Below are 72,089 nucleotides of genomic sequence, written 5' to 3' on the forward strand. Positions count from 1 at the left end.
TCTGCAGAGAAAAAATCTGGAAGTTTTTGTAGGAATAACTCTGAAAAAGTCCTGTTATGTGTAAGGTACAGCCAGCATAAAGAATACAGGTGAAGAGAAAGGGTAGTCAGTGATACATTTTTCCCAGTGTACAGGCATGTTTTCCTGGGAAATCACAAAATTCTACAGAAGAAATTCTCTTCTTCCTCTGGATGAGCAGGAGCAGCTGCTAAAATCAGGACCCGGTCTTTGCCGTAGGTGGGCATTCTCCCCCAGACCACAGTCTCATTAGGGCCATGTGTAAAGACCTTTCTGGTTCTGGACAAGAAGAACAAGTGCACAGACATTGTGGAAATACTCATATTCCAAGAAAATTTCACAACTGAGGGAAAGAGTACAGTGGTCTGCTATCTGAGAAAAGAATTAAAACAGTCAAAGCATTACTGCACACATGATAAACAACACACAAGTCTTCAGATAATGCCTTTGCTCTCTGTTTAACAGGCAGCTTTCCTTAAATCTTGGTCAAAGTATACTGGCTGAAGATAATTAATTGAAAGCTTAAGTGTGGACAAAGACTGATACGCTCAAAATCTTAATATAAGGACGCAAAGATAAAGCTGAATCCTACTTGAAGTAACCACTTAGTGGGCAAACCTTTTTCACCAATCCTTAATACCAAACACTCCAAAACCCAAACAGAAATCAAAATGCAAATATCTCAATGAAACCCATATTTTTTTCTTTGGATGAAAAAAAATAAATTCAGATGGCTTTCTCAAACAATATAATTCTGTTCTGCCTATCAGTTTACTAAACAATCAATCTGCAGTCCAGAAACTATATGTATTACATTATCTGAGAATTTGGGACCTGGTGGAAAAAGTCATGATCCATGTTTTATGAACATAAAGTATTGGTTTCAATCCTGGACTGCAGAAAAGTCAACAGAATTGTGTGCAAGAGTAGATCAAAAGAGCTACAGATACATTTGACCTTACATGATATGTTAAGATCTACCCAGCCTACAGCTTGGATAAGGATATGAAGCTAAAATCTCTTTATGACACTGGTGGATGATCTGCCTCCCACCTGCCCCTAGAAAGGAGACAGACATTCAGCCTCATAATCAGAAGGAACTTTTGAACTTTTTCTGCTTTTACAGACACCCTATTGCATTGGCTTTCAAAACCATATGATACAAAGCCTGTAACTCCATAAAAACTCTTTGGCCCAGTGAAGTACATTAGAGAATTTTTATGTAGACCCATTTGGGCCAGTGGAGCCTTCCCAAGGAATCCAAGATGGTAGAAAACCTTACCATTTTATGCTCTAAACCACATCACTTTGAATCTGTCTTCTGAAGAATCAGCACTCCATCTTTATACAAATATCTAGAAGGCCTTGATTTTAAAAAGAAGACACACACACAAACACATACAAAAAGACAGAAATTTTTCTTCTTCCTCCTCCCACCAGAAAAAAGTCTTGTTAAAAATATGACTTCTCCAGACAAAGAAGTATTTCATTTCTCAGACATCTCCACAGGAAAGGGGAAGGAAAAAACAGCCTGTAACAATTAGTTGCTTCTGTTAACATTAAGATGTTGTTATAGACAACAATAAAACACACATTATACGTAAAAACAAGAACTTATCAGCCTATTTAAAACCTTATCAGTATAACCAGTGTTAATATTAGTTCAGATCAAATTATTAGAATAAAAACACAGAGTAAAATACTACTTGACAGGAAAAAAATTACAACAACAACAATAATAGCCAAACTTATTATTTGGCATCAGGCAAATGTATGTGGTGAGAAGTATAGCAAGTTATCAGCATCCCAAATCCTTTTCTGGGAGGAATAGGATGTGATTTTTCACACAGACAAACACACACGCACACACACACAGCAGGGATATGCTTGGTATTTTCACATTTTCTAACAACCTAATACACGTTGCTCTTCCTTCACTGGTGTGAAAGTTTATATTATATGTGAATTCACTGCATGTACTACATTTTTCATAGGTTAGATACTTTGGTTTTGTTCTCTTCATTACCTCTAAACTATATTAGTCCAACTCCAGGTCTTTGTTTTTTTAATTGACTATAGATGAATTGGCCAGTGCCAAGCCTGTGCCCCATCTCTTTTTATCCTGTGCTGACCTGCTCTATACTGCAGCCTGTGTCTCCATGACTCAAGGGTTCTGCTGCTATACTGAGTCCGTAGTCCTCCATGCTACATCATTATGTTCAAGTCATGTTCTGCTACACAAAATAACTACTCAATACTATTTATATAAAAACTCTGGTTGTACCATAGAAAAATAAGCAAAATAAAAACAAATTAGCCATAGCCACCTAGTTCCTAGGAAAAAATGTTATAGCTAAACTGAGTAAAATCAAAGCTACTGTCAGTAAGTAAGTCAAGAAAGTTCAGACAGAGGAAGCCTGATAAGGCTCAGTGTTAAGGCTTTGCAAACTCATTACAGTTTGTGACCCATTACTATCGTTAGCAATACCTTATTCCAGCGTTACACTTCCTACTTGTCTAGAAAATCACTAAATGCAGTGTAAATACCTATATCTGACTGAAGCTTTTAGAGATTTTAATAATACAAAAAAATTTACTGTAACAGGATTTTCAGTGATACTCTGGTCTACCCTATTAATCCCAAAGGACACATGAAAAGCTTAGCACAATTTCAGTTATTCCAGTGGTGCTAGTATGACAGCCTAGTTTCCATTCAGAAGGACATTGGCTTGTCTTTGTTTTAATTTCTAGAGTGCTTCATTAAGTTTACAAATGTTTCATTAAGTTTTATTAAATTCATTAAGTTGAGAGTAAGGATCTGCACTTTGCACACTGGGTGAAATAGACTCCACAGAAAAAGCCTATTATCAAGACTGATCAAGAGTGATCTATGAATGCTTTGGATAATTTCTGTCTTGAGGAAAGGTGATTTTTACTTGATGTTTATTTAAGAAAATTAATTAATATTTTGCCAAATAGATCTTGCAAATAAATAAAACACCATTTTGATTAGCTGTTTTATATTTTTTCTTTTCTTTCTTTTTTTCTTTTTAATTTCCCTGTAACAAATGTATATTCTCCCTGCTAGCAGGCAGGCTGACCTGACTAATTTAGGAAGTACTGATGTTTTACAAAGTCGGGGATTTTACTGTAAGTCTGATGATACCTGCTATATGTTTTAAAGTCCAGGTCTTGGAAAGCTGTCATTAAATGAGTCTTCACTGTGCACACACAAAAAGCTTCTAGTCCTCAAGCTTGACTAGAAATAATTTATAATATAATGGGAATATAGTGGAGAATAGCTTTCCAGGTGGCATATTCCATACCAGGCTCAATCTAAAAGGAAAATCTGAAGTTTTCCAAGATGCCAAAGCCATCAATGTTTCTGATATGTAATGTCTTCCCTTTCTGTGGTAGATAAAAATCTTCTCACTGTCCTTGATCTGAGTACAAATGATATCTGTGGCTGAAACTCCCTGGTGTGAAAAATCAAAACCAATACAGTAAACAAGTCCTCAAATTTACAATGCAGTCTCATGATTTTTAAGCCTGATTAGGAGGTTCAAATGCTTGTTGTTTTTGTTTTATTATGCTAAGTGTATGTAGTTAATGCTAATATAGCTCTCTAATTACTGGTGGGTTTTTTTTGTTTGGGTTTTTTTTGTTTGATTTGGTCTGTGTTTTTTTTTTTTTTACTTGGAAGCTCACAACAAATCAAAAGACTCTTTCTATCCTTGGCTGAACTTTAATTTTATATTCAAATTCTTTTACATGCTACAATGTTCTTGGCTCCTTAGGAGGATACTCTTTCTGGAGGACTAAACTCTTTATTCAACATATCCAGCATTTTTGTCTTATGTCATATATACTTTTGCGCTAAATAGGACAGAACCTTAAATAGAATTATTATACCAATGGAGCATCTAATCTGCACCACACAGAGAAACTATTTCATTTGTTAATGAAACTCTACCATACTACTATTCTGAAAATAAACAGACTGAGGAATAAAGGGTTACTAACAGCCTTGTGACACCCAGTTGAGAGAAGGAGGGAGAAGAGGTGCTCCAGGCCCTGAAGCAGAGATTCCCCTGCAGCCCATGGAAAAACCACAGTGGGGCAAATATCTACCCTGCAGCCTGTGCAGAGGACCCCTGTCACGGTTTTGACTTAGACAGAGTTAATTTTCTTCACTGTAGCAGGTATAGTGCTGTGTTTTGTATTTAGTATGAAAATAATGTTGATAACACATTGATATTTTAGTTGTTGCTAAGTAGTGCTTATACTAGTCAAGGACTTTTCCAACCTCCCATGCTCTTGCCGGTGCACAAGAAGCAGGGAGGGGAGGGGACACAGCCAAGACAGCTGACCTAAACTGGCCAAAGGGATATTCCGTATCATATGATGTCATGTCCAGTATATTAACCGGGGGCAGCTGGCTGGGGGAAGCAGTGATCGTGGCTCAGGGACTGGCAGTGTTGGTCGGCAGGTGGTGAGTTGTTGCATCACTTGTTATTATTCCTTGGGTTTCACCTCTCTCTCTTTTCTTTATTATATTTTTTTTACTACTACTACTGCTACTATTACTATTTGACTTTTAATTATTGAACTGTTATTACCTCTACCCATGAATTTTCTTACTTTTGCTCTTCCATTTCTTTCCCCAATCCCACTGGGGTGGGGGGAATAAGCGAGCAGCTGTGTGGTGCTTAGCTGCTGACTGGGGCTGAACCATGACACCCCACGCCAGAACAGGTTTTCCCTGAAGGACTGCAGCCTGTGGAGAGGACTCATGCTGAAGCAGAGGAAAAGTTGGAGGAGGAAAGAACTGCAGAGGAGAACTGTTATGGACTAAGTGCAACTCCCCCATTCCCTCTTAACTGCTCTTGTAGGGAGGAGGTATAGAAGTTTGCAGTGAAGGACTGAAGTTGAGCCTGGGAAGAAGGGAGGTATGGAGGAAGGTGGAAGCTGTTGTTTTAATTTTTCTTTGTTTTGTACTGCCCAACTTTAATTGACCATAGATAGTGTTCCCCAAAGAGTTTTAAAATCAGGAATATACAGTCTGACTTCAACAGGGAAAGCAAAGGTCTGGGATTATCTGTGTTTGCTAAATCAAGGTAAAATTCACTAGTAGGCCAATTTGCCAGAAAACTTAATCTTAGTCATAGAATCATTTAGGTTGGAAGATACCTATTCCTTAAACCTTGTTGTCAAATCGCACACAGCTTACAGATAGCACAGACATGGCTATTATTTACTGTAATGAATTACAGTTCAATGTGAAAGCTTTTTGCAATGGGAGATGTGTGTCTAAGCGAAGTGAAGTGTGAATCATTTAAAATAACTCCATGGCCCATTCAGAACTTCCTCACAAGACATGCTTTTCATCTTCCAGAATGTTAAAAGTTCAAAGAATCTTAAAGGCAGGACATGACTGAGCACTTTTCATCTAGTGGAAGTGGGTGGTGAAGCAGTGCATTTGCATTGGTTTTAACTATTATGAGAATGGGTAAGAAGTTATCCTTGGAATAGCTGCAGCTTGGCAAGAGCTAAATAAGAATCAGGGAAGAGCTGAGCTGTTACCTCCCCTGATATCAGTGGGGCTATGTTTTAACCATTTATGTAATGCGTACATTGTATATTAAGACTGTAAAGCCCATCTGTAATGTAAAATATGTCTTTTTTGGTTTCTAGATTGTTATTAATTACAGTATCCATACGTTGAAAGGATCAACACTACAACAAATAATAAAGACATTTGTGGTCTTTTACATTGTGCTTACAAAGCTTATAAACATTTTTATGGTATGACAGATTGTTTGAACACAATAAGCCCCACTGTTACACAGTGTGCCTCCATCTAAAATTTGGCAAATTACATAAGATAGAAGATATACGGTTCTTATACATAAAATATCTATATCTATCATATCCTGTATCTTACATCTCACACCTTACACCATACATCTTATTAAGATGTATTTCTCCAGGCAGTTGGCACTTGAGCTAAATGGAAGGTATTAAATTAGTACTATTCAATCATTGTCATCCATGTCAACTTTTTCTGTCATTCTTAGACAAACACATATTTAACTCATAAAACCCTGCAGTGATCTTAGTATGAGGACTATGAATACCAAGGAATGAGCCAGAGAACTGAAAGTTTCCATCAGGTTCTAAGTTACCCTCAGATCTGAAGTGTGTAAGAGAGTAAGAATGTATTAGGTTCGCTCCTAATTGTGAATGCTCTTGTATTTAAAGCCTCCTGCAATTTAAGCAAACACACAGAATCACTTCTTCATTGCTTCTGAAGGTTATGAAACCTGTATACCATTACTTTCAGACTTCCACAGGGAGTAAATTCAAATTCAAAGTGAGAGCCTTTCTCTCTCACTTTCCTCTTCCCCTATGAATCACTAAGCACCATTTGAGCTTGCAAGTCTTACTTGAAAGAATCTGCATTAATTAGTACTCATCAGCCTTAAATACAGTGACAGCTCCTGTTAGCAGTACCGCTTATTTTGTGACTACCTTTTCAGCTCTGCTGCCAAAAGGAGATTTTTTTTCACATTCCCAAGAAAACAAGCTTTCTCTGTGCCAGCTGGTGAGAAAAATCTATCCCTCCCCCTTCCAATTCTGAATTCACCACCCTTATTTCCTTGCCAATTAAATTATATCCTTACAGATAGGGGCCAGTCTGGAAGTGTAGGTACAATTCTAGGCTGCTGAAAGGAGTGGAGCTATATACTGCTTCTCAGCTGACATAAAACCAAGAGTAATTCTGCTGAAATCAAAACTCCTTGATGATACATAAGACAGAATCTAAACTCAACTAGGCCTTCCAGATAAATAGTGGGATTTATTAACAAATATTCCTGTTAGAAATATTCAGTGCTTGATAGAACAGAAACATTTTAACTCTCTTTTTAAAATACCTGTATGTTTTAAGCCTTACCTAATGAAAAGATCTCTACTGCTTTGATCTCTTGCATTATGTGTTCCCAAGATCAATTTACTTTCTCGCAGTATCCTGTCTGATCTGTAGGTATCTCCATCTCTACAAAAGAGTATCTGCCTTCTCCTTTAGGCTGTCCAGGCAGTTGGAGAGCCAACAGTGCTGGCAATTAGGCACTGTATTTTTAGCAAATGTAACCAAGGTGTGGATGAAACCAGACTGCTATGTATATGTCACACTTAGACATCATTCCTACATGGGAAACCAGTATTAATTTAATTTTAGTAGGTAAACAGAAATCTAAACAGGAGCTCAGGGAATGGCCTCTATTTCTGCTTAGCATTTAAATCACAAATTAGTTGTTTAATACCATCAGATTTATAATAGGTTACTAATAACCACAGATACAGGAGAGATTATAGCTGTCTGCAGTTCATCCGCTCCTGCTGCAAGGGAAGTTTCTGAAACATCTGACTAGTTCATCTCCTGCAGTGGACACTGTGCTTGATTTTCATGTCAGTGTTAAGCCGTGACTTACACCATATATTACTGCCTAAATCTCCTGTAAGCTCTTGATAGGTATTGCGATCCAATTGTCAAAAAGTTCTTAATTTTCTGTGACCATCTACAGTTTACTTTCTACAGAAATATTTCTTATTGTAAAAGTTTGTTCGGAACTCTTTCTACAAACCTACTCATGTGAAAATCCTTTCTGACGGAGAGGCTATTCAGTAATTTCTTACTATTTCTTGAGTAAACTAAATCTGGAAGAAGAGTGCCTGAAAAGCTATAAAACAAAACATTTTTTTACCATCCTTTTTCTGCATATTCCTCATTAAAAAATCTTAACTCTCCCAATTTTCAAATATTAACATCCAAAAAGCTTCAACATTAACTGAAGAACTGTAAATAACATTACAAATATTACCTAAAGTGGAACTCTATTTCTAGATTTCTGTAAGATATAGAAGTTTTAGTATTAGAAATTTCTTAGCATTATTCTTTGCACAGGACTACTCTTAGCACTTGAAATACAGTTACGGATGACAGCAGTTCATAACAGTTTCCCCTGGTCAAACTTTGTCAAAGAAAGAGTCAACTTGACTCTGTTGTTCCTATGTAGGTGTTTTTCCTGGTCTGAGATCTGTCAAAAGGCTTAATCCCAAATATAACATCGGGTAATTATTCTCTGAGGAAAAAATCTAGTCCCTGAATGAGACACCTCTGAAAGAGAAGAAGCAAAGATTATGAGGGAATTTAAAGGTCTCAGAAATTAAACAACAGAACCTGCAACCCTAAACACTATTTCATATATGTCTTTTCACTTAAATGATGTAACATGATTCACAAAATAAGAGAAGACTTAGAGTATAAAACATAAGCTCTTGGGCAGCTCGGGGTGGGGGGAAGGAAGGAAGGAAGGAAGGAAAGGAAGGAAGGAAGGAAGGAAGGAAGGAAGGAAGGAAGGAAGGAAGGAAGGAAGGAAGGAAGGAAGGAAGGAAGGAAGGAAGGAAGGAAGGAAGGAAGGAAGGAAGGAAGGAAGGAAGGAAGGAAGGAAGGAAGGAAGGAAGGAAGGAAGGAAGGAAGGAAGGAAGGAAGGAAGGAAGGAAGGAAGGAAGGAAGGAAGGAAGGAAGGAAGGAAGGGAGGAAGGAAGGGAGGGAGGGAGGAAGGAAGGGAGGGAGGGAGGAAAAAATAAAAGAAAGTTCTTTTAAAATAAAACAAGGGCATATTAATTCTTTATTCCTATATTTATTTGCATGGCTATAGTGAAAGATGGTTCAAAACAAAATGATATTATTTTCCATTTTCAACCTTAAGCCTCTGTCCTAACAACACCACACAATTAAGGCACACTTTAGTAGAACTTCCATTGATTCAAACCACTTAGGTAATTATATTTAGGTTACTAAATAATGATGTAGAGTACGAAAGTTATATGAAAAGGTAACTGGTCTCATATAAGTATCCTTCGTTGTCCAGATTGCTTCTGTCAGTATGATTAGCCTATGAGTGCATCAAATGTATAATATAGGTTGCACCTAAAAAGAAAAGAAAGTGCATTGGTTAAAATCAATCAAGAACATAAAATTGAACAAATCTGTTGAAGATTAATATTTGTTAAGCTGAAAATAAAACTTTTATTATCTATTAAACAAAGACTTCATAACCTAAATAATCAAGATGAAAAAATAAGGTAATCATTTCTAGCTCTTTTTAATACATGATACAGGGTGTTAGTCAACAGGACTTCCAAGTCCTGAAATTACTAAGTAGCTGGTGGTTGGCAACTAGTATTGGTTATCCTAATGGATATGAAAAGATATTTTCTATGTGGTGTTTTTGCTGTTATAAGACTTTAAAGGGCTTTTCTTTCAGTGGCAAGAAATATAGAATGAGGCTGTAGACAGCAAATTCTATTAAGCTGTTGCAGTGTGTAGGGAACAACCTGCGCACAGACCACTCTCAGCATGCAGGGAGATCTGGATCCTATAAACATATGATACATGAAATCTTTGGTGGTAGTAGTTTAGCCATAATTAACTTTTCATTGTAAGGGTGGGGGGGGTGGGGGGGAGGAGATGGGGTGAAGAGACCAATACTGAGTTCATATATCTGTGTGGTTGCAGCCCACTCAAATAACTTAAATTATTCTTATATCAATGTCAATGTACAGCACAAAGTCAATGACTATATGTAAGCACAATTGTTTCAGCTTTTTCACAGCAGCAATGAGTATGGCAATAGAATTATATCATCCCTATCTACGATATGTTTGTCCTTTCTTTATTCTGCACAAATATAAAGTATGAGATATCTATAGAATAAGAGGTTATGATATCTAATGTAATTATGTAATAACTTTTAATGAGTAATTTGTTATAAAGAATTCTATACTATATTATGCAAAGAATCTTATTAATCATTGTAAGATTTTTTTTCTCAAGTTGTCTCAAGTATATTTTGAAATTAGCAAATTTATTTCTATTTTTCACATTTCTTTGGCTCACTAGAAGGTACAAGACAGGTTTATTGTTCTGTATTCTGATTTGTTTGAGTTGGTACTATTGTCTTGAGACACTACTTCACTAAAGAACATGTGAAGAAATACCCGAGACAGAACAGTGTACTTGCTGTATTTTAGGACATCTTGACATTGGTGCTATCAATATATTGTTGTTACTCAAATCAGTAACATGTTTTCCATGTGTATTTCTTGCATAAAGGGAGATAGAACTTTAAATATTTAACATTTTTAACATTAATGTTGTTGGCTGTAAGCATCTCTTCTCATGAGGACGCCACAATCCTAACTTTAAGGTACTTTCTGATCTGGATTTTGTGGGGAAAATTATAAAATTAGCTGCTTTTCAGAAATGAATAATTATGAAACTTTGGGGTTTCTAACTACCCTAAGTGGAACTCTAAATTAGATGGGTCAAAGGGAAGAAAGCATTTCTGCACAGAACCACAGCAATTAAATGGACTCTAAAAATCATAATCCTGAAAGTTGAAGAGAATGTTGCAGAAAACAGGAGCCTGAGAAACTGTGGCTTGCTTGGCTTTTTGGTGCTGTGGTTTTGGTTTGTTTGGCTTTTTTTTTCCTGTCCATGATTTCAGGCAGATATAGCAAATAATTTGACAAATTATTCTATATTCAATTTTCATCACTGTATTCACCAAAGTTTCTACACTTACTTCATATTTGCAATCAGAACTCTATCCTGAATTTCAGTTAGCTGTATGAGCAGGAAAAAACTCCAAACATCTTGTCATTCCTTGGAAGTGAAAAAAAGAAAGCAGAACAATTAGGAGGAATAATACACCAAGCAGCATGAGACAGCCTTATCCTGCAGTACTTTAGTTTTAATGTGTTTTTGCAATGAGAACTGAGAATTTAATTTGGGCTTTACTACAATGCTGCCTCATTAACTTCCAAACACCTCTAGAACTTTTCGATTTCCCTGGCTTCATTGTCAAATGTTCATTACACTGTGTTAGCCTTTAGTTCAGGTGCAGTATCTACCCCAGTCTTACACAGCTGTTCTCTTCCTTTAGAGAAATGCCCTATTTCTCCTCTCTTCTTCCTGACATTTTTTTCTTTCTTGCATGTTTGAGATAAAATTGTCTGTACTAATCCTTACTTTTATATCTAAAAACTAACAGTTAACAAAGGACTGCAGGAAGATCCTGTTCAACAGCTATGTGAATAACAGATGGTTAACAGATACAAGAATTACAATTTTGTAATGTTTTAGATTCTTTTTTCATTCTACTTTGGAGAAAATGTTAAACCTTAAAAGGCTTTCAAAAAAACATGATTTTGCAAATATCTAGATTTTGCTCAGAGACATTTGGGTTTCATTTCATCTTCTCAGCCAATGGATTTACCAGGACCTCATAAAACTTTCTATAAGAAAGGCTGTCAAAATAGACAAAATTCCATGAGATATTTAATTTTCAATAAAATTGAATCTTGTACTGAAAAACATTCTGACCGGCCTCAGCAACTGATAACAACTCTGACAGATATCTCTTACATGGGAAGATATAAAAGAATCTATGTACATTCACCTCAGTAACTCCTTGTTCTTGTAGTAACAAAATCTTTCTTATTCCCTCACCAGGCTCTACATCATCACTTGCAAGGAAAGCGAGGTGTCAGTGCCAAACTCAAATCAATAAAGAGCTGAAGTACCTGTAATGGTGCCAAAGGTAATGTTGCAATTAATCTTTCTTAATTAATGTTTGCTTCATTTCCAGGAAGTCCAGAGGCATGCGTAATGGATCTATTTTGCACTATTAAAATACTATGAGAAAAATGTTGCTTTTCTAATTTGGATTATGGTTCTGCAAGAGGCATTACGTAGGAAGAACACCACCATGAACCAGTTTGATTCTGGGAAAAAACCAGAGAAAAGTGCAGTCCCTTTTTATTACCTTTTGCAACTAGGTGCAAAAGCAAAAAGGAATATTGTTCCTGTGCTGTACTTTCACCAGGAGCACACAAATTTGCTGCCAATTCAGTCTAAAAGTAATCACTGACCCTGGCGACTAGTGGATTTGTGGCATTGCAGAGACCTCTCCAGCTGAGCTCCTCTTGAGGTCCTGAAATATTTGAAGTGGTCAATTAGCATCAAAATCAATTGGAGAGAGTGAATGTTGCTCAAAACTGCTGGACACATGCAAGTTCATGATGGTGATTGCAAGAGCCTCATCCCCATGAGCTCTATATTCTCTTCAGGGAGAATGAGCGACTTGTGCTCTCTTCTCTAAACACAGGGCACAGGCACCTGCTGCCTTTCTCTCCTACACTCTCCTTTATAATAGTTAAGCTATTACAATCTGGCTGTATTTAACGGTGCTGAAGCTTTCTAACAGCACTGTTGATAATGCTGTTATTTCTTGGTAATTTCTTCCATTGTGAACATGGGAATGCAATGATTGTTTGCCTGATGCTTGATTGTGATTTGTCAATATGGAGCTCTCACTTGCCAACAACCAAGAAAGTATCTGATTAACTCTTTTTTCTGTACTGTTAAACATATTTGAGTCTCTCTGTTCTCCTGCTAGGCCAACTAGAAGGAGGGCTCCTCACTACTTCATTCATTGCTTAGAAACAAAACAGCTGTAGGAGTTCAAATGAATGGTTGAATGGCAGAAACACTGCCATGTTGTTCCAGCACAACACCTTTTGCACCTTGCACATAGCAAAATATGCTTGTATGATGCCTGTAAGCAGCATACTGAAGTTACCACTGTGCAATTTAGCTCCATTGGCTGTCAGAGCTCAGTAATTCAATACAACTCATTGTAAAGCTGCCACAAAGAGAGGCAAACGGATCTGAAATGAAAGACCACCTCGGTAATTTCTTATTGATTCATAATGAAAACTTTCCATTAACATAAGAAAAGTGTGCATTTCTTAAAATATTTAGAGCTTCATTCTTTATGGTCCTGTGTAATTCTGGAGAAGTCGTGAAGAATTTAAGTGCTACAGGCATCCCTTAGTGTCTCTCAGCATCTCATTGTTTGGGGCCTAATAACAGTACAAATGGTGCAAAATTATTCTCTTCTCAGCTATTTATATTAAGAAGAAGAAAAAAAGCAGGGAAATTATTCGATATGATATGAAAATGCATTCAGAAGGTAATAGAATCTTACCATTTGAAACTGTAAGAATACTTACGTAGTCAGAATATTCTTACTTAAAATCAGTTTCCCTTATAAAGCTGTATGGAAAAGATACCAAAGTCCAGCATACTAATTACTGATGGGGGGAGCTCGCAGAACACACAGAGACATTTATTAATAGGATTATTTTGTGTGACGCATTTCCATGGTCACTGAAACCTTTATTAAGGACCAAATCTATGCCAAGGTTTCCTTTCAAGACCATGTACTTCTAGAGGGACAACTCTGGGTCCTCATATTTTCTACCTGATGATCTCAGGATCTCTGTCAGAAGTAAGTAACTGTATTTTAAGTGGTGACATTCTTGTAGAGTAGAGAGAACCTTCTAGAAATAACAGTTCATGAAAGCTGGGGTTTTTTTGTGTGTGTGTGTGGTGTAATTGGTTGGGGTTTTTTAAACATCTGTGGAACTTCAGTAGATATTTTTCTAAGGCCCTGTGCAATACTAACAACTTCTGTTCAAGGTACTGATATTTATGAACACTCTGTAAATGAAGTTCTCTAACTCAAACTCACTTTAACAGGAATCTGAGCAGGGTTAGGAACAGGATCAGATATTTTCTTATTGATAAAGAATAGTATTTAAAATATAGAAAAAAATCACTCATTACTTACGGCCCAGAATGTGTAATTCTAAGATTATCTTATGCATTTTTCTTAATTTATCTTATCAAAATTTGGAAAATTATATATAAATAGAAAAATAATTTGAGAGTGGCAGCATTACTACATCTAGAAGATAATTTCCTTTTGTTAGTCCCATTAATCAAGGTGGGATGCAAACCTAAGCCTACAAATGATCAGTAGAAAAAAAAATACAACAGAAAGCAGACATCAGCTTTAATACAGTGTGTTCAAAAATATATTTATAACTTACCAATATGTTAGTCACTCAACAACTATCCCTCTGTGTCTTTTTGTATATAGAGCTGATAAAAGTATCTAATGAATAATTAATTGAAAATTACCTGCAGCACATAGAAGATTTGGAAATGAAATCAATCGACACCTGAAACTCATGTTATTAAGTTTCAACATCCAATGATGAAGAAGAAAATGGTTTGTGTGTTCCTCACTCAATGACAACTGAATGTACAACCTAGGTTGGTATTCAGCTCAGTCCTAAAACAGCTTCAAACTCAGAATTAGCATAAGGCCAGTATAATTTCTTCACATTTATGATGTTGCCATTGATACCAGGATCTGGCCATAAGAACACATAGAAAACTCAGATACGATATAGATCCACTATAGCCTGCAACCCATAAGGCAATAAATGTTTCCTCCAGAACAGCTTCTAAATTCTCTCACAAATAACATTATCACTGTTTGATGAAGGAAGGCTAATAAATTTTAACAATAACCAAAGCAAAAATAATGCCTTAAAACCCAAGCGAATGAACTGTTTCAACAGGGCTGGATGAAAACCAAGGAAACATTAAGCATAAATATAGTACAGTGCAGTACTTAAAAATTTGTGTTACTTCAATCCTCCAAGAACCAATAAGCTTCCACGTTGTCTCCCCTTTATGGGAACAGAAAATCTCATCAGATCTCTTCATATACATGCAAATGCATGATAGAACAATAATATTGACAGTTAAGTACAAAGGATATAAAACTGTATTGTCAGAAAGAATGATTTGGTGGTTTGAAAGCTTTAAATACAATTTCGTCATTCAAAAGCTCTAAATATACACAATTCCTTATGCTACATTAAACCAAAACCAGTGCCCCACCCCCCAAAAATATTGAGGCTTATGTCTTGTGAGGGGTAAGTCTTATCCAAAATCAGTAAGAAAACAGGCATTAATTCTTCAGTTGAGTTTGCAATTTCAAACAGGTCATATTGTTATTATAATGAAATGCATCAAGGGACAAATAAAATTTTTTTGCTCCATCTTGTCCATAAAGATTTATCTCCTTGCTTGCACATTTTTTTGTGCATTGTACAGTATCATAAAAAATGACTAGCACATATAGAATCACAGAAAACAGGCTGGCTGAAACATCATTTAGTCCATATTCTTAGAGCAAGGCGGCACTAACTGTCCAAATGCAGTTCCTGGCAGGTGGTGGTCTACTTTGTTCTCAAAGAACTTCAGTAACTGGACCTCCACAACCCTCCCTTGCAGTTTGTTCCAGTGTTTCACAACTCTTACATTAGCCAGCAGAACATGTTTTAAATATCAAATTCTAGCAAGAAAAGATCATGGTTTAAGCCATATGTTTTTACTTTCTTCACAATAGAGAGGACAAGTGGATAATTTCCTTTCCCTTTGAAGTTTATTATAAAGACCATAATTTTCTTTTCAGAGTGAATATGCAGAACTTAGAAATAACCTAGGTAGCTCTCACTAAATTAATTATTGAACTTTTTCTAATTAAAAATTGTTTGTAAGAATGTTTCCTAACAACATAAAGGAAGCTTGACATGACTAGTGAAAAACTGTACTTGCACCTTCAGTGTTTGATTACCAAAGTTAGATGAACATTTAAAGGCCTCACAAAAGCCAAAACAAAGTGTGCTGGTTTTGGCTGGGAAGGGGTTAATTCTTTTCACTGTTGGGGTCGGATACCTTTCCAGCTTCCTGCGCTCTGCCACATGGCTGGGGGCTGGGAGGGGCAGGGCCATGGTGGGGGCGGCTGACCCCAACTGGCCAATGGCAGGTTCATTCCATACCATGTGACACCATGACCAGTATATTGAGGGGGCACAGTTTTGTGGCTTAGGGGCGGTGCGGCGTTGGGTTGGTGGGTGGTGAGTGGCTGCGTCGCGTGCAGTTTGTTTTGGTGGTTAATTACCCTCCCCCCTCCCCTGGGGTTTTGCGCCTCTCGTTGTTCTCCTTTACATTGCATTTCTGTTGTTGTTTCTTTTAATTTTAATTATTAAACTGTTCTTATCCCAACCCATGAGCGTTACCCTTCTGATTCTCTCCCCCATCTACCGGTGGGGGAGTGAGTGAGCAACTGTGTGGGGCTGAGCTGCCGGCTAAACTACGACACAAAGTTTCTCTGCAGATATAATGCAGTACTTTCTCATATTTATTGATCTCAGTGATTCCAAGAGAGATTTCCTTACCTGGTCATTAAAAAAGGTACTCTTTCTTCCCATTGCTAGTCCTGCAAATGATTTGCACCTTCTATAGGCCCATATCCCTGCATTCTCTCAGCCGCGTTTCAGATTTTGTTTTTCCTAGCACAGTTCCTCTAGGAATTATTGATTATACATGTGGTCAGCATCAGCTGTGTCATGTAGCACAGAAGGGCTGGGGACAGAGTGGGAAAGGGGAGATTTAATTTTTTAATTATCTCAAGTTCCAAAAGAGGTGGTGTGCTGAAGCTTTCTGGATTTGGAACTACTGCTTATGCTGCTGAATTCTCTAAATTATGGGCAGTATGAAGGCTCAGCTCCCACCAAAAATAAGAATGCACTCTCAAAATTATTGTTCAGCCTTAATCAAGGCTAGAGTATTATGGCCTGGCCTGGAAATGGAGCAATGCTTTCCTTAGGCACTACCATAGTGCAAGCAGTAAATTTTTGTTTATTTATTTTTGGTCATTACTGGTTCAAGTATAGCCAGGACTATGCTAGTTGCACAGATTTGGAGAAGGAAGAAATTTTGGAGTTGTAATTTTTTTAGAAATTATTTTATTATTAAGCAACATAGAGAATAATATGGAGTTCCTATCCTCATTGATAGAGCAATTTATAGAGATGACTGAGATTTAGACACCTTTTCCTTTTTTTGTTTTTATTAGTCTAATGCTGTAGTACATTGACACACTGGGAAGTCAAGAGAAGGTCTCAGCTGAAACACTGTGATTGGGTATAAATTGCAAGTCAGTACTTTGAAATGTTGCAAAGAATGCCACTACCTGTATATTTAAAGAGTAGGTGGGTGACAAGTCTTATGTAGGGATGACTGATGTGTACATTTGACTGTTCTACTTTATACTTATTTGAGAAAAGGTTAAAAATACAGATAAAGATTAAACTGAATGGAAGCTGGTAGTTTCCCTGTAGTAGCCACAATAGACACATTTATTGAAAGAGCACACTATCTTTTTAAGAAGTTGTCCACATCCCTAAAAACTTTTACTTAGGAACAATTTACATGAAGAAAACTTCTAGTTATCCTATCTTCACCATCAGTTTGGCTACTTGGCTTATAAATGCTGTATAACTGAGAAATAATTGACAAAACCTCATTTTGCTGTTTTAGTTACACAATTATTCCTGTAATACACTACAAAAGGTGTTTAACAACACAGCTAAAAAGCCATTGTATTCAAGAATTGCATTTCTTCTTCAATTTCAGGAGAATTACAATTTTTCCATATGTCTAAGACTGACATCTTCTAGGCTAACATTAGTGATGAGATATATATATATCACTGGTTATAAGAAGGTGGTAAAGAGACCAAAAACACATGCAAAAAACCCCACATTAGCAAGCACCAGAATATTCAGTTTTACTTCCTAAGTTGAATTTCTTTGCACTACCTTAAAATGTAATTTCTCCTGAAGGAGGGTTCTAAAATTCTGCAGTGATTTTATTCCTGAGCAACATAACTCACACAGTCTCAGCAGTACTCTAGTCTCTTTCTATATACAATGAATGGAAACCTCAGGGAGCAATGGTTTCAATGTATTGTATAAATCATTCTTTTGGTTTATTATCCATATCTTCAATAGAAAAAGATTGAACCTATTCACACCAGGAATCTCATCTTTTATATTATAAACCCTCTAGCCTCCCTTGGGGAGAAGATGTAGCTTCTGAACCTGTTTGCCAAGTCTTCTAAAGACATGAGGTACAGTCATAATTTAGATACTCATGATTATTGTTGTGACTGAATTAATCAAAATTTAGGCTTACTACCTGTATCAACTAGAGAAAACCTTTGTGAATCAACATGGGATTACAAGAGCATTATCAGCACAAAGGTAAGCTCTTCCTGCTATCCCATTTAGCTGATTTCCTCCTCTGCAAAGAAAATGTTTAATTTTTTCATACAAATTATTTGATCCAACAATATCATTAACATTTAACAAAATAGCATCTGTAATCGTTTTTTTTCCTGCAAATACTCTCTATATATTAAATATGTTTATTAATAGCTCAGATGAAAAAAACAGAGTACAAGTACTCAGTCTGCAATGCTACACTACTAAAAATAATTCAGCTATTTTAATAGGGTTAGTAAAAGAAGTACAAGTAGCACTACACAATTATGTAAACCTTTGTTTGTTCAAAATTTTCCTGAATTATTTCCATCTAAAACACACTGTCAGATTTGGTCAAGCTGCATGTCAAATTAAAGTAGGTTGTGACTTCCCTAAAAGTCATTGGTTACCAGTTCATTCAGGACCTTCCCTGGTAACTAGTGAACAGTCCAATGTTTACTACAGAAATAAGAAATTATTGTCTTTTGGAGGGAGAGGCTGTTTGTTGAGCAAAATATTTCTGTTTAAGTATGCCTGTATTAAAAGAAAAATCATAATTAAAAAAAACATACCCTTGAAAGATAATGTATATTTTCTACAAATCTCCCTCCTCTTCTAATAAGAATATGATGAAAAGATATATGACAGCTATTAAAAGACTTTTCCACAGAACTGAGAGGAAGGTGTAGTTTGTTTATGCATCAAATTTCCAAATTTGTCACTGCAGGAAAATGTTGGTTTTAACCATTGACACTTCATTTTCAACTGGTTTAAGTAATGGGTTTAGAAAAACATTTATAAAAATATTGTGAATTTTCATATACACTTTATATTTTTTCATGATTGTTAAGCAAGTAATAAGATAGTAAAAATGACATATCAGAATAATATCATAATGGTGTTGGAATGAATTAATTAGACTGTGATATATTTAATATTATGTATTTCAGATAAACCTTGATACAAAAAGATGGTTTTTTTCAGCAAAACAGCAGCTTTTTTCTATTTTAAAAAATATATATTTTGACTCATTATATCATACTATCCCATTAAGTTATAGTATGCACCATTACTATTTTATCACATAATGAAAAAAAATCATTAAATTACAGAATACTAAAAAAATACCCTGGTTTAAACCACAACTTATTCATAGGTACCTAACCATGGTAGATCCATTTTCAAAATGCCATTTTAGCAAGATTTTAATCTGATCCAAAGTAATTTCATTACCAGCGAGAAGTTGAGTGAAATGCCATTCTGAGAAGTGTCTGTCATTCCTATGCACAAGTGATCTCCAGGAGCTGGTGAATTTTTTTTTGGTAGCTTTCAATATACCTTAGGGTATTGCCTTGCAGAGCTGCCACTGTGTGCTTTGGTTTAGACATATCCTGAAGTATATAAAATGCATTTGTAACTTTTAGGTTTCTTGATAAAGAAAGAACCTTTTAACTTTATTAAATTGTGCACTTCTGTATTAACAAGACTTACTGGGATTATGGTTTAGGCCTGACTGAAAATATTTCAGAGTCAATAGGAGTAATTTCATTGACTTTAATTGGGATTGTATCACACACTGGGCAAAATCAGTGGACTTGAATTCAATTTGGTCATTTTTTCTTATGGATTTTTTTTTTAGATTTTAGCTATTCACTTACTACATTTTCTTATGTGTGCTGAAAAGACAAAGACATAGTATTTTTTATTAATTCCCGTGTGTTCCATGATTGCATCCTCTGTTCCAACTTGTGCCCATTGCCCCTTGTCCTGTCATTGGGTACTACTGAAAAGAGCCTAGTCCATCATCCTGACACCCATCCATTAGTTATTTATAGGTATTGATGAAATCCCTCCTCAGTCTTCTCTTCTCGAGGCTGAACAAACCCAGGTCTCTCAGCCTTTCCTCATAAGAGAGATGCTCCAGTCCCCTGATCATCTTGGTAGCTCTCTGCTGGACTTGCTTGAGCAGTTCCCCATCCTTCTGAAACTGGGGGGCCCAAAACTGGCCACAGTACTCTAGCTGTGGTCTCACTAGGGCAGAGTAGAGGGGGAGGATAACCTCTCTCGATCTACTGGCCACACTCCTTTGAATGCATCCCAGGGTACCGTTGGCCTCCTTTGACACAAGGGCACATTGCTGGCTCATGGTTAACTTGTCCACCAGCACTCACAGGTCCTTCTCAACAGAGCCATTTTCCAGTAGTTCAATCCCCAACCTGACTGTTCCTCCCCAGGTGCAGGACCTTGCAGGAGCTTGCACTTGCTTTTGTTGAATTTCATGAGGTTCCCCTTGGCCCAGCTCTCCAGCCTGTCCAGGTCTCGTTGGATGGCAGCACAGCCTTCCAGCATATCAGCCACTCCTCCCAGCTTGGTATCATCAGCAAACTTGCTGAGGTTACACTCTATCCCATTATCCAGGGAACTGACGAATATGTTGAACTGGACTGGACCCAGTACAGACCGCTGGGGGACACCACTAGGGACAGGCCTCCAACCAGGCTCTGCCCCATTGATCACAACCCTCTGAGTTCTGTTGTTGAGCCACGTCTCTATCCACATCACTGTCCACTCATCCAAAGCACACTTCCTTAACTTGCCTGTGAGGATGTTATGGAAGATGGTGTCAAATGCCTTACTGAGGTCAAGACAGACAACATCCACTGCTCTCCCTTCATCAACCCAGCCAGTCACACCATCGTAGAAGGCTATCAGGTTGGTCAAGCATGATCTTCCCTTGGTGAATCCATGTTGACTATTTCTGATAACCTTCTTGTCCTCTACATGCCTGGAGATGACCTCCAGAATGAACTGTTCCATCACCTTTCTGGGGATGGAGGTGAGGTTGATTGGCCTATAGTTTCCCAGGCCCTCCTTCTTGCCCTTTCTGAAGATTAGGGTGACATTTGCTTTCCTCCAGTCCTCACGCACCTCTCCTGCCTTCCATGACCTTTCAAAGATGATGGAGAGTGGCTTGACAAGAACATCCACCACCTCCCTCAGCACTCATGGGTGCATCCCATCGGGCCCATGAATTTGTGAGGATCCAGTTTGCCTAAATAATCTCTGACCCAATCCTCCTCAACTGATGGCAAGTCTTCCTTTCTCCAGATTTGTCCTTTCTCCTCTGGGTGCTGAGATGCCTGAGGCCCAGCCTTAGCAGTAAAGACCAAGGCAAAGAAGGCATTCAATAACTCTGCCTTCTCTGCATCCTGTGTCACCAGGGCCCCTTCCTTGTTCAGCAGTGGGCCCACTGCATCCACAGCCTTCCTTGTACTGCTGACATATTTAAAGAAGTTCTTCTTGTTATCTTTGACATTGTCACAGTTCAGCCTCAGCTGGCAACTAAACACCACGCAGCCTCTTGCTCACTCCCCCAACCCCATGGGATGGGGGAGAGAATCGGAAGAGCAGAAGAACTCGTGGGTTGAGATAAGCGCAGTTTAATAATTACAATAAAATTATCATTATAATAATAATGATTATTATAATAATGACAATAATGATAATATAATAAAATGGAAATGTAAAAAAAACCAGAAAAACAAATTATACAACCACTCACCACCCGCTGACTGACACTGCCTGTCCCCGAGCTGCAGTTGATGCTTCCCTCCCCTGGCCAGCCCCTCCCAGGTAACCTACTGGGCATGACGTTACATAATATGGAATACCCCTTTGGGCAGTTTGAATCCGCTCTCTTAGCTGTGCCCCCTCCCCTCCTGGCTTCTTGTGCACCCAGCAGAGCATGGGAAGCTAGAAAAGTCCTTGACTAGTACAAGCACTACCCAGCAAGAGCCAAAACATCTGTGTGTTATCTCAATATTGTTTTCATGCTAAGTCCAAAGCATAGCGCTATGCCAGTTGCAGTGAAGAAAATTAACTCTGTCTCAGCTAAAACCATGACAGATATCACTTGCCAGATATAATTCCAAGTGGGCCTTGGCCTTCCTCGTCATCTCTCTGCGTACCCTGAAAACATTCCTATGTCCCTCCCAAGTGGCAGTCCCTTTCTCCACATACTGTGAACCTCCCTCTTCCATTTGAGTTTCTCCAGAAGCTCTTTGCTCATCTATGTGGGTCTCCTGGCTCCTCTGCCTGACATCTTCCTCCTGGGGATGCACGGTCTTGAGCTTGGAGCAAGTGGTCCTTGAATACCATCCATCTCTCTCGGACCCCACTGCCTTCCAGAGCCCTAGCCCATGGGATTCCTCCCAGCAGGTCTTTGAAGAAGCCAAAGTTGGCTCTCTTGCAGTCCAGGGTTGTAACCTGACTTATAGCTCTGCTTCTACCTCACAGTATCCTAAACTTGGCCACCTCATGGTCACTACAACCAAGGCTACCCCTAACTCTCACAGCCTCAACCAGCCCTTCCTTGTTTGTTAGGATAAGGTCAAACGGCACACCTCGCCTCATTGGCTCCCCCACCACTTGCATCAAAAAGTTTTCCTTGATGCTCTGCAGGAACCTTCTGGATCATGCATGGCTCACCGTGTTGCTTTTCCAGCAAATATCAGGGTGGTTGAAGCCCACCATTGAGGACCAGGGCCTGCAATTGCGGGGCTACTTCCAGCTGTCTGTAGAAGGCCTCATTGACTTCCTCTTCTTGATCAGGTGGCCTGTAGCAAACACCCACAACAGTGTCACCCATTTTTGGCTGTCCCTCAGTTTTTACCCACCAGCTCTCAGCTTTTTCTCCTTCCACTGCAAGGCAGAGCTCGAAGCATTCCAGTTGCTCCCTCACATAAAGAGCAACTCCCCCACCTCGCCTTGCTGGTCTGCCTTTCCTGAAAAGCCTGTAGCCATTCACGACCCCATTCTAGTTGTGTGAGCTATCCCACCATGTCTCTGTGATTGCAATGAGATCATGGCCCTGTGACCACACACAGACCTCTAGTTCCTCTGGTTTATTCCTCATGTTGCGTGCATTGGTGTACAGCCATTTCAGAAAGGTACTTGAGCACGTAGTTTCCCCAGCAGTGTGTACGAGGACCCACTATAGCCATGCGCACCTTTGAGGTGGATGGTCTCCTGGTTGCCATTGCATGAGGCCGCTATGGCACCTTTATCACTGCTCAGGTTGTCCTGTCTTATTTCCCCATTGTACATGATGGCATTAGCATTGTCACTTTGGCCCCTTCCCCCTACGTTCCTCAGTTTAAAGCCCTCCTCACCAAGTTTGCCAGCCTGCTGCCAAATATTCCCTTGCCCCTTCCCAACAGGTGGAGTCCATCCCTCCCTAGCAGCCTATGGTTGTTGAAGAACGTTGCATTGTCATAAAAGCCAAAACCCTCATGCTGATACCAGCCATGTAACCAGGAGTTGGTTTGCATTATTTGCCTATTTCTGGTCACCCATTTTTCTGCAACACATAGTATGGAGGAGAAGATAAGTTGGGCACCAATATTTTTCACTTGCTTTCCCAGAGCTTTATAGTCTTGCTTAGTTCTACCCAGACTCTGGCTTGCAGCATCATTTGTGCCCACACGGAAAAGTAGCAGAGGATAATAATCAGTGCACTTGACAAGTTGTGGCATGCTCTCAGTGATGTCTCAGATCTTAGCTCCTGGAAGGGAGCAAAACTCTTGTGACTCCCTGTCTGGTTGGCAGACGGGTGCCTTTATTTCTAGGAAAGAGTTCTAGTCTCTATTCTTAGGATCACTCACACTAATCTTTGTGAATGGAATTTTTAGTAATTTTATTTTGACTGTATATTCATGTCATATGTCATGTCACATGTATATATGTGTACAATATAATGTACATAGACATATCAGCACATGATTTCTTTAAGCAATCAATTCAGAGAATACAGAACATAGGTTATTTTAAAAAAAGAAGTTATTCTAACTAAGAGAAAATAGTCTGGAAAAATAAAGATAAGTGTGTAATTTGGTTAGGTTCTTATTAATTTATAACTTTAAAGTTCTAACATTAGCATGTATTCCTTTAGCAGGATTTCGTTTTGACACATTTAAAAATAAAATTGTTTTTTATTTCAGATTTTTTATTAAAAAGAATATTTTAAAGTAAAACCGTTATTCTCATTTCAGCTATAATACATGTGGTTGTCTCATATTACAATTAGCAAAGTTTTCGTTTATTCTGGCTTTTTTTTGTATGATTAGATTTCCCAGTATCGACTGATGGTGTAACCTTGGAGTGAAACTTATTAGGATGAAAATTCTTCATATAATTATTTTATATGGATTCTTTGGTATCTAATACAGTGGTCTTCTTCAATAAGGCATTAATACTTAATACATTAATACTTAATTTTCTGTCTTCTGTCTTGCCATCTATTTTAGCAAGAATTTAATACTCCACTCTTTCTGCCAAAAACTACTTAAGGTTGGCCAACAGATTGTAATATTTAATGGACAAGGGAAGTCATAAACACCTACATGCAAAGGGACAATACAGTCAAAAGTTACATCTCCTGAGAGAAGAAACAACAACACTAATTTAAGATTTGATAACGCTTCTCTACCTTCACCTCTTGATCCCTACTGGAAAGCATATGAGGATTTAAATGAGAAAGAATAAAAACCCAGAAGAACAAAATATGAAGCTTTCTTTTAGATGTCTCTCATTTTAAAAAAAACAAAACACAACCTACCATTTTTCCCCTCTAATAAGTAGAAGCAGAGGGGTTTTTTATTTAGTTTTGTTTTGTTTTCTTCAGCTTTGACAGGCTCGCTATTAATGTGTTTCAATAAAATTCTAAATGAAAAAGCAAAAAAAAAAATTCCTACACTAATGCTTATACCATAGCATTATGGTGACATCTAGGCACCTACAAGGTCTGTATGTATGAACACAACAAGGGTCCCTAGTGCTCAGAGGTTAAAGCCGTAAAGCATACGTGTATTACCTTTTAATTTCATATTAGTTTATCTTAGGTAATGAGAGGAACAATAGATGCAGTAGTTAATAAATTATAAATGGGCAAATTCTTACATTTTTTTCATTCAGCTATGTCTCCTGGGAAAAGTTTGTGCTATAGTAGTGTAGAACCACCATGACACTGATTAGGATTGGTTGTCTTGTGGACTGAGTAGATGCCCTATCATTTTAACTTGAGTCACTGTGCAAACAGGTTACAGGAAGGAAAGTGGGAAGACCTACAGACCAAACCTTTCTGCTTGCTGGCAAGGATGAAACAGTTGAAGTTAAGACGCATTAGAATCCAGAAATAAACCATTCCTATGCTCAAGGCTACCACTTCAGTCTCACTGGGTACATTAGAAATAAGAGGACAACACTTGTCCTAATACTGTCCAAAGACTAGAAAACTTAGATTCTGTATTCTCCTTGAGGGTCCACATACTTCTTGGTTGGACATAGTGCTCTAGTTCTGTTGGGGAATTAAGTTTTTTGCGTAATTTAGATGCTCCTGCTTATTTTCCATTTAACACAGAGCTTCTATCCTTTTTAGCGGAGAAATTACTTTTTTTTTAATAGGAATAACACTTTCAGTTGCTCTTATAATATTTAATACTTGTATGCAAGGGTTATACAGACTTTATGCAAAATGGCCCACAAAGAAAGATGTTTAAAATTACAGGATGTTTTTGAAGTTAAGCATTTGAGTTCCATTCCTGATTTCATACTTCTGCAAAAGAGGAACTTGTGGTTACCTGGCTTTTTAGTACTTTAGTTTGTGTTTCTCTGTTTCTCTTATTGTAGTACCAGTCTGCTTTTCTCAAAATCAGAATCTTTACCAAATCCATACTGAACAAATTCGAAATAAAATTTCTGTTACAGGAAAAAAATAATATAGAATATTTGCTTGCCTGGGGCATTGTTCAACAATGTTAGCACTTTACCTAATACATATGGACAACTGCATTTTCTAATGCAGTACCAGGCAAATATTGATCTCTCACCATAAACAATGTTCAGTGAAATTTTCGTCAAATGGAACACATATAAACTAAGATAGTACCACTGTATAAAGTCTCTGACTTTATTAAACTCATTTTAAGAAAAAAGACATCCAATAATCCATGATGGTTGCAGTAGGAGCCATTTCTGGGTTCCATCAATACAGAACTTGTCTCCTTTTGGATGCTGCATATATGTGCTTTAATCACTATTATCAACATCACTGTTGCCTCGCCCTGCTGCCTTAATTTAGTCCTCGATTCAGAACTTTGAAAATGTATGTGGACTCGAATGCAGTGTCTCAACATCTTACCACATCTCAGACATATCTACCACATCTTAACATCAACACACTTGTACTTTGGCTTCATATCACTTCTGTGAAGGAACATTTTTCTTCCATTTCAGGCATCTCATTTATGACACTCTGAGTCAGAACGTCATCCTGGTCTCATGTAGTACGCACATGCTTCCCACTAGTTCCAGTGCTTATATTTGGCCTTGAATAGCGCCTCCCATGTCATACTGCTTACTTTTGTCTGAGTATCATCTACATCATAACTGATTCAACAGGTATTTGGCAAGGTGCTTCAGGCCCAGGGGAGACTGCCAGAAATCCATACCTCATTTTTCCAGGCAACTGAAGTGTAACAAATCAAGTCTATAGCTAATAGCAGAAAAGGTATAGGGAACTCGACAGGAAATCCAAGAGCAACCTTCAAAAATGCCTACTTTCTCTTGTAAACAGAGTGAAAAACCATATCAGGTTGAATTTATTACAACAAAGTAACAAAACAAAACAACAGGCAGACAACTGGTTAGGAGACCTGGGAAGAGCAGAAACAGTACTTTACTTTTATTAGAGAGTGATTGTTAACTGACATAACAACAAACCTGATCATCAAAGGAATATATTTGTTAGCATAGCTTATTCTAGCTCCCTGTACAAATTTGGTTAACTGCTAAAAATTCACTCTTTTTTCAGTCACGTTCTTTACTCATGCTGGTTTTTTCTAGCAAAGATGCGATTGACAGGGAAATGATTTTTCACACTCTTGTTTGACATACTTATACTGGCAAAACCTTCAAGCATAGCTCAAGCCAGAAAAGCACTGAGGAATATTCCCTAAGCAAAGAGTAACTGAAAAGAAAATTAATAACCCTTCTTTAGATAAATTCAACAGAGGACAAGAATTAAATGTTTTTCAGTGGAACGGCTAAAGGAGAGATTCAATGCTTTTATACTATTCAAGGAACATTAAAATAGCCAATTTATTTATTGTTTAGTAAAAGCCAATGCAAGTAGCTCACTGCCTTTAAAGAACGTCTTCACATGTACTGGCAGAAACTGAAATTCCCTTACAGCCTAACCCTATCGTTCCAGTTCAGACAAAGTGCCAATTGACTTAAAAGGCAAATTAGAAATACTCTTACCCCTATGTTTGGTGTAAGAAGGAGCAATATTTTACAAGGTCTCTTAAAGCAGCTCCCAGTGCCTTGTGCAATATTTCTGACATGCTATTTCAATGTGATGTTTTCACTGGCACTCTAACCCTTCAGTCAGCCATGAAAAACCAAAAAAATGACTTTGTGCAATTGAAATGACAAATACACATCTACAGGATCAGCCTTCAGCAAGAGTCAATGATCACAAATTCCATGTCTCCATTGTCTCCTTGAAAAATTTATGATGTAGTTTGGCTTACTTTTTAAATGAATGCTGAACACATATCATCAGCAGGATTCCACAACTCTTTAAGCTATAAGACATTTTTTTTTTAGATCCTGAAGATTTGTCCCAGTGGGAAGGTTTGCAGTTTTACAGAAGCTGGTTGGACAGCAATTTGTTACTTTAGTTAGGCTATCTATTGATTTTTTTATTGTATTTTAGTTACTTATGATTTATTCTATACCATCTGGACATGTGCTTCTAAAAGACCAAAGCAATGCTGCTAGACCAAAGCAGTGCTGTGCAAAGCAGCATGGAAGTTTTAAATCCCCCATATCTTAAGAACTTTGCACTATAAAGATAAAATAATAAGCAGGAAGGGAATACATACAAAAATAGGATAAGATTTTCCATTGACAGGAAAAGGGGAAAAAACCCCAAACCCAAACAAAACCAGGCACAGTCCTAGATCTCACTTCCCATCTCTTCTATAATCATATTCATAATCTATCTGAATCAAATCACTTAGCCCCTTCATGCTTTAGTTCTCTATCTAAGAAACAGGAATAATGGATTTTCTTCTGTCCGAACTGTGTATTTACTGGAGGGAGGAAGGAAGCTTTAAGGATTCTGGTCTTCTTTACTAACACTCCATTTCTCTTCCTTTGCAGTGACACAGGAAACTCACTCATTCCCTCTAACTCCTCTAATATCACACATGAGACAAGGGGAAGCTGGGAAGAATTTGTAAGATGCTCAAAAACCAGAGAGTATGTGCTTTTCCCCATCAGCAGGTCTGCAATATTGAGGCATACTTCCATCACCATAATCAAGTGGAAGATAAGGCTCTGCTTCTCACAGACTGTGGATTGGCTGTAGGTCTTGGTCTTTTCTGACCTCACCAATTAACTTCTCATCTGCCTCATAGGTTTTGCCCTATAACTACTACCTTGACTGAGCCTATTAGGGACTGTAAGTATAAAAGCACACAATTATTTATACTTTCATGTTCACATCTTCTTTGCCATCATCATCACACTCATTGCCTGATTTCTTCCCTAGTCATTAATTTTAATTTCTGCTTGTAATCCAGGACGGTGCCATTTTGTTTTGTTCTGCAGTCTGGTAAACTGGAGGATTCTGACCCAAACCTTTATTTTTTTTTTACATTTAAACATTTTGTTTACATTTTTTTCACATTTTTGTTCACTTTTAAATTTTAATTATTCCATTAGTTCTTATTAAATAATGTTTTATCCATTTTATACCTATGCTCTTATGGTATATGTATTTCATTTCTATAGCTCTATAAAAGTACATATAAAATATACACATACATGCATATTAATATTTAAATAAGTTTATAAAATAGTGTATCTATATATAAATGAAATATATATTATATATTATATATTACATATTATATATTTATAGTCAATATTAAATCTTAAATGCATTATATTTAAATATATTTTAAATATATATTTATACATATTGGTACACTCCTTTATTTCTATATAAGCACATACTGTATATAAATCTATGTGTATAAATAAATTTATCTACATATAAAAACCTATTTATGTACGGTTTGTATATAAATGTATATATTTTATAGCTTAGTCCTTCCAGGTCTGAAGGAGGTTGGCAGCCAGTCAAAGGGCTGCCTGAGAATATGTGTGCTTTTGATGATATCAAGAAATGGCCATCATCCTGTCACAGAGCAGTATCACGTTCAACAAAATGGCAGCTCCCTGCTATAAAATGATGAACAAAACAAAAAGGCATCCTCTGTAGGAGTAGGAGTATGTAGGAGAAGGGCCTGACGTACTTTTGGGTAAACTAGTGGGTGCAGTGGGTCCTGCAGCCAATCGCAACTGACCACATGACTGGAAGAGTGGAGAGACTTCTGGGAATTAGCCCCTGAGGCTGCTGGGAGGGGTTGTGGTTTCTGCTGGAAGCTGGGGATGGGTCACCTTTCACTTCATGGCTTGTGTATCAGTAGTAACTGTACTATGTAAAGTCTTACAACATTTTCCAAACTTGCCAAAGATGCTCAAACCATTTCTTTCTGTATTTCATGCTTTTTCTTTGTTCTTGATTCATAAAGCGATTGATGTCTTTAGAAAGGCTTCTTCTATAATGATTTCCTTTGATTTAAAACAAATCTGGTCATGACCTTCCCTTTATGTCTGTGTGTTTTTTGATTAAAAGCAGCAGTTCGGAGTGTGCTGGAACGTGTCCAGAGAAGGGCAACGAAGCTGGGGAAGGGTCTAGAAAACAAGTCTTGTGAGGAGCAGCTGAGGGAGCTGGGGTTGTTTAGCCTGGAGAAAAGGAGGCTGAGGGGAGACCTTATCGCCCTCTACAACTACCTGAAAGGGGGTTGTAGTGAGGTGGGTGTTGGTCTCTTCTCCCAAGTAACAAGTGACAGGATGAGAGGAAACAGCTTCAGGCTGCATCAGGGAAGGTTGAGATTGGATATTAGGAAAAATTTCTTCACTGAAAGAGTGGTCAAGCATTGGAAGAGGCTGCCCAGAGAGGTGGTGGACTCACCATCCCTGGAGGTATTTAAAAGATGTGTAGACATGACATTTCGGAATACAGTTTAGTAGTAGATTTGTCAGTGTTAGTTTTACAGTTGGACTCGATGATCTTAAAAGCCTTTTCCAACCTAAATGATTCTGTGATTCTGTGGTTGTATGTTCATAGAAGATTTCCAGAACATTGACATTTTGGTTTAGTTCTTAAGACAGCACAGCCACATGTAAACATATCATTGTTCTCTTTTGCTATGGGGACATGATAATCCCATAGAGACATTTATACCAAAAAATTTAAACATTTCCAGAAGACATTTCTTGGCATAAGAACTAAATCCTTAATGATGTTACACTGGTAGAACTGCTTGTTACCAATGTGGTATGGACCTCATAGCAGTAGCACAAAGAAATCCTGACCACTGTGAGTTAGCATACACAAAGGATCCTTACTCAGTTAAGACAAATTCAACTTATTTTACAGCATGGAGTTCTACTACCAAGCATGCAAGCAAATCCAGCAAATTTCCCTGAACTTGTCTAATCTACTAGTGTAGACTATTTTTCAAATAGTTACCCAAACATTGCAGATATTTAAAAAATTCCATTAATTAGATTTTTTTTTTCCTAGTTCTCCCTTCAGGGAGCTCAAGCTGCCCTTGAGGTTGTTTGTAACATCTCATTTGACTTGATAATGACTATCAGTATAACTGGATTCACGCACATCAACTTTAAAGAAAATAATCCTCAGTTCATTGAAACATGATATAAACTAGAGAGGTAAAATTTAAAACTTTAGAAACAGTATTGCAACCATCACTTCCAAGCATCCTCATTTGCAGTATAGTTGCTTCTGCAACTGTAACTTTAGTAGATCTGTTTCCTTCTATTTCAATTTAACTGGCATACACAGATGAGAAATTGAATTTACTAGTAATTTTCCAACAGACGCTCATGATCTTTAGTAGAAAAGACTTATTTAATTTAGAAGAAGATTATATAGATATTGTTTTTTATATATATATGGTATTATTAAAAAAAAAATCTACTGATTATTTCTGTGAACTAGAATAATTCCACAAAATTGATTTGAAGAGGATATTTTGAGATCTGATCTTCATGGAAGTTGTTTCTGTAAGACTCCTGACTAAGATTTCTCTTGCTGACACTACATCTTTGGCCTCAACTCAGGAGGACAATCAAACTTGCTTAACTTTAAATATTACTACTAGCACCACTGATGGTACTGTTGGTATTTAGACCTTGGTAAATCAGGTGTTCTGGGCAACAGAATGGAACTGTCTGTAGGTTTTAGACATATAAGCACTTAAGGCTGACCCAAGAAACCTCAAGGAGATAAATTCTGTGTCAAGGTAACTGTATCATGTCAGTTTCTCAAGCCCATAGAGAAGTTGGGGAATCCTTCAAAGTCATCACACATGAAAAAAGTAGATAAGAGTAACAGGGGGTCTTACATGTTTGCTTATTTGCTGCTGCCTGTCTGCTCATTGTCAATACAATTCCTTTTCTCATGAAGTGTCGGTCTCACTAAATGCAAAAGACTACAAAAATTGGAATAGCTTAGCAGGTTTGATAATTTTATCCTCTCCTTTTTGTAGTACAGTTGTGTACAGCAGCAGCTGAAAAACCATAGACTGCTGACAATTTTGGGGAGTGGGAGGAGAGCAATATGTTAGTGTAACATAAGTGAGAAAAACTGGTTACCTTATTTTCTTATTTTAAATACAAAAGAAGGCAAAGAAAAACTGATATATGGCACATTCTGCCCTTGCCATATGTTCACTTCTCGTATGAGCGTTGCCATTATCAGTGTCTTTGGTCCTCTACTTGCTTCTTTGATAACAATATAGAGAGAATGAGGAGGTGCCGATATTGCTGTAGCAATAATTTTCTTACTCTTTTAAGTTTATGAAGGAAAAGTGAAATATTGAGAGGTTTTGATATTTTTAATTCTTCCCTGGCTTATAAGTTAGGTTTTTTTCCCTGGTTATTTATTTGATTATTTATTTATTTTCTCCTTACAAATAGAATTTTTTAGCACTATTCTAATAATTCCCATTTTTTCTTATCTCAGAAATAATGGTTCATAATGACAATAAATTATAGGGTTTTGCCACATTGTCCCCTGTGTCTAAGGAAGTTCATTAATAACTCATCAGAGCAGTCAATGAAGGGTATCATAAAAAGCCGGGCAAGTGTCTTTAAAAAAGTCCTCTGATATTTCTTGAAATGATTCTGTGTTTGAAAAGAGAGGATAAAGCAGAAAGGACAGACCTCATAAAAACAAGACAATTTTTTTGTGACTTGGCACTACTTGTAAGCATGTTATAAATTAAAAAACATATCTCTATTTAACTCACTTGTTTTAATGGGCTGCTAATGTCTATCACTTCTGAAAGTGATGCATAATAGGATATTTGACTTTGCTGTTACAAGTTTTAAATCAAAAAAGCCAACACATGACATTTGAAAAAGCAGGTAACATACTGAATTTGGAAGGGATTTCTAGGGAAATGAATTCTGTGTAGTGCTTATGTGTAGATGGACCAACAAATTAGGAACCTGGAAACGTAAAAATTAACACATTAAGATTACTGAAAATATGCGACTGAATTCTAACACTAGAACGTAAACTTTCCAGCTGATTATCATTTAAGCTCTTAAAATGAAGTTTGATGCTTTTTACTCTGTTTTGCCTTGCATAATTTTTATGAAATGTGGAAGAATGAAACTTAGAGGAATTCCTCTACAGGGAGTCCTTCAGAAGTTTTCTCTATTATAGGACAGGATGCTAAATACATTTTCTCTTAATTTTTTCCTTTTATAATATTTAACAATATCTAATATGCAATAAATCTATAACACAATACATTATGTTATATTATAATACTAATTTTTGGCATGTATATTATTGCAAATGTATTTTAGAAATACCTATCTAAGTTTTTCTTATTTAATTCAATGTAAATTAGGAATGCAAAGGATTTTCCTAGGTGAGAATGTTTACAGTTAATATAAATATTTAATGGAACTCTTAATCAAACCTTTTCTTTTTAACTTGCTGATGCATACTGCAGATAGCATTTTACGTAACAGTTTACGTGACCTTTGATTCCCCCACTGTTTCTGTAAACACATAGCTAAAAGAAACTGTTTTCATATCTTGAATAGATGTTCCCTGTGTACATGTGTGCAAAACAATTGTCTCAGTGAATGATTAGGGGTGTACACATTTTAATGACATTCACTAACATGTAGCAGGAGATATAACATATTACTGAGTTAAATGCTGCTGAACTGCATGTTGCAGTTAGTATGCAATAACCAAAGGAATTGTATTATAGTCATGTCATTAGCAAGATAATTTTTTTAAGTACTTGCAAGGTAGTAACTCTATTTTAAAAATGTACAATGAAAAACAAATACATTTGTAAAGAGAGAGATAAGAGCAACACAGAGGAAAAGCTGGCTACATAAAATAGTGATGGGCTTTCATATCAAACATGCTGAACATACTTTAATTAGGTGCTGAGACTAAAAACTATAACCTTTGAAGAATTTGTGTGTTGCATGCTCACAGCTGCTTGGAGGAGTGCACAGATGGACATACAGACTGTTTTCCATCTAGGCTGTGGGAATAACTGCAAATTAAGCATTTGGTTACTGTTTCTAAATATGGAATATGCCTGTCAACGTTTATTTTAATGGGCCTTTACGTTCAGATCCCATTGGTGCTTATGAATGGGGATGAGCTGAGGAAAGGCTGGGATGTCAGCCTGTGGATGGTGGCCAGGATCCGACCCAGTGAGGAGTGCAAGGGTCAGACACAGACTCAGGACAGCTGGCCAGGGCCATAGCAGGACGTCAACCTGTGGTTGGGACCTGGTTCAGCAGGTCCATGGACAGGCAGGGCAGGGCGGTGGCAGGGCTGGAGATCAATAACACTTTTGGACAGTCCAGAGAGGCTGGCATGTGGTCTTGGGCCCAGGGGTGGGTTTTGTGAGGCACAAGTGGGGCTGATCAGGGCTGATGAGGCTTATTAGTGCTCTCAGGTCCCTGACAGTAGCCTCTCAATGCAGCAGTCATATTTCTTCCATTAATTGGAGAAAAGAGAAAAAACCCTCTGAACAGAGCAGTCATCAGAACAAAACATCCCTCCCTGACAGGTTTGCCCTTCATTCTCAGCCTAATGGCCTTTTCCATCTTCAAGGTCTTTGTTATTCTCAGGCGCTTACAAGTGAAATAAAAATTCCAGTTAATTTCTGCAAATTGCACGACATCTCAGTAGTTTATGAAATTATCTTTCTCTTTTTCATTATAGTATTAATCAGAATACTGTTTTCCTATTTGATGTTTCTGCCTGATCTAGCATATATTGCCAACATCGATTGCTAAAAGCCTTATATTGTCATTATTATTACATATTTCAACCATGGTGAAATCTAAACCCTCATACTAGGGTAGGAATCTTGTATAGTGGCTGCTGTGAAAATACAGAAGAGGATTTCTGGAGTTTCTTTTAAAGTTTCCTCTGTGCTGATTATCTAGACCCTTCATCCAGTCAAAAATAATATTGCTGTTTGAAAGTGGAAGTAGTTTTGATGACAATAATAACCCACCTGAAAAACCTGAGAAGGGATTCTGTAATAATTAGTGTGCTTCCTTATAGCTGATCATATTCACGGTTTTTATATACTCTACTGTAACAAACACAGCTCTTAAGAACACTTTAACAGCATGACATTTCCCTTAAGATGATGATATAGCTGAAGAAGAGAAAACTTGTCTTGCATAGACTATAGCTTATACGGTCTCCCTAGAAGATATCTGAAACATTTTGTTGCTTCTTCATATTACTATCTCAAAATCAGGTACACAATACTTTTTAAATAATAGTGGCTGTTAAGACTAACTTACTTTCAGAGATCAGTTCTGCAGTCTGACATAAGGAGTATGCAGTCCTCTTTGCAGCAGAAAGCTGCCCTGCAGATGTTTTGAATGATCACTGAAAGATTCATAGAAGAGAGATTCCTTTGAAGATTAACATTTGGCAAGTGAAGGCACCCTGGTAGGTACCTTTGGAATCTCACTAGTTCTTACCTACTGGCACAGTCCACAAAAGCTCTTGACAATTACTATGAATGAAAATAATCAGTTTTCCCTTACCAGTGCTGTAGAAGGGACCAGTTCCTGAACACATGCTGTGCTGGAATGAACTTAAAACTGCCATTACAGATTTCTCTTCAAGGTACACAGAAATTACAGTTTAAATACACAGCACAATAGATGAAGTTTAACACTCAACATATTTAAAATAATTAAAGAGAGAAGAAGAAAATTATTTCAAATTTTAAACATTCAGGAACTCTGTGTTCTTTTTGTAGTAACAGGAGAAAGACAGGCTTCCCCATAGTGTAAACCAGAGCAGGAAGCTAACTTGTGTATTTTAACATGCAAACTTCTTAACTGAGTTATTTATGCTAGGAGTCTAAAACTTGACAATATGAATGTCTGCTCTATACCATCTTGCTATAGACCATTGGACAAATGGTTAAAAAAGTACATTAAAAAACTTCCTGTGACTGAGGATATGTGTGAGTAGCTCTCAGCTTTAGCCTACTATTCTCAAGCCAATGATAACATTATAGAATTAATGCTTCTATAATACAACATATTAGTTGCATTAAAAACAACAGTCCCAGAACAATGTATCATTTTTATTTGCATTTCCTGCAGCTTTCTGGCATCTTATTATTCCCCTAGACACAAGGTCAGTAACCTTAATGAAATACCAGAAGTTATGTTTTATATACAATTCTAGCACTTCTAGTTTAAGAAAAAAATGCTGTAAACTTCTTACTGCAGAACAGATTATTAACCATCTGTAAAGAATTCCACTTGGGAAAGCAGCTGATGCATCAGTGAACCCAGTGTCCTTGACTTTGTGTGTAACCTATTATTTTGAGATGCTGTTCTGAGATACAAATAAAGAGCAGACACTTTTTGGAATTACGACCAGGATTAATAATCACTAACAGAGTCTCAACAGTTATCCAAATATTTCACATGTGTTGCTCAAAATATTTCCTCTACCTACTGTACACATATACATGAAATCACAAATAATCATATTTGCTAGGTCAATACCAACTTTGGTCATGTGCAGCTTGCCTGGGGGAGCAGACCCTGGCTGAGATACTCTGCTTGTGCTTCTGAAAAGACAGCGTGAGTGGCATGGCATATAGGGTGAAGGCAGCTGCTGTAGGAAGAAGCTGGGGAGAACAGTTTTAAGTACGGTAATCCTGGTTCCCACAGTCTCCCACCAGGTCTCCCATCCAGCTCTGATCTCTTACCCTGTCCGTTGATGTTCTATGCCTAGTGCTTGCTCCTCACACTTTCAAAGTGTTCAGAATTAATTAGATTTAATTATGGCAGCGACTACTAACTGACTTAGACCTGGTCTGGGAATAGTAAAAGTTTCAAGCCCTAAATAAGGTGAAAGCTAACAGATAGAGAAGTGACACTGTCTCCCACATTATTCATCTAGAGAAGCTGGAGGCTCATGCTTAGACAGGTGTACTCTTTGTTGTGTAAAAAAGCTGGCTAGATGGCTGAGCCCAGAGAATTGTGGTGAATGGAGCTAAATCCAGTTGGTGGCCGGTCACGAGTGGTGTTCCCCAGGGCTCACTATTGGGGCCAGTCTTGTTTAATATCTTCATCAATGATCTGGATGAGGTGATTGAGTGCACCCTCAAACTGCCCCCTCTTAATATACTGGTCATGGTGTCACATGGTATGGAATGAACCTGCCATTGGCCAGTCGGGGTCAGCCGCCCCCACCGTGGCCCTGGCCCTCCCAGCCTCCCACCGATGCGGCAGAGCACGGGAAGCTGGAAAGGTAACCAACCTCCCACGGTGAGGAGAATTAACCCCTTCCCAGCCACAACCAGCACAGAGTGTTGATCTGCTCAAGGGTGGGAAGGCTCTGCAGAGAGATCTGAACATGTTGGATCCATGGGACAAGGTCAACTGTATGAGATTCAAGAAGGCCAACTGCTGGGTCCTGCACTTGGGTCACAACAACCCCATGCAATTCTACAGGCATGGGGAAGAGTGGCTGGAGAGCTGCCTGGCAGAAAAGAACCTGTGGTGTTGGTCGACAGCTGGCTGAACATGAGCCAGCAGTGTGCCCAGGTGGCCACGGTGGCCAACAGCATCCTGGCTTGTATCAGGAATAGTGTGGCCAGCAGGATCAGGGAAGTGATTGTGCCCCTGTACTTGGCACTTGTGAGGCCGCACCTCAAGTACTGTGTTGAGCTTTGGGCCCCTCAGTACAAGGACATGGAAGTTCTGGAGCGTGTCCAGAGAAGGGCAACGAAGCTGGGGAAGGGTCTAGAAAACAAGTCTTGTGAGGAGCAGCTGAGGGAGCTGGGGTTGTTTAGCCTGGAGAAAAGGAGGCTGAGGGGAGACCTTATCGCCCTCTACAACTACCTGAAAGGGGGTTGTAGTGAGGTGGGTGTTGGTCTCTTCTCCCAAGTAACAAGTGACAGGATGAGAGGAAACAGCTTCAGGCTGCATCAGGGAAGGTTGAGATTGGATATTAGGAAAAATTTCTTCACTGAAAGAGTGGTCAAGCATTGGAAGAGGCTGCCCAGAGAGGTGGTGGACTCACCATCCCTGGAGGTATTTAAAAGACGTGTAGACATGACACTTCAGAACATCGTTTAGGAGGCATAGAATCATAGAGTCATAGAGTGGTTTAGGTTGGGAGGGACTTTTAGAGGTCCTCTAGTCCTACCCCCCTGAGTGATGTCCCCCTGAAATGGGACATCTTCAACAAGATCAGGTTGTTCACAGCCCCGTCCAACCTCACCTTGAACGTTTCTAGAGGTGGGGCATTACCACCTCTTTGGGCAACCTGTTCCAGTGTTTCACCACCCTCATTATAAAAACCTTTTTCCTTATATCCGGTCTAAATCTACCCCTCTTTACTTTAAAACCATTAACCCTTGTCCTGTCACAACAGGTCTTGCTAAAGAGATTATCCCCATCCATGGTGGTGTTGGTTTGATAGGTGGAGTTGATGATCTTAGAGGTCTTTCCAACCTTAATGATTCTATGATTCTATTATTCTATGATTCTATGACAAGGCAAAATATGAGAACTTGCAAATGTTTTGCTATTAGTCATGCCACAGTCCACTGGAGCTACTACGCATATTGCATAGAGAAATGTAATTTATGCTGTGCTTCATTTCTTTTTTTAAAAGTTTGTCTTAGAGACTGTAATCAAATGCAGTATCTCAATGACCTATGCAAACACACTGTAAATGCAATCTCTACCATTAAAGTGTCTCACATAGTAGAAGAACTTCCATTGAGCTGCTTGTGAGTTATTACAATTTTGTAGCTGAACATTTCAAGTAAGTAACTCTCTAACTTCATGGACAAATGATCTCATATTTCTAAAATGAACTCTTTATTCATTATGAATGATTTACCAAGCTCTGTTCCTGATTACCAGTGCCCTGAAAGTCACAGCAAGCAAACTGTGACACAGCTTCATTCTTTTGATGAAATCTTTCAATAATCACCTTTGCCACTGGAAATTTTTTCCCCACACATACTCCATTCTCCCATTAGTTTCTGGATTAAGACCAGATTCTTTGTCAGACAGTATTTTCCAGGATCTCATCTGTAATACTCTGAATTGGCAGACTTCTTTGATACCAAATGAGGTCCTTGATACTAGTAGTCTCCTAAGAACATTGTCATACCCTTCTCTAACAAATTTCGACAGGCATTTTGTTACCTTATTGCACAACGAAGGGAAGCCCAACAGATTTTAACCCATATAGAAAATTTTTAATTATGTTTTCCATTTTATAACCTTTTGCATGAGAATTTTTTTGTAATGGAAATGCACATCTTGGGTTTTTGGCAGTCTGTTAAATAGATAGGTGCTGAATTTTGAAAGGTCCTGGAGAAGAAAAGTGTCCTTTTTTAAAACTGTAAACCACCTTTAGGAAAATTAAAATCAACAATGGACTTTTCAAATAATTAATTATATTTTGGAAAGGCTTTAAAGCTGATTTGTTATTAAGAATGACTGACCTGCTGCACTTATTCAAACTGAGCATAGAAAATAATATAACTGGGCTTCTTAACAATGGTATTTAGCATCAATATACAGTTAGAGTCTTCATTACTTAAGCTATGGGTAGAAGTGACATTGTAGTACTCTATTACCATACTACAGTTCTACAGAACATTTTAAAGTTTAACTGCAAAATAACAAAAAGCAGTGTATAGAAAATCCATTAAGGCTATACAATACGTTAATGAAAATCTGTTTACAAAGGCGCTACTAAGAATGTGGAAATACTTCCCTTTATTCACAATTCAGAACCCAGAGTCAGTGCATTTCCGCACTGCCTCTTAGCCCCTAACCTTACAAACATCAAAATAGATTTTCCTCTTATGTCCTTGACTCTGCAGTCTGCTTATAACTGTGCCTTCAAAATGCAGCAGTGAATTTCACTGTTTAAAAGAGTATATAACTGCTGGTTCTAGAATTTAGCCTTGTTCATAAAACACACAGTCTATAACCTATCCTGCAATTTAAATGCAAATAATATTTAAACAAGGCTAATCTGGAGGGCTTTTGTGTATAGAGTGATATATGGGAAGGAGCTGTCTAAGGTGCAGTAGTTTACCACTATGGTTTCCTTTTCACATCAATCATCTCTCCACATGGTTCAATTTTTAAAATGGTTCATGACTGCAGGGACTATGACAAACTAACTTCATCACTTAAATACCCATGATAGTACCTTCGAGCATAAGAAGCAGAATAGAGAATGAGAAAATGTTAATTATAAATTGTAAGCAGAATTAAATACCTCTATTAATCAGCAACCTGCTCATTATAAACAGAGTTTGCTTATACACCCAACATACATAAAGCAAAATATTCTTGTGATGGAGGTTGTTCTTATTTATTAATTTTCAGTATAAATCATACATGGCCGTATCCACTCGTTGCTGGGGGAAATCCATTTTTACTTTTCTTTCTCATCTTGGTAGAAGGATAAGGTAGAATAACTGTCACTCCACCCAGAGAAGATATCAAAAAGTTTATCATGAAAGTGGGATTTTCATCCTTTCGTAAAACAGTATTACAATGGATATGATCAGCCATTTCTGTGAAATGCGCTTCATGCTTTCATCCAGTTCAAAAGGGAGTGCTGACACTTTTCTATCTTCCCAGATGGATTCTTAGCTTTACAGTGTCAATTTAAATTGATGCTGGCACAATCCAAAGAGGGTGGTTTTTCCCTGTCCTGCAATCAGGATAGTGATTCTGAATTGTGTTTAAAATGATTCTTCACTTTCATTTCCCTTGGCTGTAAACCAATTCTCATTATCTTAGAGTACACTGTGACCATGTTCTGAAAAATATCATGAGTCACTTGGATGGTCTATTTTATCTGAACTGTAGAAATTAACAGTAATATTATAACAGGAATTAGAGGTCTACAAAATTACTTTTTTAGAGTTTAGAATTGTAATTTTTTTTTTTTAGGTAAAAATGTAGACCTTATTGTAAACACATTTATAACTATTTTCTATAAATATAACCTTATTTGCTACAGGAATATTTCCCTGGTGCATATTTCCATGTTCAGTTACATAAATTGATATTTAATCTATAAAACAAAGTGACTTTTTTCTCCCAAGCAACACCTTTGAGCTATATAACTTTGCCTTATTTCTCAACTGCTTTTTTAACTTTTACCTCTACTCTATTTTTTTTTTAAATGAAACTCATCACACTTTGCTCGCAAAAGCATCTTTCTGCCTATGATCACTTTCATTTTCCAGTTCTCCCTTTTTCTTTCTATAACTGCTTTCCCACAAACTAATCAATTCATGGAATATAAGCATTAACATTTCCATGCTGCCAAATCCAAGAGTTGTGAGCTACCTGTGAATCTTTGTTTCTTACAAGCAAGATGATAAACCAATATACAGCAGTAGGAGTTTTCAGGCATATACCCTTACATTTGAAACCAGTACAATATCAGAGGGAGTTCGGAGAAGAATAGTAACAATGAATAAGCAAGAAAAATCACTCTACAGCAAAACACTATTTCAGGACAGTATAAAAAGGAAATGAGAGCTCAGAACAAAATGGAGGACAAGCATTTCCTTGCTTTGTGCTCAAAAACCTTTTTGTTCAAATGAAGAAAAAAGTCAAAAAACATAGCAAATCTGATTATGAAATGTAGTCTGTTCATTATAGAGTTTTTTTAAAATCATCAATCATTTCTGAAGATAATTACTTTTATTCAGGAGTACATTTCATATTAAAACTACCTATTTGATGCTGCCAAGGTTTTTACCTTAAGTGTTTTGAGATGACAAATCCTCTAAGTTGTTTGGCTGTTGGATTCTTTGGGAAAGGAAGTGAGATTGGTATGTTGGATTCTTGTTCCTTCATTACTGCCTCTTACATGTTGGTCTGATATTGTTATAAACCTGGTAGCAGCAACTTGTTCAAAATATCTGTGGAATCCATTGACATCACAGCTAATCACAAACTTACTGTCCTAAAAAATAGACAGAAAAGTAACTTCTGCAAGTCATCATTCCTACTTTTAGCAGCAACTGAGAACAGATGCATTCACTAATGTGAACTCAAATGTAAGAAGTATACATAAAAATGCCAAGTTTTGCAAACAGGAGAAATTTGATCACAGAAATATGTTGGGATACATCCAGTATCATGTAAATTGTTTAGTGTCCAGCTAATATAACTGGATAGTAAGGCAGTTGTCTAACATATGTAATCAGTTGTTATTTAGGCTGTTAAGACACATAACCTTGGACGAATACTACTAACAGAAAGTCCATAGCACTAACCCACTGGTCTTCCTGAAGTAGAAAGGAAAACCAGAACAGGTGAGAGAATCTGGCTGTCTTTGGAGATTAATACTAACCTACTTATTATGAACGAGCAACACTACCGAGATTTTGAGAACTGAGTTGATGTGGACCTGGGCAGAGGAGTTAGGATTCTCCCTCCTGCACATAACAAATACTGTCTCCAAAACATGTGCTTTCTGAACAAAGATTATTGTTTAGACATGGAATCATGAACCTGGTCCTGTGTCATTAGTCATTATTCATGGAACATTTAGTTTGGGGAAGGTTATTTTGAATACATTAGGTGAGCCGCCTTGTCTAGTATCAATATAGAATTAATATGGTGTTTTTGCAGGTAAGCTGAGAATGAAGAAATGGATAATTTAAAACACATTTTACTTAAAGCACAGGAGGCTTCTTTTTTTATTATTTTTCAAGGAGCTCTGAAAACAAAGAGGATCACATGGATTCTGTTTGGATATGGTTCACTTGCAGAGCAGCAGCTTTTCCATCCTTGTTTTTTTTTTAATACTCAAAAAATAAAAGATGTTCTTATATTCCGACCTGATTCTGAACTTCTGCAACAGAGGATTGATAATTACATCATCTAGCAGTGGATGCACCTACCAGTGAAATAATTAAAGGAAATCACTTATCTTTTAGTGTTGCTGAATTAGGCACAACAGAGAGAGACTAACCTTAAGTTAATTAAGTTAAGTTAATTAAGTTAATTATAAATATCAGAGTAACAGGTGCTTCAAACTGTATCCTCAGAAATGAAATGTTTATTACCTTCACATTTAACATATTGACAAAACCAAGTTAACTGTAGATATGATCTAATAACTACCTTCTGGAATATTCACTTTTAATCAAGTAGCTTTGCTGGTGTCCTCTAAATAGCCATAGAATCATAGAATTAGTTAGGTTGGAAAAGACCCTTAGGATAATCTAGTCCAACCATTAACCTAACATCAGTAAACCATGTCCCTAAGTGCCATGTCTACATGTCTTTTAAATACCTCCAGGGATGGTGACTCAACCACTTCCGTGGGCAGCCTCTTCCAATGCTTGACAACCCTTTCCCCTTTCTACTCCAGACAGAGCTGTAACATCATGGGCATCTGGCACAAGTATAATAAGCCTCCTGTAATCTACCAGGTTAGTTTCTGAAAAGATTATATGTACTTATCACAAAAGGAAAATGTCCTGGTTTCAGCTGGATGGAGTTAATTTTCTTCATAGTAGCTGGTATAGTGCTGTGTTTTGGATTTAGTATGAGAATAATGTTGATAACACACTGATATTTTAGTTGTTGCTAAGTAGTGCTTACACTAGTCAAGGGCATTTCAGCTTCCCATGCTCTGCCAGGTGCATGAGAAGATGGGAGGGAATATAGCCGGGACAGCAGACCCTGACTGACCAAAGGGATATTCTATACGATATGACATCATGTTCAGCATATAAACTGGGGGGACTTGGCTGGTGGGGCAGTGTTCACTGCTCAGGGATGAGATAGGCATTAGTCAGTGCGTGGTAAGCGGTTGCATTGTGCATCACTTATTTTGTGTATTCCTTTATCATTATAATTATTATTATTTTCTCTTCCTTTGCTGTCCTATTAAACTGTCCTTATTTCAAGCCATGGGTTTTACTTCTTTTTTCCTACTGTCTCCCTCATCTCATCCCAGGTGGAGTGGAGAAGTTGAGCGAGTGGCTGTGTGGTACTTAGTTGCCGATTGGGGTGAAACCACAACAGGAAGATAGAAAAATCCAGGTAATTATTTTCTGCAAGTTTTATCTTTGCAGTTTCATCTGCCAGTTTTAGCCTGTTACAGAAAATATATTTTTGGTCATCATCTTCTGGCATCTGTTATGTTCAGAATCTCAAAATAGCTAATTGACAACTATTCATTCCCTTTTGTTCTTGGCAATTTGAGCATAAGTGTCTAAGCACGTTTAGGATCTTGTTCAAACTGAACAGTGAAATCTAGTGTCTCAAGATTTCCAGTGGGGCCACCTTGATAATGAAAGGAAATGAAGAATTAGAGAAAAGTAGTTCAGAAATGGGGCACATGTATGCATACATTGATAAGATCGCCTGGAGCCTTCTCTTTTCCAGGCTGAACAGTCCCAGGTCTCTCAGTCTTTACTCAAAGGAGAGATGCTCCAAACCCTTAATCACCTTCGTGGCCCTTCATTGGATTCTCTTCAGTATGTCTGTGTCTCTCTTGTACTGAGAAGCCCAGAACTGGGCACCGCACTACAGGTGTGACGTCACCAGGGCTGAGTAGAGCAGAAGGATCCTCTCCTTCAACTTGCTGTCAGTGTCACTCCTAGTGCAGCCCAGGTTACCATCAGCCGCCTTTGCTGCAAGGGCATGCTGCTGGCTGATGGTCAACCTGGTGTCCAGCAGGACCCCCAGGTCCTTTTCTGCCAAGCTGTGTTCCATCTGGCTAGCCCCTAGCATAAGTGCCTGGGGTTGTTCTTCCCCAGGTGCAGGACTTTGCATTTCTCCTTGTTGAATTTAGTGAGTTTACTGTCAGCCCATTTCTCCAAGATGTCACGATCCCTCTGGATAGCAGCACAAGCCTCTGGCATATTAGCCACTCCTCCCAGTTTTGTGTCATCTGCAAACTTGCTGAGAGTACATAATCTTCCCCATCATCCAGATCATTAATGAAGATACTAAACAAGATCAGACCCAGTATTGACCCCTGGAGTACAGTGCTAGTTACTGGCCTCTAACTACACTTCATGCCACTGATCACCACAAAAGTTGGTTGGCTTTCAGTGCAAATTTCTTCATAAGCACAAACTTTGTTGGTGGTCAGGGAAGAGATTTAAGCAACATTTGCCTTTGTAAGAGTAATGACAAAAAAAGGGAGCAGTATTTTCCTATATAATCATACATGTCATGAGACATCTGGAAAGTGTTGGGACAAGAGTATTTTCCCTTGAGTAACCTTTTATGATAGTCACGACATGCTGTTCCCATTGTTACACTAAGTCAATGATAAAATATTCAAATTCAGAAAGTTCTAAAACATTAAGAGAAAGCACATCATATCAATTATTTACAGTCTGTTGGGGAAAAAAATTCTCTTTAAACTGAGAAGGGTCTATGGCATAAATATAGAAATCAATATACTGTAGTCATGAGGAACAGTCAGTATGCAGTATGTTGAATATTTATGAGCTTTCCAGAATGAATGAATTCTACAAAAAGTGAATGAATTCTACAAAGAGTGGCTGTGATCCATGAGTGATCCTGTGATTTGTTCTTGTAATCACAATGTTTGAACATTAAAGTATGTGCTGTTATAACTCAATATTCATCAAACTTGACAAAAAGCAGTAACTGAGGGAAATTTTTTATCTGAAATGCATTCTTCTTAAACTACCTTTTCATAAATGGCTTTGTGCCCCACTATTACTTGTAAGCCAACTTGATGTTTTCTTCAAAATGAAAGCATTTTCATATGATGAAGTTTTTCTGTCTTGGGACAAATGCCTCTTGATCTAGGGCACCTGCAGATGTAGTTATTCCATATTCACGTTCCTTCAAAACTGACAAAAGAACTTAGTTGAGATTTGGCCGCTATTGTCTTCCTCCACCATTTTGCTTCCCAAGACAATGATGCTCTAAGAACCTCTGCTTTGGCCATACTTCAGTGAGCTGGAGATGTGTAGGTATTGACAGTGAGAGATATCTTTTTGACACTAATCCAGCAAGCTAGAGATGAGAAGCTGGTGAAATGGCCTTTGGTTTAGCAGAACATCAGAAAGATGGAGTTTCTGAAATGTAACATTGTACTCCAGTGTTACAAGTGCTGACCTGGTAGTAACTGGTCAGAAAGACCTAGCCTTACCTCACTCTCAGAATGTCATAGTTATGTTTTTCACCTAACAGAAGGTTCTGTCATGACATCAGGTCTCCAGAATGAATGAGAGATACACAGAAACTTTAAATAAGCCTAATTTGACATTATGTTTTTAAAAGCCTGTGACAATAGGCCATCACAGAACTGTGATTCATAATCCCAATTTTCCTGCACTAGGGAAATATCAAAAAGCCTGTATAAATTACCTTCCCCCCATATAATTTCCACCAATCCTCTCTAGCCATCAAACACATGCAAAATGGGAGATTAGATGTTAAGTGCAGCATTATCTCTATTTCTATGAAACTTTTTTTTTTTTATTATTTCATCCACACCATCTTCCAGAGGATGTGCATCTGTGGTTGGGAAGAGTGAAGAAGGACTGCCTTTTTGAGCCCTTTCTCCCAGGAATTTTCAGTAAAACTGAGAATTTATGAACAATTTACTGAGCAGTGAACAGAGTAAATGTTTCTCACATTCATCTACATTTTAAGTGTGTTGGAAATTCAAAAGAAAAACAAGAAAGAAACAAACAAATCAGCAATTTCATTAAGTCCCTAACTTTTGCAAAATAAGCTTTGAAAAGGTAGAGTACTGATCAAAAACATTTGACTAAGTCTGATCTTGTGGTTTTCTTTGTCTTCTACCCTCCCCACATTGTTCCCCCATTTATTTTAAACTACACAATGCTCCATTATTAAAAGTTCACAAGACTTTCAGTGAAAGATCTAATATAAAAATGGGAAGTATGCATCTTTTGGAAACCAAATGTAATTGTTAGGTTGTGTGATTGAAGGCAAATCACCATAAACATAAATCCCAGCAAGGATCAGAGGAACAATGGCAGGCAGGGGAACCCTAGGATTACTGCCTTTCTCCACTCCTCTGGGGCTATCTGGAGAGAATGACCCCTTGTCACTGCTGGGAAACACACCAAGATAAGCCAACCAAAGAAACCCCCAGAATGTGTTGCAGGCACAAATGGGTTATTGCCAACAGGCTTCAATATGGGATACAGGAGAAGAGCATTTGGGGGTGTACAAAATTTACTGTGGAATTTATTACAGGTTTTGTGGGAATGTAGAATATAGTATGGGATATCCAGAACAACAAAAGCCAAGGAAATGGAAAGATCAAGATGTACTGGGGGATGTGTGGGGGACAACAAGCATGGGAAAACTGCTGAGAAATTTCTTATACTACTTGCTGTGTGGGTGCTCTTTGTTCTGAATGGGTGTGGGTGAGTGCTAGTTAACATCAAGCAGAAACAAGCAAAGAGTAGGACAGGAGGTCTGAGTGCAACCAGAGTGTGGCAACAAACACTGGAAGCTCATGTGCTCACATACTAGGAACTGGGAAGTTTATGGGGTCAGTTCAGGGCCTGAATCCAGCTACTGGAATGTTACCAGTTGTGTGCAGATACATGTATATCCCACAAGTGGACTTCAGTGCTGATTAGTTAGAGGGAAGGGACAGGGTCAGGCCATCTATGCTGCATGTAAGCAGGGTGTGCATTTACATCAGTGCCAATTAAGGCACAGTTTTCTGTCAGTGTTGATCAGCGTGGCTAGCCATTCGTATGTGTGTGTGTGTATGCACCAGTGGAGAACCTTCTCAGCCTTGCCAGAGGCTTCAGCTGGAGGCACTGAGCCACTACAACTCCACATCTATCATGCTACCAGACTGAGCAACCCCTAACAATAATCAATATAGCCTTATCTAGAGCTTGCTCTTGTTGCCAATGCTAGCCAGCAGAGATGTGGTAAATAGCTTACCTAACCTCAAGGTAACTGCAACAACGCATACTGTTATAAAATGTATGCAAAGACCTATTCATCATACATGGAGCACACCACAATGATTCCTTTGTTATATCTCTGCTTAGAAATTAAGAGTGATGGTAATTCAGCACATAGCAGTGATCTGCTCATGCCTGGTTTAACATCAAACTGTCTCACCAGCACTCAGAAGTTTCCTTTTAGCAGCTCTTAAACCCTTTTTAGGTTTACTGAATGGACCCCAACAGCAGCATGAGGAAGCCTCAGAAACCTTTTGTTCCTCTAGCCACCTGCCTATTCTTGAAACCAGTTTCTTCAAATCGCTACAGTTATTGCCTTTTGTTACTGTTGTGGGTTGTCACAGGTCCTAGAGTCTTCTATGAAAGTTCTTCTATAGGGTACGTTAAATCAGTTTCTGGTTTTGTACACCTGCTGGATGTCTTCCCCCATCACAGAAGAGTTGAAAATTAAATAGGTAATCAAATATCTTTAAGACATATGTGCCAGACTAGTTTACAACTTCTATTGAACTCATTTCTTTTTATGAAGCAAGTCTTTGAAATTACTCTCAGCTACTTCTATAAGAGTAATGACAAGCCTATTAGGCGATTAATGTGATCATTTAGCTAGAAAGTAAAAGTGTACCAGGTAAGGGGACATAGAATACTGTATTGTAAGAGAGATCTCAAGATTACAAAGGTGAATGTTTCTATGCTGCCACTGTTTAGAAACATGCAGCTTTAAATTTAGACAAAAATAAGGTAAAAATATCTTTTGTAGAACAGTTAATCCCAGCGTGGATGAATAAGCAACTTTCAATTAATAAATGTGAAAAGAATTTTATTTAGAGCCATGATCTATTCTTGAAAATATTAGAACTATTTTACAAAGTACTTTATTTGCTATGCCGTAGACACAATTTTTAAAATGGCTTTCTTCAGATAGAAGCAGTTTTCCACCCAGCTCTTAGTAATTTGATTTTCTCAGATGAGGACTTCCTTTGTAGGCTGGACTTTACCAAGGAAGAAAAATAAGTAGTAATCATGCTACATAAAAATGTCCATCAATTTTAGTAGAACTGGTGGTTTTTTCCAGTTGTCTGTAGCAATCCCTAAATATAGCAGTACAGTGCAGTTTAAAAATCATGTTTCTATTAGAAAAAAATATTATAAATTATCAGAGATACAGAAATAGCTTTGAGAAAGATGCTTCAGGAGGTCATATTCTTGCATCCTAGGCAGACTCCTGGTGTACAGGCTTCCAATGTAGCTGCATTAGAAACGGATGTGTTGCTAAACAAGGATCTCTGGTTGCTTATTCACCCTTCATAAATCCAGAGGCATATTATTACCCTTTCCCATTAAACCTTCCAGATCCTGATATGGCAAAACATAACCTTTGAGTTGCAATGCCAGGAAATAAAGACAAAATCTCTGATACTTCATTAATGTTTTGACCTGAGGGTTCTAAAATCACATCACTCAAGATTTCTTCTGTAAAATCTCTTTGAACTAGTTAGCATAAAAGGGATGATTTGAAAGAATCCTGGAGATGGTATTGACACTTAGCTTCTTGTGTGTATTTGATAGGTACTTTCGAAAACCAGATTAACTTTCTCTCACTCTTGGAAATGACAGTTTTCACTTGTTTAGAAAAAAACCCTTAGCTTTCTTAGTCAGTAAGCATAAAACTGGCCTTTTATAATTAAATTTATTTGCTATTAAATACACAGAGAAAAACACATTACCCATTTGGCAGACAGCTTATAAACATGTAGACTGGTAGAGAGCTGCACAGTGCTAGAATAAGGTTATTAGCAAAACCAACTATTTTCACCCTTGGCTCCTTTTGTTCTGTATACTCAGAAGACATCTTAAGGAGAAAACCAGAATTTTTATTTTCTTCAACACACTGAAATTCCACAGGCAGTTTAAAAAACTTTCAGTCAAGTAATTTGCTGAGCTCTTTTTCCTGTGTATTTATCAAAAATAAAAAATGTCTAAAACTAATCTGTACACCTCTGCTTCTCAGGAAAATATCTATTGACAAATGAGATTTACTATAATGTGATATAACATGTTAAATCAGACAAAGATTCAAAAAATCAGTTTGCAGCAGCTATTGGCTATAGCTGAGAGGGTATGGGTTTTCTTTTAATTTTTTTTTAAAAACCTCTAGAATTCTTTTGAATATTTTCTACAGTTACTTAACATTTCAGTAAGACTTCTGAGCTTCAGATATGCACAATCGTCATTAGACTTTCCATATGAGTTATCATGTTACTTAAAACTACGAACAGAAAAAGAAAGGTTGAACTTACATTCAATCTAACAAAGAAAGTGAATTTTAAATAAATCTATTAGCTTATTGCTTTTTTTCTCTAGCTCATATCTGCCTTTTTCTTTCCTGTTAAAGGTCTGCTCCAAAGCCTGTTCCAGCCAATAATAACCTTTCCACTAATGTCGGTAGACAATGCTTCAGCAGTTAAGAGTGTTGTTGATGCATTTGCATTTTCTGATCTAAATTAATTGCTTACAGCTAATTTATTGCAGTCATGAAAATCCAACAACTTTCCAATTGTTGGCTTTTATAGACCAGCTATTTTGGATTGAGAAGATAATAGCTGTTAAAGAATCAATTGGCTGAAAAAGTAGAATGAATGGAAAAAACATTAGGAAAGCTCAATCATCTACTATGTTACCATTAAACATCAATAAGAACAAAGAGGCAAAGTACACACAGATTTCTATTATACTAAGGAAGGAAGAGGATAAAACCCAAGAATATAAGAGACATGGTTTAAGCACCTTAAGTCTGAAAACAAACAAGTAAGGAATCTTTTACACACTTTGAGTAACCATTTTTTCTTCCTGCTTGTATAAGAAAAAAAGATTATAAATTTAAAAGCTTCTTTTAAATATTGTTTCTAAATATTATTACTATATTTGTGAATCTTCCTGACCTTACAGCTAGCTACACATTCACCATCCTATGCATGCTGATACTACCTATTTTCAATTTAGGGCAAGACAAACTTTTTTACATTCCTTAATTAGCTGTAATGAGCTAATGGCAATAGCCATCTGCTCTGCGTAAGTGAATCAGTTACAAGAGCTGCATGTATGCACCTCACGTTTGCTCAGTGATCTTAGATGTTGCGTTGTAAAAGACCTTATCAGAGAACTATTTCAATCTGTCCTGGTTGAAAACATCTAGTACAAGAGCTTTTCAGTGAGAAGTTAAGTGGCCTTGCACTTCCACTTGGGATTAAGTTTGAAGGAATAGGGGAGCTGCTCAGCATCAAAATCATAGCTGCCTTACCTTGCCTTTTCACAGCTATTTAAGAACCAAAACTCCCGGTAGTTCCTTAAAAATCGTTGAGAATCTGTACTTAAATCAATTCTGTAAATAGACTTCAGAGCCTAAAACTACCTTTTTCGGTACCAGTGAGAAAAGTTAGGACAACGGAGTTTCAAAAGTCTTTTTCAAAATTTGTCATACTGTTTTCTTTGTAGGTAGGTAATAACAGAATAAACCTGTAAATTCACACTGAGTGGTCAAATTTACACTTTGGTTAATTCTTTTTCAGTTATTTCCATATATTATATACTTAGGATTTCATTTTGTAAAGATTACAATTTATTTTTACATATTTGTATATAAAGCATATGTAAATTTTACAAGTTTTATTCTCAGTAGGAAAAAGATACCTGCCAGGTGCAATTACATAGGAAATGGAGATGAAGTCTAAAAGGTTTCATTTTATTCCTGTCTCTGTCACTGGCCTACAAAATGTTGCATGAGTTGCTTTCTATACCTTAGTTTTCATTCTATAGTAAACTGGGAAAACATTTAATTCCTCTATAAGCACTTCGCCATTTATAGAAGCTAATACTGCTTGTCAAGAAACTGTTAGGAAAATGTCTTAGTTGCATTTCTTTTCTGTGCAGCCTTACATTTCTTATGTATCCAGAATGCTGGAGAAATGGAAAGATGACTGGACCCTGGAAAATCAAGGCAATATGTGAGTTACTCTTGGATGTGCTTATTTTGGTGAAGAAGGTGGAAACTAATCTTAATCTTCCCCAGAAAGTATAATTTCTTGGTAATTCTTGATTCTTATTGCTCCAAGATTAGGATGATAACTACCAATTAATACATCACCAGTGACAGTTTGGAGCTTTCCAGTGTGCTGTAATGATTTACAGAGTGGCAGATATTAAGACTCTAGAACTGTATTTCTAATAAATAAATAAATAAAATTATTAGAAAGTCTAAAAGGAGTACAGAGATTAATGCAATTTTTTTTTTTGACAAAGCATGTTCAACAGGAAAAATAAGAGGTGACACTAACAACTGATTCTTATTACGTTATTCAAAATGTGTTTCTCTGGGCATTAGCTTCTGTAGTCTGGGTTGCTGTTACTGCATATAAATTATTAATTTATCTTTACTGAATAAGACCATTTAAGACTTTAAATTACACATGTATAATACATATGCAACCATACTCAAATGGCATATTTATTGCCTGCATTACGTAAGAGAAATTAGGTTCATGGACTGTGTGCACTGAAATTGTAACAAGCAATATTCTGCTTCAGGGCAGTTAATGTAAAGTCAGATCTTAATAGGGAGGAAATTCTTGGTTGTCTCAGTTCATCACCTGTAAAATATGAAATTAGGAATGTTCCTTTTTAATATCTTTGTTTTCATATTTGATTAGGCTACAAATAATTCGGGGGACACTTTATCTGTAACATTCACAGTACAACTGATTTTAGGTGGAATTAGTAGATGCTACCATGGAAAACATAATTCATAGAATAGTTTGGCTTGGAAGGGACCTTTAAAGATCATCTAGTCCAACCTTTCTGCCATGGGCAGGGACATCTTCCACTGGATAAAGTTGCTCAAAGTCCTGTCCAACCTGACCTTGAACACTTATAATGTTTGGACATCCACAACTTCTCCAGGAAACCTGTCCCATTGTCTCACTACCCTCATTGAAAAAAATGTCTTCCTTACGTTCAGTCTAAATCTACCTTCTTTGGGCTTAAAACTGTTGCCCCTTACCCTGTCACTCAGGCCCTGATAAAAATTCTCTCTCCACCTTTCTTGAAGCCCCCTTTATAGATTGAAAGGCTGCATAAAGGTCTCCTTGAAGCCTTCTCTTTTCGAAGTTAAGGAACCTCAACTCTCTCAGCCTTTCTGCATAAGAAAGGTGTTCTTGCTCTCTGATTATTTCATTGTTTTAGATGACCCTTAAAAATAACATCAGTGTATGGAAACAAACTCAAATTCTATATTTCACCCTGGTCTAATACAAACCAGCAGTTAATCTTTCCACTCCTAACTAGATGCTTTTTCGCAGCTGAGGTCTTGAAAACATTAATTGCTGAAGAGTTTGCACCTGCCTTTGGTGAGATAGACATTTTTCTATAGGAAGGCAGCTACAAAAAGCAGGGTCATATAAATAACTCAAAACAGAAGTGTACAATAAAAACTTTTCTGTTTTCATAACTGTACTAACCAGCTTCTCTCGTATTGCTATAAAAAAGAATGTGCACAAGGACAGAGAGTTATCCATTTACCTTATTAAAATTGAGGTGTTTTGGACATAATTCATAATTAGGAACCCATCTGAAAAAAAATCATGTATTCACATTTTTAGAAAATGATATTAAACCACTGAAACATTGTCTTGTTGATTATTACTTTTTTAAAAATAGTAAACACTGAATCTATTAAATGCAGCAAAAGACAAAGATTTAATTATATTTCTCTGACAGTAATTAAGCTGGTGACAACTGATTTTTGGAGCCCTATTGGACATTAAATGAGTGGATACAATTTTGAGCAAGATTTTTGTAGGCGGGGTCTGGATTTGGCCCTAGAATATTTACTATACTAAGGCAAGAAGGAATCTGTTTATCAGGTGATATTTCATTAGACCCAGCAGCAACTCTGTTTCTACAGAACACTTAAATTGTAAATGATCATGTATTTCAGAGATTACATATTTCAAACAACAAAACATTTAATTTCAGTGTGACATAAAAGCTTCACCTAGTTACACAATTACAGAATCTCTGAGAGAGAATAATAAGTGGAGATACTAAACAGAAATACTTATTAAAGAAAATACTTGTAGAAATGGGTCAGTATACAAAGGTGGCCTTCATTTAAGGAAACACCAGTCCTCCAGCATGATATCAAAACCCACATCTTCAACTCATTGTAGAAAATAGCAAAGCAAAAGAGAGATAAGAGATTTTTTTTCCTCTAAGTATTATGTCTTCAAAAGACAAAAAGATTTCCCTAATGGTTTATCATTAAGAACACGTCAATTGCTAAATAATTCTTATCTTAATACACTCTCTGAAATTCAGGCAGAAATAACACTCCCTTGTGGAAATGGAGGAAGGAAATCTGAAATCAAGTAAACCCCCATGATTAAGTAATTGGGTAGAAATAAGTTTCTGATTTCAGATGGCTACAAGGCAAATTATAACCTCCAAAAGAGTTTGGATAAATTAATTAAAATAAACATCTTTAATATCCATTGAATACTATTCTGCTGACTTTGCTCTAGTATTCTCTTGGCAAAAAACTTGAGTAATTAAGACTAAAGCCAAATATCACTTCCTCCTTTATTTGACATATCATTTTGGGCACTATGTGTACTGGATGTTCAATATCAAGTAAAAGCAGGAGTAAGGACAGAGGGTGGAATTACTTCAGGTTTAAGATGGGGTTAGACAGAATGTTAGCACCTGTACTTAAAACTGAGATCCTAAGTCTTCCCCCTTCACCTGTAACAAAAAATACTGCATGCATAAATATGTTTAACATCTATGTTTTGTATTACAGAGTTCTCTGTTTACTTACATTTAGGTTTCTATGCATGTTAGCTCTGATCTAAATTCCTTCACAAATCAGGCATCAGGATGATTTGTGCCCATCCTCTATTTGTATCCCTAAGAGCAATGCTCAAGGCATGTCCAACACAAAGACACTGTCCCTTTCACTGAAAACACAGCCCATGATGGGTTATACTTTTCTGAAAAAGTTTCTCTCTGGAAACCCTCAATTTCTGGATCCTTTGAAACCTATGAACACCTTACCCTTCAGAAAAATGACATGGTGATCAAACTATCAAGTGATCTGTGTAGAGAGAAACTAGACCACTGTGCCACCAAGAGTGTGAGAAGGACAGGAAGGAAAAGGGAATCAGACTATGGTTTAGTGGTTACGGCAGTTAGGACAAAGTTAGTCTTGGCTTCTGGTTCTAGCTTCTTAGGATTACTTTTTAATCTGACTGCCTACAGTTCAGAAGTCTGGAAAGCAATGGAAGACTTCAAATACATGTAGAAAAGGAATATTAGGGGGCTTCAAAACTGTAAAAGTGACTCACATTCTATGAGATTTTAAATTTCCCAAATGTTCATGAGAAAAGTGATGTGTTGATGTCACAATATTATTCTTTGCGGTATGGTATCCCATAGTAAAATGAATACTACAGAAATGCTGTAAGCCCTTGAAAAAAAGATCTTGAATCTTTGGAACAAAATGTAAATTTAAGGAGTGAAAGCTGTTTTTTTCAAAGAGTTTCAGAGAAATTATTTTGCTGTGCATACATTATATTTATTTAAATTGGTAAGAAAAGGCTTTCATATGAACATACAAAATAAGTTTTTCCTTTTTAATTTTTTTTTATAGAAAGACACTTAATGTTCTACACTATTCCTGAATTGGCTGCAGCATTAAAACACAGTAATCAACTGAAGGAAGATACTGTCAGGGTACTAAACACAGGAAGAGAAATGAAGCAGCTGCTATAGTGACCAACAGTATTTACATTTTTGTCCCAAAACAGACCACAAATGAGATAACCTTAGCGAAAGGAAGACAAACTGGTAAAGTTAAACCAGTTTTCTAAAGTTTAATATAAAACTTTTTAATACAACATCACACTGGCATGTTAGTATGTGAAATTTAGTGTAAAAAATCAGCATCTTTGTGATACTAAAAAGAAATTGAAAATATTGGTTAAATGTTTTTCCAATATCTGACTTCACCAGTGGTCTGATAGTGTAGTGCTCATGATGTTTTAGACATGAGATGTTCTCTGTGACTTCTTTACACTCCAGTCAGATATTTGAGTCCAACTATTATATCTGACAAATTACACCTTTTAGGATTCTGTAAATGTTAGAGGCTGCAGAAATAAGAGTTTATTTGTTTTCATGAAAAAAAGGAGTCACAATTATTTTACTCACAAAGGCTATTAATATTCGCTTAAGATAGTCATGTGACTTTTTTAATACTAAGAAAAATCTTCATAAAGTTGAAGCACTATTTGGATTTCAGGACAGCAAAGCATTACAAGAGATGATTCACTTAGAGTTTTCAGAGAATTTTGATTTGCACTGCAAAAATCCTCCTTTTAGGAGGTTAGACACTATGCTTTTCCTCTATGACAGACACAGTGCCATACAATCATGGAATATTCAGACAGTATTGTGTCACAGTCATAAATTTATAACTACCTTTATAGGTTTGCTGGTTAAGATGAAGAATACATCCCATAGAATCTAAAGATACAACATGTTATTAATTTAAGTACATTCAAAGGTGAAACAATGCTGGTACCAAGTCTTCTGAAACTTCACTTAAATGAGGAAAGTTTTGCTTTTGTAGACTAAGTATTTAAACTGTATAAAATTGAAATCTTGATTTAGGGAAGGGCAGATGTCATCATTAAATATGCATAGTCAGAAATGCTTGCAAGGATCTGCACATTTGCATAGTCCACACTATCTGGGTAGATATTGACACACTAGAAGTGATTTCCTTTAATTATTTAGCTTTCATAGGACTGAGCACTGTTTGTTCAGAGTTAAAATATTTCAAATTGAAGCTTTGCCTAAACTCTGTTCCCATGCCTGGATGAGCATCCTGGCATTCACAAAAAAGCATACAATCCAAACAAAGTCTTAATGCTTTTTTCTGGAACTTTAATGTGAACATTTAAGGGATTAGGACCAGTAAGCATGCTGTGTCTCATATTTTTATGTTGCATGCATGACCCTGTCATTATGTCTAGATGAGCTAATTATTTGGTGCTGGCTTCAGACTTGTGGAGTTATGATTTTGAATTGACAATTTGGCATCAGTGAAATGTACTAGTTCAGAAGTAGAGGATTGTGAGTCCCTGACACAGCTTTGAGCATACCCACATGCCCTGTCAAGGAGAAGAGATCAGCATCTCCCTCTCCACTTCCACATTTGTTCTTGTTAAATTTCATCCCATTGATAATTGCCCAGTGCCCCAATCTGACTAGATCCTTCTGCAAGGCCATGACACCCACTACAATGTTACCTGTTAAAAATTTCTAGTCTGTCCTTGGAGTTTCCAAGCACTGCAACAATTAGTGGCATAGAGAAACATAGTTCTTCCTTTTGTAATCCACTCCATCCCTAGAAACCTTCAAGGTGAGGTTGGACGGGGCTGTGAGCAACCTGATCTAGTTGAAGGTGTCCCACTTAAGGGGGACATCACTCAGGGGGGTTGGACTAGATGACCTCTGAAGGTCTTTCCCAACCTAAACCATTCTATGATTCTAAGGTGTTTCTCACATATACATCTTTCACTGAGTCATTCTTTGGCTTTTCTCTACCTAAAGCCATCAAATATTTTATTTGATTTTGTGTGATGGCTTTACTGTCCTTAAAAGACACAAACAAAACCTTAAATATTCTGTGTGCTGTTTGTCAAAGTGAGTTGGTCTTCACAGGCCTGTTTATAGGAAATGTTTTTGCTCTCTGCAAGTTGGTGATTTCTCTCATTAAAGTGTATATTTTAAAATGTATATTCTATCACATTGAAAACACAAGGCAAAAATGGCTTACATTGCAAAAGTTTTGGAAAATACTGAATCTGCTTGTGAAATGCAATGTAAATCTAGCAAGAACCCTAAAGATTACTTCAATAAACCTGATTGTATCAGTTTGAAGGGAATCAGCATCTAACAACATTGTTTACACAGAGCACAGGATTTATCATTTATATCTTGACCAGAAAGACGTTACAATGATATTAGGCAGATTGTTAAAGTCCTTATAAAGAACAGGTATTATAACCTTTGCAGGAAATTTTACTTGAAACAAAAGAATTTGGTTACTAATAAAGGCAAATTTTTAAAAAAAAGCTAAAAAAGCCCCCCAAAAATGGCTGCTATAGAAAGTTCTTAAATAAAATTTGTAAAACCTTTTGTAAGAATACCCAGTATCCAGGAAAATTTTGCTTTATTAAGAATTCACTAGAAGTCTAAGCACTTAAAAATGTTTTATTATTAGGCATGGCTCAGCCCTCTGAAACCTTGAATACTAAAGATACTGTACATAATGATGTAGTAGGTGGCCAGCTGAAAATTTCAAACAATCCAAAACATCTACAAAAAAACCTTAAGCATCTGAGGAGAATTTTGAGCAGAATAGAAGCCCCTAAATCTAAAACATATATTTTACATGTATATATACCTGTGACATAAATCTGAACACCTCCAAGGATGCAAAGTTCCAAATCTTCAAAATCTTAGTCAGACATGCTGGCTAGCTCTGGTAGAGCTATATAGAGTTAGAATTGTCTATATAAGTGTGTTTTCTGTGGTTTAGACACATGCTAATATTGAACTAAATCATAACTCTTATGTCATCTACAAAGTGCTTCAAGCAAAAACTAAATCTCAGGACTCAGTCTTCCAAAGCAAAGCTTATTCTTACTCATTCCTAGTCTTTTTATGTATTTGGGTTTTTTTTCTTGGGGGTAGTGTGTGTGGGGTGTTTGCTTTTTGTTTGTTTTGTTTTATTTCTTTGTTTGGTTTTCTTCTTTCCTCTGAACAGGAGGAGCTAATTGTGCTTATCATATACACAATGAAATCAGCTGGAGGCTAAAGCCTGGTGAGTTCCTGTGGCAGTCACACTCTTGAAACTCTTCAGACAGTGAAAAATTTACCCAAGATCCACCAGCTCCTGAGTAAGACGTCTAAATGCTTACTTACAATATAATGGTATATTCATTGGACCTCCTCTGACCATGTTATTCAAATAAGAGTAGTCTTCAGTGTGTTTCTGAGAGGCTTGAGTTAAATATTTACTTGAGGGAGGGAGATTTAGGATATGGAGGTGCCTTTTTATTGTGCTCAGGTACCAATGATGGGACATGTCAGCAAGCAGGGATAGAATATTTGAGGGGCTTAGCTTTTTTTGTGCACAGTGATTTAGAAATGTTTAAGGGGAAAAGATATCTGCACAAGAAGATGATCTTGTTTTAGTGGAAATAGATGTGCAATTGTAACACTGCTCAGCTACACTGAATACCTACCAGTTTTTACCCTCACTTCCGCATTGTTCTGTGCTGAGGACTGCATGAAATGTATGGATTTTTCTTTACAGAAAAGAAATAAAAAAGGAAAAATATTGAAGGGAAGAGCCTAATTTCTTTGTCCTGTCTTGGTGTCCTGGTAGTTTTCATGTTAATATAACCACCTGATAATTGGAGTGAAAATGATCCTTTCTATGACTCATAGCTTTTCTAAGAATGAAGTTCTGCTGTGCAGTAGTGACACAGTTAAAGCAAGTCACAATATAAAAAGCTATCAGTTTTCCTCAGATGACTTAAGGTCCACTTGATACTTAGTTACACCAGAAAGCAGATTATCAATTATATTGATTTATCTGTCAACTTGATATAATGCCAAGATAGCTTAGAACTGAACACAGATTGTTATGTTATCTTAAAATTCTTATAAAATTGATAAAATATTGACAATAATGAAATATTAAATATGAAGGTGAATATTCCTTTCTCTCTTTACTATATAAACATTAACAAGTTAATGGCATTTTGAGCTATTACTAGGAGCACTTATGTTTTGAATAGGGCAATCAAAAAACTGTGGTCATATGTAGAACATGAAAATTCCTTGTACTGTAAAGAATTAAACATACTAAGACAATTTTGTCCATATAATTATTTCCTCGTGGGAGAGATCTAGCCTACTTTACTCCCATTTGAATGATCTTTAAATTAGAATCAAAACAGAATGATTTGTAAGTTTTGATAGCATTTTTCTTCTCTGATCATGTATTTAAAATGAAAATATCAAGCTTTGCACGAATATTATTGGACAGTAAAACTAATTCTCAATTTAGTAAGAAAGTTCCATAACTGATCTGATTTTTACACCAAGCTGAAATATATTAAAATAAATAAAATAAAAACATAAGAATGTTTTCATCTCTCAAACTATGACAAAATTTGTACATATTCCTTAGTAGAGTCATAAAGAAATGAAGTAACTTATCATATATGTTATTCAGAACAAAGTGTATCTTGTAAGATCTGCATGAAGGAGACTGATTTTTAAATTGTTTTTGTTCTGAAAAAAGGACTTGTAACATCTATAATGTTTTTATCCTGGAAACTTAATATGTAACTATGTTCATATGCTGAAACATGGAAGTAGTTTAATTCTTTAGTTATACCTGAGAAATATCTTGCACTTTTGTCAGATCAATGTAGCTAATGAGTAGTATCAGCAATAAAGTGAATTTTTGGTGATACGTGAATATTGAATGATCCATGATCCTTGGAGTTCAGTTTCTCAGTAGGTACCATCAACAGCATTTATGGTAGAAGCTATGGTTAAAACATTATTTCATATAATCTGTAATGTGTTTATAACCAGTATTAGGCAGATTTTTCACAGAATTATGGAATCATTATTTTGATCCTTATAATTCTTTCTCTAAAAAACAAGTACTGGAGTAGATTTCATATCAAAATTGTACTACCTCCTGTCAGTGTTGAAGCCTGAGAAAACAGATTTCTTGCTGCTTGCCAGAAAAATGTCCTTACCATCAAACACAATGTTAATAATCCTGTATGTATTTATATTTACATAAATATTTATTGAATACAGCTCATTTAAGCTATTTACTGTTATGCTTCTGTTCATAAATCCTCTTTTGCCCTTGCAAATTGTAGGAGAATAAGTATGAAGCTAAAATGTACTTGCCCTGTGTCTTCTGAGTCTTAAGACAGTTTTCTGTAAGGGTTATGAATAAGTCTCATATATGCACATGATTATTAAATTTAACTCAATTTATCTTATGCTTGTATTGTTTGTTGCCATTTCTCAAACTTACTTGGAAATATGTAACAATTATTAGAAATCTGTTAACATTTTCACAATGTACTTATTGGATGTAGGGAATGTGGTATTTCTCTAAACAGAGCCACTGTTCGATTCTAAAGTAAATATTTAGTAAAGTCAGTTTGAGTAAAAACTGTTGCTAAAACTGGACTTTCTTAACAGCTGACATATCAACTTTAATTTCCCTGTTCCTGCTTGCATTTTTAATGGTTGAGAATTGCATTACTGAAATAGGCTGAGATTAGTAAATTGAGTTAAATTCTTTTAGAAAAATTCCCAAATTCTCACCAGAATTATTTTTTGAGACATTAGAAGAATAGAATTTGCAAAAGATTTCTACAGTTCTCTTTGTGTACTTTTACTACTACATCAGAAAATTATAGTAAAAACCAGACGTCCTTGTTGTGTCATATCAGACACTAGATTATTCTAATTTCCATACCGGGATCTGGCAAGACAATAACTCTGGTTGATATCTTGAATTGTGATAGGCCTAGGGGAAAAAATGAAAAAAAAAAAAGAAAAAAAAGCAACAAAAACTATTTACAAAAAAAGAAAAAAGAAAAAATATTATTTTGACTGTTCTCTGGGAAAACAAAAGAACAGGCTTATGAGTGTTAGATAATAATTTGCCTGTGGAGTTAGGACAGTTAAAAAAGTGTCATCCTGCTTTCATCTCAGTTCTTTTAATTTTGACCTAAGATCATTTACATTAGTTCCTTTTGTTTTTCTTTTTTTTTTTTTTTTTCTTTTTGGGGTATCTTTTGGTATATGTAACATAATTTTACAGAACTACCATGTTTCTGATAAAAACAGCCAAATGAAAAGTGAAAAATAATAAAAAAACTTGTGAGAAATCTGATTAATTTTGTGTGCTGTAAAAAAACAAGCTACTGTCAGATTCTCATATAGACCCCACTAATAAAGAACAAAAGCATTCAGGAAGAACATTTCTGCTCAGTTGCAATGAAAGCTCAGATTTTTTTTTTCAGTAAAACTAAAGAAGCTGTCAGACTAAATACATATTTATTCATGTAAGCATATAAAGGTTAGACTGAGTGATGAATACATTAAATACAAAGTTATATTTCTTACAGAAAAGAAAACAGGACTCAGAAGTTTAATTCTATGAGTCTTTTGCTTTACTAGCTTGTTTATGAGTTTTTCCCTCATCCCCTCTCCTCTGCACACAGCTCCCAGTGCAATTAATTAAAAGAATTAAAAGCAAACAAAAAAATGCCTGTAACCTATAAAGGGAGTAGAATAAATGAATCTCTTCCTCTGATTTTTTATTCTTCCAATTTTAAAAGTTAAGGATATATGAACAAGTACTGAATAGTTTGTACATGTGAAAAAATCAACAATAGTGTGTAGAAAACTACAAAAAAATGTCAACAGGTTAATGAAAGATAAATTTAAAGTTCTAAAACACTTTTTCTCTTTTTTTGGGAGGAGATCGCTCTGCTCAATCTCCCCTTTCATGTAGTGGATAATTAATTATATTGTAATAACTAAGCAGAAGTGCAGAACAAGCAGCTTATAAATCCTAATAATGCATATTGCTTTTCTAAAGATTCCCTCTCTCCATGTTGTCATTAGGAATTTTAACTAATTCAATGTGAATAGGGAGCAGGATTTCATTATTTGTTGTGCACATAACTGCTGCGTTTTGGCAGGTAGTAAAGTAAATTAAAAAAAAAAACCAACACCCAAACAAAATCAAAACCCTGACACACTACACCACAGGCTTTCTTAAAGTCACAGTGAGATTGAATAGCAACACTATTTTCCACATTACTTATTTTGATAGGATGAAACAAAATGAAATTATGTTTAATGTTGTTCAGTTATTGTTCTGTATTTCTTAAAATTCTGTTTTACAGGTGTTGAGGTGCTTTTCTGATAAAACCTGGAAATCCTACAATAGACTTTATAAAATCTGATTATAAAGCATGATTATCCTATTTAACATGCATGGTGTGTGCTCCCAGTAGGGTCATTTATTCTATAAACAGGATCTTAATTACTATCTTTATGCTGATGACATCCAAATATAATAGGTATATCAAACAGTTCACAATGACTTAGATAAATCTGTCTCTAGTCTGGAAGGATACTTATTAGACGTTAAGTGTTGAGTGTCTGCTAACATTTGGTGCTTAAAAGAGAATTGATTTTATTTGGCCCATTGCCTGCCAAATAGCAGTTCCTCATTTATGGTACCATTTGCTGGGAATATAAAATTGCCTCCTCACTGAATAATTTTGGTGTTATATTTGACCCTGAAACTTGTTCTGAGGGCCATATTGTTAAGCCTTCATATTTACACATCAGGAATTTAGCAAGGTTAAGGACATTGCTGTTTCAGCAGGATCAACAGCTCTTGATTAATGTCCTACTACATCAAGGTTGCAATGCTATAAATTATTTTTTGCAGACTTTTCCTAGCTGTTTGTTGTACACAATTCAGCTGTATAGAATTAAACACCTACAGCATTTGCTAGATATCAGCTACAAGAGAATATCTGATGGGTATGTTGGCTGTCTGTTAAAATGATTCCGAGATATTTGTCCACATTTAGAAATCATACCGCTGTCCTGGTTTCAGCTGGGGTAGAGTTAATTTCCCTCCCAGTAGCTGCTATAGTGCTGTGTTTTGGATTTACCATGAGATTTATGTGTAACACACTGATGTTTTAGTTGTTGCTACGTGGTGTTTATACTAACTCAAGGACTTTTTAGCTTCCCATACTCTGCCAGCAAGGAGGTGCACAAGAAGCTGAGATGGAGTATAGGCAGGACAGCTGACCCAAACTGGCCAAAGGGATATTCCATACCGTATGACATCATGCTCAGTATATAAGCTGGGGGGAGTTGGCTGGGGGGCAATGATCACTGGTCAGGGACTGTCTGGGCATCGGTCAGTGGGTGAAGAGTGGCTGCATCACTTGTTTTTCCTGAGTTTTGTTCCTCTCTCTCTCTTGTTTTAATTATTATTATTATTATTACTATTACTACTACTACTACTACAATATCTTAATTATTAAACTTTTCTTATCTCAACCCACAAATTTTCTCACTTTTATGCTTCCGATACTCTCTCTCTTCCCACTGGGGGACAGTGAGCGAGCAGCTGTGTGGTGCTTAGTTGCTGGCTGGGGTTAAACCACACCAGCCACTCAGAATTTATCTTGTTTAGAAAGTAGAGGCAGTTGATGTCATCTAAATACCTAAAGCAGATTCTTTATAGAAGCTTGATAATTTTTAAAAGAGTGAATCTGTGTGAATTTTCAATGTTTCTCTGCATGAATTCTCCAGAATTCCCTATTCTTTTCTATAATATTTTTTTAGTTATTTTGAGGAATTGCTTATTTAATAGTTTATTTAATTCCTTCAGAAATCTTTCACTTGTGCTGATAGGAATTGCTAAACCCCTTGAACTACTACTTGGAAAAGCATTTATTTAATCTGACTTAGATCCGAGTATGTAATCTGAATTTCCTTTAGTTTTTGTGAAATCCCACGGTGTTAGGGAATGAGCAATGGAGTTGAAGAATGATCAGCTGATATTCAGCCTTGAAATTCAGGAAAGATAAAGATCGATAGTGGTCCTCAGTGTCATTATTGATCACAAAATGGTGCTAAATTATACAGTGTTATACTTTCCAGCAGTCAAACTTTACTGCTCAGAATGCTTTCCAGTTTTCTATTTATTTTCTAGTAAACTGAATGGATAGACTCCTGCCATTATTCCCATTGGGCCTATTTATGCTAAATTTTTGTAAAAACATGTCCTACTGTCAGCATTGTTCACTGTTGGGTATGTGATAGAAAGTAATTTTGTGGTATTTTGATAAAGGATGGGGCATATATTTCTGATGCTGTGTGAATCAGGCCACTACCACGTCTCCCCTACACTCTCCAGAATCATGGTACCCACCAAATGACAGGCTGGCAAATGTTGATGACTTTGCTAATCAAGCTGCACATTGTCACAATCCTGTGACAGGCAAAGGTGAACTTACATTTGGAGCTAAGAAATTACTTTTAGTGCAGCTAATGTTTTAACAGTGTAATTAAACACAAATAGTTATTGTCCAGTATAATACTAAAAATACCCTTATCCCAACTCAGTATAGAGAGGCCTCATTAGTTGTACGCTTATAATTGTTATACATTAAAATCTACCTACACCTACACCTTTATCCTGATGTTATACTCATCCCTCCAGTGTCCCTGTGGGTCCTGAGGCTGAAACTGAAGGCATCCTCCAGAAGAAGAGAGGAGCAGGGAAACATGAAGAGTTATCAGCATCCTGATATCTTTGCCAGGAGGAATGTGATGTTCATGGTGATGGGAGTGCCTTCTTCCTCAGTCCTGGGTCCACTGGGATTACTTTTATATATTCTTAACTCAGTCTTTTTCTTTCACATTAATGCCAAGCTGAAATGACTAGCTTCCCTCAACTTTAGCTGACATCAAGGATTGTTGTTCATTAGAGTGGCTCCCTGTCTTCATCAGGCCATTTTCCTAGATGACATTCACAATGCTTACACTTAGAGAGTTATAAAGTCAGTCATTCGATCATTAGACAATTGTTACAATAAACAAAATCAATTATGTTCAAGACAAGCCCAGAGAATCTTGAGGTCTTGTATTATCAGGTCAACGCAGAGCCCACAGCCTTCTACTAAATAAAACAAAGGTTGTATTTATAGGACTACAACAGACAAGAGAGGAGACGATGGCTGCAGCTTTCTTTCTGAACTGTCTTGAATGGAATACTGGTTGCATAATAAGGGAAATTCATTCTTTCATGGGAGTCAAAACTTTCAGAGCGAGACCTCAGAAAGAAAGTACTACAGCAAAGTTGGACTTCTTTCTTGGCATTCCTTTTGATGGTATACAACCAAAAGCAAGGGCTGTGCTTCCTACTTAAAGACTAGAAATATGATAAATTGAAATAAACTGAAGCCATTCTAGCAATGTTTTCTGTATGAGATTTTGCAATTAATATTGAACAAAACCTTTGAAATAATGAAGTGAAATAGTTAATTTGAAACCTTGCTTATATAAAGAAATTTTGATCTAAATTACATCCTTGAAATGTTTTCAACTACTAAAATTATTTCTTAAGGGCTATTGGAAAGAATGTGCCTAATTCAAATGTGTTCTCTTTCTTGTTGAGTGCAACTAGCCACTGAAACAAAACAACTAACAATGACAATATCAATATTAATTAATGTTTATCTGATTTTAAAAGTTTCCTTTTTACTGCCATTGAAAAGAAGAATAAGAGATTTCCTCATTTATACGTTACATCAGTCTTTGATTCAATAAGGTGTGCTTATGTAGAATAGATGTCGCATGTCTATTTGTAAGTTAAGCATGTGCTTTATTTTGACATATTTTGAATTCTTTTGAATTATATATGAATTATATATGAATTATATATCCACTTTGTACATAAATAGATTAAAGAAAGTGTTCAATTTCTTTCCTGAGCTAGGATATCAATATATATGATTTTCTTAGCAGATACTCTGTGACCTAAATGGAAAACAATCAATCTTTAAATGTTTTAAATGTCATGTGTAATATTGTCTAGAACATTGTTCCAATGAGTCAATACGCAAGCTATATTTTTTTAAGAAAATGTATTACATTACACTTAACATGAACACATAAACACTTGACAATGTATTTAATGCCAGAAAGTTTAAATGAGGTCGACACTCTTTTTATTTCCAGAAATACTGGTAGCATACTAAAATAAGTTAAAAAATTTTCTTGCATCCTTTTTCATTACCCAGGAGATAGAGCACTAACCTGTCTGTAAATGAACACAATCCTTTTCTTTAGAAGAACTTAAAGAAAGAACATTAGTACTTTGCTATTCAGCAATGCCAGAAGCAACTCCGTGGGTGCACTGTTAAACAGTAGAGACATGTTGTCCTTAACATTACACAGAAAATTAATTTTACTGGCATTATATTCCATACTGAGTATAAAATCTTTGGGAACCCAGAATCAGGTACATTCACAGAGGCATTTTTAAAATAAAGGTGAATATTAAATCTATGTTTAGCTTAATATTGAGAATACCATATGAACATTATAATGAAGGTAACACATATTACTGAAGGTAATTTATTAGAAATGAGACAAAATTAATATTTAGGTCTCCCACATCTTTCTGTATTGTGGCTTATAGAAATAGTTAAAAAAATATCCTAGAAGACAGACCTAGCTATTGCATTAATTAAGTTCCTTCTGCTATGGAATGGGAAATAACATGCCTAAAATTTGGCTTTCTCAAAACACAAGAGACTTAAAGTGCAATAACTGTTTGTCAGTAAATCACTGCATGGAAGTTATCCACTCACCTTCATTCTTTGAAAAGTTGCAGTCAATTTGAAGATGTTTTTCAAACATACAGGAGTTAAATATGGGCATGGAAATTGCAAGAAGTCTAATAAATATATGAGAAGAATATTTATGCCCCCTATGTAATTTTTGGCCACTGAATGCAACTGCAGTTGAAAATCAGTACTTTAGCAACTATAGCTATGCTAAACTGACTGACAGGGGTGACATTGTAAATATAGCAGCCACAGTATCTCTTTAAGGCAAAATAGCCTCAAGACATCCAGAAATTTGGGTATCTCTGACTTCCACCATCAAAAGGAAAAAAAAGTCTCAACGTCATCAAAAACCAGTCACATGTTCATGGTGACTTCTAAATCTTACCATAAACGTGCCACATTTTCAATAAAAATATTGGCAATGAGCTGTATTACTTGTTAATAGTAACCCCACAAAAACTGATCTGACATATTTTCATTTCCTGAATCAGCACCATTAGCAGCACAGACTTCACATTAACTAATCAATATGTAAGGACCCTCAGTTGTCCTCACATAACACAATGAATTTAATGAGTGAGGCTTAGTTTTTCTGATGCTGATTTTTGTTGGTTAACGCATTGAAGAAATAAATAATTTCTGGAACTAACTGAACATGGGAATTCATCATGGAAATCCAAGGGAACCTTGCATTTAATTCATTAATTGACATTTGATTTTAATTTTTCTTAATTAACTATAGCAACATTACTACCAGTGCAAGAAATGGACACCAATCACCAGAACATGATGTTGTTAGTTATTGACCCAAAATAAAAATTTGATATTGCCTTAAGTAATCTCAACATCCACCAGGAGAAAAAAAGTGTCCGCTAAACTAGGCTTTGGAATGATTTCTTGAACTTGTCTCCATCTCCTGTGAACTCTATGGGAGACCAGCAGGTGTGGCTTTTAGACAGGAAATATCAGCACTCAACAGGCTTTATTAAGTCATTATTTGGTTGTTCTATAAGGAAATTGAGATGGAAAAATATTCAGTCAGTACGGGTAAAAACAGATGGAACATATTCAGTATGCATACTCCTGTATATTTCATTATTCCAGTACAAGAGGATCAGAATATTATGGGGGGAAGAATTGTCTTGGAACTAACTTCAATTTAAATATTAACCAGACTTAAATTTGTGCATCACTTTTCGAAAAGCACATCTTGTAAACACACAGATGCTATTGAAAATTTACACCTGAACTAATTTACTCCTTGATATCTTTATGTATCACCCTGATTTTTTAGTCTGAATAAGATCAGCAGAATACAAAGACATGTTCAGTGGATTTTTCTCATAAGATTGTCACCTGTTATTCATCCGTAAGTACCACAATTTTCTTCATTTTCTTGGATTTCTTCAAAATTTAATCTTAAAAACATTTTTTTAATTCAACATCAATTATTCAGTTGGGAAACATAATATCTGTTTGTTATTTTTCTAAGATGCATCAGAGATGACCTAGGAAAAATACATCATGATTTTTTACATTTGGAGAAGAACGTGAGACTGACATATTCAGGGCTATGGCAGAAAGTGCTCAGGTATGTAAGAAAAAGACACTTCCTAAGAGTAGTTAAGAATTCCTGCTAGGTTCTTCAGATTTACTGATCCCCATGCCTCCTGTTTTGTGCTGACACCTTTTCCAATGAATGCTGTTCACAAGAAGGCCATGTCACTAGTAAACCCTGTGTCACTGTCAGGGACAGGGGCCTCTGAAGGTGATTCTTGTATAAACCTTATCCAGGATTACACAGCTGAGCACGAGCACGGACAGCTAAATGTTCAGGAAAGTAAAAAGCTGCAAAGCCTTTAGGTGCACACAGTGCCCTCACTCTACCAACCCTCTAAACAGTCCATGCAGGTAATGGGGTCTTTACGTTGCTCTCCTTTTAATGTCTCAATTAAAAAAGAGAACTTTGAGACCTTGTGCTCAGAAACCAAATAATCCCTTAATGCAATTTACATTCTAGGCAAGAAGAAATCTTTGTTGAGGTTTTCAGATGTTATCTTCAGCTATTGACTCTTCCATGTGTCAGCTTATATAGACTACCATAATATTTACCTACTGCAGATATCTACCTTTGCTAACAACTTTTCCAACAGTATTCCTCGAGAATCTTTAGGAACAATTTCCCTGTACTTCATCTTTCTGAAAAACTTTCTGGGCTAGCACTCAGTCTAGTCTAAAGCAAATAAATACACAAACGTTTCCTACTTAGCCCAGCATTTTTTATTTAACACCCTATTGACATATAGAACTAAATCATAACATCATATAGGAAATAATGAGAATTATATAATCAAGTCATGCATCTTGGCAGTAGTTCCTGCATGTTTTCTGTAGTTCTCATTCTCTTATCTGAAAGAGGATGCAATCGAACAGAGAAAAAAAGGTTCTGAAGACATACTGAAGGTCTACAAGCTAAGAAGTGTCACAAAAAGGATAAACAGAAAACAATTCTTCACTGTCTCTGCTAAAACAAAAATTGAGGAGCAGGAAATTGAGGATGCAGAAGGTAATCTTGCCACGAAAGATGAGGAGAAGGCCGAGGTACTTAATGCTTTCTTTGCCTCAGTCTTTAATAGTCAGACTGGTCATCCTCGGGCTTGTCAGGTCCCTGTCCTGGGAGATGGAGCTAGTATGCAGAATGAAGTCCCAGTTGTTGAAGAGGTGGTAGTCACCAACCTGCTCCTTCACCTGGATGTTCACAAGTCCATGGGGCCAGATGGCATCCACCCAAGGATACTGAGGGAGCTGGCAGAAGAGCTCGCCAAGATGCTCTCCATCATTTATCAGCAGTCCTGGTCAACCGGGGAGGTCCCAGACGGCTGGAAACTAGCGAACGTGATGCCCCTCTACAAGAAGGGTCAGAAGGAGGATCCAGGGAACTACAGGCCTGTCAGCCTGACCTCGGTGCTGGGAAAGGTCATGGAGCAGATCATCTTGAATGCCATTATGCAGCACATGTGGGACACCCAGGGTATCGGGCTCAGCCAGCATGGGTTTATGAAAGGGAGGGCCTACCTCACTAACCTGGTCTCCTTCTATGATAAGGTGACCCGCTTAGTGGATGAGGGGAAGGCTGTGGACATTGTCTACTTGGACTTTAGTAAGGCCTTTGATGCTGTCTCCTACAGCATTCTACTGGAGAAGCTGGCTGCTCACGGCTTGGACAAAAACGGCTGGGTCGAAAAACTGGCTGGATGGCTAAGCCCATAGAGTACTAGTGAATGGAGTCAAATCCAGTTGGTGGCCGGTCACGAGTGGTTTTCCCCAGGGCTCAGTGTTGGGGCAGGTCCTGTTCAGTATCTTCATTGATGATCTGGATGAGGGGATTGAGTGCACCCTCAGTAAGTCTGCAGATGACACCAAGCTGGGTGGAAGCGGTGATCTGCTGGAGGGCAGGAAGGCCCTACAGAGGGACCTGGACAGGCTGGATCATTGGGCCGGAGCCAACAGTATAAGTGTCGGGTCCTGTACTTTGGTCACAACAACCCCATGCAATGCTACAGGCTTGGGGAGAAATGGCTGGAGAGATGCCTGGCGGAAAAGGACCTGGGGGCGGTAGTTGACAGCCAGCTGAACATGAGCCAGCAGTGTGCTCAGGCGGCCAAGAAGTCCAATGGCATCCTGGCTTGTATCAGGAATAGTGTGGCCAGCAGGAGCAGGGAGGTGATAGTGCCCTTGTTCTTTGCACTGGTGAGGCTGCACCTCGAGTACTGTGTTCAGTTTTGGGCCCCTCACTACAAGAAGGACATTGAGGTGCTGGAACATGTCCAGAGAAGGGCAACAAAGTTGGTGAAGGGTCCAGCGAAGAAGTCTTATGAGGATCAGCTGAGGGAACTGAGGTTGTTTAGCCTGGAGAAGAGGAGGCTGAGGGGAGACCTTATTGCTCTCTACAACTACCTGAAAGGATGTTGTAGTGAGGCAGGGGTCAGTCTCTTCTCCTTAGTAACAAGCAATAGGATGAGAGGAAATGGCCTCAAGCTGCACAAGGGGAAGTTTAGATTGGATATTAGGAAAAGCTTCTTCACCGAAAGGGTTGTCAAGCATTGGAACAGGCTGCCCAGGGAGGTGGTTGAGTCTCCATCCCTGGAGGTATTTAAAAGAAGGGTAGGCATGGTGCTTGAGGATATGGTTTAGTGGTGGACTTGGCAGTGATAGGTTAGCGGTTGGACTCAATGATCTTAAAGGTCTTTTCCAACCTATGATTCTATGAAATGGTGCTAGAAGATATATAAATATACAAAAAGAGAAGGTTCTTCAGTTCAAAACTATGATTAAGCTTCATAATTCCTTGTACCAGGATTTTATAGATGCTAAGACTTTATACAGGGAAGTCTAAAGAAGTAAATGAAAAATAAACCTTTTGAAGAGAACTGAAACACGTATCTTCAACTGTTCAGGAAGTCACTGCAGAGCACTGTAGGTTGGGAGAGTACTTGACAAAGTTTCACTGTGTGCTTTCACTAGGCTTATGAAGTTTCTGAAGCTTCTAGGTTTTGGACACTGTTTAGAAAATTTCATCAGACTGTTTTTATGGCTGTCCTTTTGTTCTTACTGAGATTTCCATTTTGCCTTTTTCCTTCTCCTGAGTGCTAGACTCCAAATATATCACAGTTTCCACCTGTAA

The 72,089-nt window shown here is 37.0% G+C and overlaps 1 long non-coding RNA gene across 1 annotated transcript; it reads left to right on the plus strand.

The window, feature by feature from the left end:
• Nucleotides 1-11,604: 11,604 nt before the first annotated feature.
• On the plus strand, nt 11,605-43,926 carry LOC135314065 (uncharacterized). The gene is made up of 3 exons (XR_010373548.1): nt 11,605-11,687; nt 43,256-43,316; nt 43,847-43,926. It is a non-coding gene; the product is annotated as an uncharacterized LOC135314065 (long non-coding RNA).
• The last annotated feature ends 28,163 nt before the right edge of the window (nt 43,927-72,089 follow it).

Source organism: Phalacrocorax carbo, chromosome 6, assembly GCF_963921805.1.
Source record: "Phalacrocorax carbo chromosome 6, bPhaCar2.1, whole genome shotgun sequence".
NCBI classification, from domain to species: domain Eukaryota; kingdom Metazoa; phylum Chordata; class Aves; order Suliformes; family Phalacrocoracidae; genus Phalacrocorax; species Phalacrocorax carbo.